Raw genomic sequence first — 72,089 nt, forward strand, 5'->3', positions numbered from 1 at the left:
CCCATTTAAACCAACTGGAAAAGCAGCATAGCCTTTTTTGGGACAAGGATCACTCTTGATCACACCTAGCATGGCAACAGATGAGTAGTTCACTGTTGCTAAGAGCAGCCTGCCACCTTGGTACTGAACTTGAGGATGCCTATGTCCCCAGAGATGTCCATGCTTCCAGAGAAACTCATAGCCTCAGAAGTGCTGATGTCTCCAGAGCAGCCTCAGAGATGCCTCTGGCCCCATAGATGTCCCTGGATTCAGAGACGCCGATGTTTCCAGAGAATACCCCATCCCCATAAATGTTTATGACCCTAAGGCTACCTGTGATCCCACAACAGTCATGGTGAAGGTTTGCACACTGGCTTTTCACTAGATCCATTTGAGCTTAGAGGCCTCATTCCCTGGACAAGGTACCATTATTTATCAAGGTGTTCAGGTCTCCATTGACACCCATAAAGTCAAGAGGATTGGTCAAAGGACTTCCCAGATGCTGAGATAATAAATTCCCTAATTAAGGGCATGTACAGCTGCCTTCTGATGGCTCATCATGGGCTCACGTTTCTGCCATAGGAACAAGGAATGGTTAGAAAGAATTAGGAACAGAAGAAAAGCTATGTACATTTCACAATGACCTGCAAGGATCCTGCTGTTGTCACTAATACAGTAGAGTATAAACGTCTGCCCCTTCCCTACAAACATCTTTCTTCATCACCTGATATAGTGCTTTAAAAGCCCTACTACTATCAAAATCCTTGAGGAGAACACAGGCAGCAACCTCTTCGACCTCAGTCACAGCAACTTCTTCCTAGAAACATTGCCAAAGGCAAGGGAAGCATGGGCAAAAATGAACTATCAAGATCAAAAGCTTTTGCACAGCAAAAGAAACAGTTAACAAAACCAAGACAACTGACAGAATGGGAGAAGATATTTGCAAATGACATATCAGATAAAGGACTAGTATCCAAAATCTATAAAGAACTTATCAAACTCAACACCAAAAGAACAAATAATCCAAACAAGAAAAGGGCAGAACATATCAACAAACATTTCTGCAAAGAAGACATCCAGATGGCCAACAGACACATGAAAAAGTGCTCCACATCACTCGGCATCAGGGAAATACAAATCAAAACCACAATGAGATACCACCTCACACCAGTCAAAATGGCTAAAATTAACAAGTCAGGAAATGACAGATGCTGGTGAGGAGGCGGAGAAAGGGGAACCCTCCTACACTGTTGGTGGGAATGCAAGCTGGTGCAACCATTCTGGAAAACAGCATGGAGGTTCCTCAGAAAGTTGAAAATAGAGCTACCCTACAACCCAGCAATCACACTACTTGTTATTTTCCCTAAAGACACAAATGTAGTGATCTAAAGGGGCACGTGCACCCAAATATTTATAGCAGCAATGTCCACAGTAGCCAAACTTTGGAAAAAACCTAGATGTCCATCAAGAGATGAAAGGATAAAGAAGATGTGGTATATATGTACAATGGAATACTATGCAGCCATCAAAATAAATGAAATCTTGTCATTTGCAATGACGTGGATGGAAATAGAAGGTACTATGCTGAGCGAAATAAGTCAATCGGAGAAAGACAACTATCATATGATCTCTCTGATATGAGGAATTTGAGAGGCAGGGTGGGGGATTGTGGGGGGTAGGGAAGGACAAAAATGAAACAAGATGGGATCGGGAGGGAGACAAACCATAAGAGACTCTTAATCTCACAAAACAAAGTGAGGGGTGCTGTGATGTGGGGGGTAGGGATAGAATTGTTGGGTTATGGACATTGGGGAGGGTATGTGATATGGTGAGTGTTGTGAAATGTGTAAGCCTAATGATTCACAGACCTGTAACCTTGGGGCAAATAATACATTATATGCTAACAAAAATAATTTTTTAAAAATGAAAGCTCTACTACTAAAGATCCTCAAAGGTCTTATATCTGTAAAAGTCCTCTTTTCTGATAAATACAATTTTATTACTGGAAGCAGGGTGGGCAATGGAGAGGATCACTAAACTTTATGAAATACCTCTATGTGCCGGAGAATTTACATATAATATTTCCTTTTACACTTATAAAAATCCTATTGGTTAGGCATTAGCTGTATTTTACAGATGAGAAAACTGAGTCTCAGAGAATTTAAGACAAAAATTCACACATTTAGGATATGACCTAACACCTCATGGTAACTCCAGTGGATATTTTCACTTTCAAGAATAACATAATGACTCCATGATACTTTACAATTGCTATTCTTAATTTTGTTGGGGTCATAGACCACTTTGAAAGTCTGATGAAAATAATGAACTTCCTTCTCAGACAGTTGCATACATGCATATAAGTGTACATGAAACAGCCCACATACACAGTTTTAGGTATAATATCAGAGGTTTCACAGTTTCCCCCAAAGGGTATCTGTGTACACCTATAGGTTCATGGACTCTGGTTAAGACATCCTGTTGTAGGGTATAAGCATCTCATTGTCTTTTTTTTTTTTTTTTTGGAAATCAGAAAATCATACACATATACAAAACAGTGATAATCTTTGAAAAGAGGAAATGAATGGGTGGGTGGCGAGGAGAGTGTGTTAAGCTTTCCATTTTGTATGCTTTTATATCCTGCATATTCTAAACTTATAATTGCACTACCTTTAAAAAATCTCAGCAGGGAAAAACTGGGAAGATGGCAAAGTAGGAATATCCTAAGCTCACCTTGTGCCATGAACACACCTAGATAACAGCCACATCAGTGCAACTAACCCGGAGAATGACCTAAAGACTGACAGAAGAGATTTTACACTGTTAATCATAGAGGAAACACAACACTGGAAAGACTAGGAGGGGCAGAGATTTTGCCAGAACCAAAATCGTGAAGACACTAACTATAAACAGGAGGGATGTTACAAGCACGGAGAGAGAGACACCACACCAGGCATCCCAGACATAGGATCCAGTACCAGGAAGTGAGGTACCTCATAATATTTGACTTTGAAAATCAGTGGGGTTTAACTTCTCAACTATTTACAGTCAGCAGGGCTTAACTCCAGGTACTTTAAAATCAGCAGGCTTAGCTCTCGGAGAGCTGAAGGCCTCTATGAAACAAAGTTCCTGCCCTTAAAGAACCTGTAAAACAAACATAGCATAGAAGAAGCAGTTTGAAAAGCACCTGGAGTATACATGGAGGTTTATTTACTAATTTCACAACATGTGCCAGAGGGGTAGGGATCAGTAAGAGACTTACTTCTCCAAGAATAAAAGAGCTGGCAGGCACCATTTCTCTCTTCCCCACCTCCCCACACCCAGCACAGATAACAGGACACTTGTAGGAACCGGCTGGAAACCTCTTCACCTAACTCTCTAACACCATGTGCTCTGCCTTCACATCCACCCACCTTACTCTTAAGGCATCCTCTAAAGTTCCTCCTTCCAAAACAAATCCTGCTTGCAGCCTTGTTTAAGACTGGTGCCACTATAAAGTGATTCTAGCCTAGGGGAGAGGGGATGATAACCACATAGAACAGTTCAAATGCAGGCCCAGAAGACAGAGTAGGGGTAGGCATTGGATCAGGCTGCTGGTCTGCTGACTCAACAAAAACCTCTCAGGGGACAAGAAAGGGAAAGAACTTTGTGGGTTGATGATACTGCAGTCCCAATAGACAGACTGTGGGCAAACATCTGGTTGGACTTCAGGCTCTGACCGACAATGGAAGCCTCTCAGGAAAGCCCTCTGAGGATCAGTGCAACTGCAGTCCCAGCAGAGGGACTGAGGATAGGCATCTAGTCTGAATGCTGACACTAACAAACTATAAACCCATGGTGGTACCAGACTGGCCTCTTAACAGCACAGGTACCAAACCCTGCCCACAACTGGCAAAGTGGACCACTATAGACAACTAGACTAAAGAAAAATGAAGATCAGCCACAACAGTAGGATGTATAAAACCCACATAAGAGAAAATTCTGAAGAACTGGTTCTGGTGAATTACATTACATTATGTAGCACCACAGGACCTCTTCTTCATAAGGATACTACTTTTAAAATCAGGAGATGCAGCTGACATTCCTAATACATAGAAACAAACACAGAGAGTTATACAAAATGAGAAGACAGAGGAATATGTCCCAAATGAAAGAACAGGAGGAAACCAGAGCAAAACAGCTAATTGAAATGAAGATAAATAATACACCTGATAATGAATTCAAAGTAATGGTCATAAGGATACAGGATTTCAAAAAAGAGTAAAATATCTCAGTAAGAACTTCAAAGAGATCGAAAAAAAAATACTAGTCAAAGATGAAGAACTCAATAAGTGAAATAAATACACTAGAAGGAATCAACAGAAGATTAGAGGAGGCAGAAGAATGGATCAGTGAGCTGGAAGACAGAGAAATGGAAAGCAACCAAGCTGAAAAGTAAAGAGGAAAAATTAATAACAAAAAATGAGAAATGGTTAAGGGAACTCAGTGACATCATCAAGTATAAAAACATTTGCATTTTAGGGATCCCAGAAGAGAAAAGAGGGCAGCAAATTTATTTGATGTAATAATAGCTGACAATTTTCCTAATCTGGAGAAGGAAACAGATATCCAGATCCAGGAGGAACAGAGAGCTCCAAACAAAAACAAGCCAGTGGGGTCCACACCAAGACACAAAATTAAAATGGCAAAAAGTAGTAATAGAAGGATGCCTGGGTTAGGCAGTTAGGCATCTGCATTTGGCTCATGTAATGATCTAAGAGCCTGGGATCAAGTCCCACATCAGGCTCCCTGCTCAGCGGGGAGCCTGCTTCTCCCTCTGCCCCTCCCTGCATTTATGCTCTTTCTCTGTGCCTCTCATAAATAAATAAATATCTTTTTAAAAAGTAGTAGAATTTCAAAACTAGCAAGAAAGAGAAAACAATTATACACAAGGAAAACATCAAAAAGCTGTCAGCTTATTCAGCAGAAATCCTGCCGCCCAGCCACATTACTGAATTGCTATATGAGTTCTAGTAGTTTGGGGGTGGAGCCTTTTGGGTTTTCCAGATAAAGTATCATGTCATCTGTGAAGGGAGAGCAATTGACTTCTTTGCCAATTTGAATACCTTTTTTTTTTGTTTTTTTTTTTTCTGATTGCTGTTCCTAGGACTTCTAGTATTATGTTGAACAGCAGTGGCGAGAATGGGCATCCTTGTTTTGTTCCTGATCTCAAAGGGAAGGTTGTCAGTGTTTCCCCACTGAGAAAGATATTTGCTGTGGGTTTTTCATAGATAGATTTTATAAAGTTGAAGAATGTTCTCTCTATCCCTATACTTCAAAGAGTTTTAAACAGGAACAGATGCTGGATTTCATGAAATGCTTTTTCTTTATCCATTGAGACAACAATATGGTTCTTCTCTCTTCTGTTATTGATGTGTTGTATCATATTGATTGATTTGTGAATGTTGAAGCACCTTGGCATCCCAAGGATAAATCCCACCTGGTCATAGTGGATAATCTCTTTAATGTACTCTTGGATCCTATTAGCTAGGATCTTGTTGAGAATCTCGGCATCCATATTCATCAGGGGTATTGTATGAAATTCTCCTTTTGGATGGGGTCTTTGCCTGGCTTGGGGATCAGGGTAATATTGGCCTCAGAGAACAAGTTTGATTCCTTCTTTTTCAATTTTTTAGACAGCATAAGTAGAATAGGTAATATTTCTTCCTTGAATGTTTGGTAGAATTCCCCAGGGAATCTGTCAGGTCCTGGGCTCTTGTTTTTTGGGAAGTTTTTGATCACTGCTTCAATCTCGTTACTAGACATTGGTCTATTCAGGTTGTCAGATTCTTCCTGCTTCAGTCTTAGAAGTTTAGAGGTTTCCAGGAATGCATCCTTTTCTTCTAGGTTGCTTAACTTGTTGGTATATAACTTGATAATAACTGCTAATGACTGTTTCTATTTCCGTGGTATAATGGACAGAAAACAGTTGCTTTCTTATACACTAACAATGAAAATATAGAAAGGGAAATTAGAAAATAGATTCCATTTACTATAGCATCAAGAATCTTAAGATACCTGGGAATAAACTTAAAGAGGTAAAGGATCTGTAATTGAGAAACTACAAAAAACTCATGAAAGAAATTGAAGAAGGCACAAAAAGATGGAAAAGCATTCCAGGCTCATGGATTGGAAGAATAAACATTGTTAAAATATCTATACTGCCTAGAGCAATCTACACCTTCAACGCCATCCTGATGAAAATTCCACTGGCATTTTTCAAACTGCTGGAACAAACAATCCTAAAATTTGTGTGGAACCAGAAGAGACCCTGAATTTCTAAGGAAATCTTGAAAAAGAAAAACAAAATTGGCAGCATTACATTGCCTGATTTCAAGCTTTCCTACAAAGCTGTGATCACCAAGAGAGCATGGTTCTAGCACAAAAACAGACACATAGACTAGGTGAACAGAGTAGAGAGCCTAGATATGGACCAGCAACTCTATGGTCAAGTAATCTTCTACGAAGCAGGAAAAAATATACAGTGGAAAAAAGACAGTCTCTTCAATAAATGGTGCTGGAGATATTGGACAGCTATGTATAGAAGAATGAAACTCGACCATTCTCTTACACCATACACAAAGATAAACTCAAAATGGATAAAGACCTCAATGTGAGACAGGAATCTATCAAAATCTAGAGGAGACCATAGGCAGTAACCTCTTCAACATCGGCCATAGCAACTTCTTTCAAGACATGTGTCCAAAGGCAAAGGAAACAAAAGAAGTGAAAATGAACTTTTGGGACTTCATCAAGATCAAAAGCTTCTGCATAGCAAAGGAAACAGTCAACAAAACAAATTTAGCAACCCACGGAATGGGAGAAGATACAGACAAAGGGCTGATATCCAAGATCTATAAAGAACTCCTCAAACTCAACACACACAAAACAGATAATCATATCAAAAAATGGGCAGAAGACATGAACAGACACTTCTCCAAAGAAGACATACAAATGGCTAACAGACATGAAAAATTGTTCATCATCATAAGCCATCAGGGAAATTCAAATCAAAACCACATTGAGATACCACCTGACACCAGTTAGAATGGCCAAAATTAACAAGACAGGAAACAATATGTGTTGGAGAGGATGTGGAGAAAGGGGAACCCTCTTACACGGTTGGTGGGAATACAAGTTGGTGCAGCCACTTTTGAAAACAGTATGGAGATTCCTTAAGAAACTGAAAATAGAGCTTCCCCATGACTCTGCTATTGCACTACTTGCTATTTACCCCAAAGATACAGATGTAGTAAAAAGATGGGCCATCTGTACCCCAATGTTCATAGCAGCAATGGCCACAGTCGCCAAACTGTGGAAAGAGCCAAGATGTCCTTCAACAGACCAATGGATAAAGAAGATATGGTCCATATATACAATGGAATATTATGCCTCCCTCAGAAAGGATGAAAACACAACTTTTGTATCAACATGGACAGGACTGGAGGAGATTATGCTGAGTGAAATAAGTCAAGCAGAGAGAGTCAATTATCATATGGTTTCACTTACTTGTGGAGTATAAGGAAGAACCTGGAGGAGATAAGGAGAAGGAAAGGGATAGTGAATTGGGGGAAATCAGAGGGGGAGACAAACCATGACAGACTGTGAACTCTGAGAAAGAAACTGAGTGTTTTGGAGGGGCAGGGGCTGGGGGGATGGGTGAGTCTGGTGGTGGTTATTAAGGAGGGCATGTATTGCATGGAGCACTGGGTGTGGTGCATAAACAATGAATCTCGTAGCACTGAAAAAATAAAATAATATAAAAATAAAAAAATATATGCAGACAATTGAAAATGCAAAAGTAATGGTTTAATCCATTGGGATACAGGCTTTGCTAAGCCTGTTTACTAGGGAAGATTATGGCAATATAGGCTTATCCCCAAAGCAAGAAAAATCTTGAATAAAGAAGCTGACCTTACCTCTAAAAGACCTAAGAAAGAAGATCAAACAAAGCTCAAAGCCAGTAGAAGAAGGGAAATTATAAAGATTGTAATAGACACAAAGGAAATAGAAACAAAAAATAGAACATAAAAATGAAACCAGAAGCTGGTTCTTTGAAAAGATCAACAAAATTGATACTCATTAAAATCAGTATCTCCTTCAGAGATACTCATTAAGAAAGTACCCAAGAAAATAAAAACAGAAATGAAGGAGGAAATATAACCATCACCACAAAAATATAAAGGAGTTATATTCCTTTATATTCTTCCTCTTCCAAAACTGTAGCAGGAAGAATTAGAAAATTTGAACAGAATACTAGCAACAAAATTGAATCAGTAATCAACAAACTGCAAACAAGCAAACATCCAAAAGCAAATATATTCACAGGTGAATTCTACCAAACAATTAGAATTAATACACATTATTCTCAAACTATTGCCAAACATAGAAGAGAAAGGAAAGTTTCTCAATTCATTCTATAATGCTGGATTTACCCTGATACTTAAACCAGACAAAGACACTATGAAAAAAGAAAACTATAGCCAATAATTCTGATGAACATAGATGTAAAAATCCTAAATAAAATATTAACAAACAAAATTCAACAATATATTAAAAAAAACTATTCACTACAATCAAAAGGGGTTTATTCTGGGGATGGAAGTGGGGCCAATATTCACAAATCAATCAGCATGATAACTCACATTAACAAAAGAAATTATAGACACCATATGATGATCTCAAAAGATGCAGAAAAAGACATTTGACAAAGTACCACATATAGTTATGATTTAAAAAAAAACTCTTGACAAAGTAGGTTTAGAGGGAACATATCTCAATATAATAAAGGTTGTATGCAAAAAACTCACAGCTAATTGCATCATTATGAAAAACTGAGATCTTTCTCCTAAGATCAGAAACAAGACCAGGATGTCCACTCTCACCACTTTTATTCAACATAGTACTGGAAGTCCTAGCCATAACAATCAGACAACAAAAAGAAATAAAATGGATCCAAATTGATAAGGAAGGTGTGAAACTGTCACTATTTGCAGATAACATAATACCTTATAAAAAACTTTAAAGACTCTGCCAAAAATCTAGGAGAACTGGTTCATGAATTCAGTGGTCACAGCACACAAAATTAATATACAGATATCTGTTGCATTTCTGTACACTAATAATGAAGTAGAAGATAGAGAAATTAAGAATACGATCCCATTTACAATTGCACCAAATATAATAAAATACCTAAGAATAAACTTAACTAAAAAGGTAAAAGACCTATACTTGAAAACTATAAAACACTTGATGAAAAAATTTGAAGAGGACACAAATACATGGAAAGATATTCCATGCTCATGGATTGGAAGAATTAATATTAAAATATCCACACTACTCAAACCAATCTAGAGATTTGATGCAATCCCTATCAAAATACTAAAAACATTTTTTTCACAGAGCTAGAACAATTATCCTAAAATTTGTATGGGATCATAAAAGACCTCATATTGTCAAGGCAACCTTGAAAAGAAACAAAACTGGAGGTATCATAGTCCCAGATTTTGGCATGTACTACAAATCTGAAGTATTCAAAACAGTATGGTATTGGCACAAAAACAGCCACAGAACAATGGAAAAGAAGAGAAAGCAAAAATGAAGCCATGCTTAAAAATAAACCTATGACAGGGGCGCCTGGGTGGCTCAGTGGGTTAAAGCCGCTGCCTACGGCTCAGGTCATGATCCCAGCATCCTGGGATCAAGCCCCACATCGGGCTCTCTGCTCAGCAGGGAGACTGCTTCCTCCCTTCTCTCTCTGCCCACCTCTCTGCCTACTTGTGATCTGTCTGTCAAATGGATAGATAAAGTCTTTTAAAAAAATAAATAAACCTATGACAAAAGAGGCAGGAATATACATACGATAGGGGAAAACAGTCTCTTCAATAAATGGTGCTGGGGAAACTGGACAGCTACATGTAAAATAATGAAACTGGACCACTTTTTTACATAATACACAAAAATAAACTCAAAATGGACTAAAGGCCTAAATGCAAGACCTGAAGCCATAAAGCTGTTATAAGAAAACACAGGCAGCAATTTCTTTGACATCAGCCATAGAAATTTTTTTTTAGATATGCCTCCTCTAGCAATGGAAACAAAAGCAAAATTAAGCTATCGGGACTACACCAAAATAGAAAAGATTTTGCACAGAGAAGGAAACTAAGCAAAACAAAAAGACAACCCATAGAATGGAAGAAGATATTTGCAAATGGCATATGCAGTAAATATGATAAATATATACTTATTTTATATATGGTATATATATTTTGTATATATTAATATATAAAAATATAGATAATATACAAATAACATACACAAATCAACACCAAAAACCAAACAATCTGATTTAAAAATGGGCAGAGGACCTAAATAGACATTTTTCTAAGGAAAGCATACACGTGGTCAAGAGACATATGAGAAGATTCCCAACATGACTAATAACCATCAGGGAAATGCAAATGAAGATCACAATAAGTTGTCACTTTACACCTGTAAGAATGGCTAAAATAAAAAGTAAAGGAATAACAAGTGTTGGTACAACAACAAATGATGTGGAGAAAAAAGAATCTTTGTGTGCTGTTGGTGGGGATGCAAATAGTTGTAACCACTATGAAAGACAGTGTGGACATTCCTCAAAAAATTAAGAAAAAAATTACCATATGATCCAGTAATTCTACTACCGGGTATTTACCTAAAGAAAATGAAAACACTAATTGAAAAAGATAAACATGCCCCTATGTTTACTTCAGCATTATTTATTTATTTTAGGGGGTATCAATTTTATTTTCTTATTTTTTTATTTTTTATTGTATTATGTTAGTCACCATACAATACATCATTAGTTTTTGATGTAGTGTTCCAAGATCCACAGTTTATGTATAACACCCAGTGCTCTGTGCAATACATGCCCTACTTTATACCCATCACTGGGCTAACCCATCCCCCACCCCCACCCCTATCCCCTCCCCTCCAAAACCCTTAGTTTCTTTCTTGGAGTTCCCAGTCTCTCATGGTTCATCACCTCCAATTTACCCCCCATCACTTTTCCTTTCCTTCTCCTACTGTCCTCCATGTTATTCCTTATGGTCTACAAGTAAGTGAAGCCATATGATAATGGGCTTTCTCTGCTTCACTTATTTCACTCACTATAATCTCCTCCAGTACCATCTATGCTGATGCAAAAGTTGGGTATTCCTCCTTTCTGATGGCTGAGTAATTTTCCATTGTATATATGGGCCAAATCTTCTTTACCCATTCATCTATTGAATGGCTCTGTCCACAGTTTGGCCATTGTGGCCATTTCTGCTATGAACACTGGGGTACAGATGGCCCTTCTTTTCACTACATATGTATCTTTGACGTATATACCTGGTAGTGCAATTGCTGGGTCATAGGGTAGCTCTATTTTTAATTTTCTGAGGAACCTCCACACTGTTTTCCAAAGTGTCTATACTAACTTGCATTCCCACCAACACTGTAAGAGGGTTCCCCTTTCTCCATATCCTCTCCTGCATTTGTTGTTTTCTGCCTTAATTTTTGCCATCCTAACTGGTGTAAGGTGGTATCTCAATGCCGCTTCTTTTAATTTGAAATTCCCTGATGGCTAATGATGATGAACATTTTTTCATGTGTCCTACAACATTATTTATAATAACCATGATGTGGAAGTTACCCAAGTCTCTGTCCATACCTCGATGGATGAAATATGTATGTATGTATGTATGTGCATACACACACACACACACACACACACACACACACACACACAGGGTTATTACTCAGACTAAGAAAGAATGAAATTTCATCATTTGCAACAACATGGATGGACGTAGAAGTTATAATGCTGAGTGACAAGAGGGAACATTCCTCAAATTCATAAAAACCATCTATAAAAAGTCCAGAGCAAATATCATTCTCAATGGGGAAAATATCAGGAACACAAGGATGCACACTCTTGTCACTACAGTTCAACGTAGTACTAAAGTCCTAGCAACAGCAATCAGAAAACAAAAAGAAAAAATAAAGGCACTCAAACTGGCAAAGAAGTGAAACTCTCTCTTCTTGCAGAAGACATGATACCTTATGTGGAAAACCCAAAAGACTCCACCCCCAAATTACTACAACTCATATAGCAATTCAATAATGTGGCAGGATACAAAATTAATGCACAGGAATCAGTTGCTTTCTTATATATTAACAATGTAACTGTACAAGGAGAAATTAGGGAGTTGATGCCATTTACAATAGCAACAAAAACTATAAGCCACCTTGGAATAACCCCAAAAAAGGAGGTAAAGGATCTATACTCTAGAAACTACAAAACACTTATGAAAGAAATTGAAGAAGACTCAAAAAGATGGAAAAACATTCCATGCACATGAATTGGAAGAATAAACACTTTTCAAATGTCTGTTCTGTCCAGAGAAATCTATACTTTCAATGCCATCCCAATCAAAATACCAATGACATTTTTCAAAGAGCTGGACCAAACAATCTTAAAATACGTATGGGACCAGAAAAGATCCCAAATCATGAAGGAAATGTTAAAAAAGAAAAACAAAGCTGGGGGCATCATGTTGCTTGATTTCAAGCTATATTACAAAACTGTGATCACCAAGACATCATAGTACTGGTACAAAAACAGAAACATAGATCAGTGGAACAGAATAGAGAGTCCAGATATAGATCCTCAACTCTATGATCAACTAATCATCGAACAAGCAGGAAAGAATATCCAGTGGAAAAAAGAAAGTCTCTTCAATAAATGGTGCTGGGAAAATTGTACAGCTATATACAGAAGAATGAAACTTGGCCATTCTCTTACACCATACACAAGGATAAACTCTAAATGGATAAAAGAACTCAGTGTGATACAGGAATCCATCAAAATCCTAGAGGAGAACAGAGGCAGTAACCTCTTCAACATCAGCCACAGCAGCTTCCTTCACATCTCCAAAGGAAGGGAAACAAAGGCGAAAATGAACTTTGGGACTTCATCAAAATAAAAAGTTTCTGCACAGCAAAGGAAATAGTCAACAAAACAAAAAGGAAGCCCACAGAATGTGAGAAGATATTTGAAAATGACACTACATATAAAGGGCTGGTATCCAAGATCTATAAAGAACTTCTCAAACTCAACACCCAAAAAACAAATAATTAGGTCAAAAAATGGGCAGAAGACATGAACATACACTTCTCCAAAGGAGACATACAAACGACTAACAGACACGAGAAAAAATGTTCATCATTAGCCATCAGGGAAATTCAAATCGAAACCACATTGAGATACCACCTTATGCCAGTTAGAATGGGAAAAATTAAAAAGGCAGGAAATGACAAATGTTGGGGAGGATGTGGAGAAAGGGAAACCCTCTTACACTGTTGGGGGGAATGCAAGTTAGTACAGACACTTTGGAAAACAGTATGGAGGTTCCTCAGAAAATTAAAAATAGAGCTAACCTATGATCCATCAATGTACTACTGGGTACATACCTCAAAGATACAGATGTAGTGAAAAAAAGGGGCATATATATCCCAATGTTCATAGAAGCAATGTTCACAATACTTGAACTGTGGAAGGAGACAAGATGCCCTTCAACAGACAAATGGATAAAGATGTGGTCTTTATATACAATGGAATATTACTCAGGCATCAGAAAGGATGACTATCCAACATTTGCATTGACATGGATGGAACTGGAGAGGATTATGCTAAGTGAAATAAGTTAAGCAGAGAAAGACAATTATCATATGGTTTCACTTATATGTGGAACATAAGGAGTAACATGGAGGACATTAGAAAAAAGAAGGGAAAAATGAAGTGGAGCAAGTCAGAAGAAGAGGTGAACCATGAGAGATTATGGACTTTGGGAAACAAATTGAGGGTTTCAGAGGGAAGAGGTGTGGGGGGATGGGTTAGCTTGGTGGTGGGTATTAAGTACGGCAGGTATTGCAAGGAGCACTGGGTGTTGTGTGCAAACGATGTATCATGGAGCACTACATTGGGAACTAATGAAGTACTGTATGGTGACTAACATAGCATAACAAAAAAGTCAATAAAAAATAATGCTAAGTGAAATAAGTAGAGATAGGGAAATACCAAATGATTTCACTCATATGTGTAACTTACGAAACAAGACAAAGAAGAAGGAGACAAAACTACAGCCTCTGATATACAGAGAAGAAACCAGTGGTTGCTAAGGGGAGGTCAGTAGGGGTGGGTAAAATAAGAGGGATTTACAGTATACATATCTTGAACACTTAGTGATGAATAGAATTGTTGAATTCTGATATTATACCCCCAAAATTCATATAACCATAACCCAGTGTACTAATTATACTTGAATAAATATTTTTTTTCAAAAGCAAGATAGAAAAAAATAAAAAGAGCAAAGCTGAGCAGAAGAAAAAAAATGAACCATTGGCAACAGTATGTGGTTGGCATCTCCTTTGGAATGTATTCTTACAAGTAAAGGTAAAGGTTGAGGTGAAAATAGCAAGTGAAACAAGTAAGTGAAAGACAAATACCACATGATTTAATTGTTATGTGGAATTTAAGAAACAAAACAAACAAAGAAAAAAAGGTAGCCACATTTGTAAAAGGCAGACACAGGTAGTTTTTCTGCAGAAGTCTACAATAAGTAAAACAATAAGTTTTTCTGCGGAAGTCTGCAATAAGTAAAACAATAAGTTTTTCTGCAGAAGTCTGCAATAAGTAAAAATAGAAAACAAAAATGAAAAAATAGAAATGTCAAACAGGGTTACCTGGATGATAGTATTATGGTAAACTTTTGTTTTTCTTTTCTGTTTAAAAAAAAGAATGTTAATAAATATTATCTAAAAGTTTTCAAAGGAAGCCTTGCTTACTCTTTACTTTAAAATCGGAGTGAGATCTGATTCTGCATAGATTAAATCTGGTATTCTCTCGGGAATCAGGCAGGGATAAGTAAGACAACTGGTTATAGAGTAGGGTACCCATTCTGGGGGCCTTGTAGAGAAGGCTTTTAATTACTTAAAGATGAGGCAGGAAAAAGTTCCTTAGGAAAAAAATTTCATAATTCACAGTTCTGCCTTGGGCTTGGCTTTGTGGGGCTGCCTGTTTTTTTTTGTTTTTGTTTTTGTTTTTTTCCTGTGATTTTAAAAGTCATGTTTCAGTTTTCCCTCTTTCTCTTCTTTTTTAAAAAATAAAACTAATTTATTGACTGTTGCTACCCAATAAGTCATTCAAATATTTGGGATCTGATGTAACCACAAATACATTTACTTTCACAATAAAAAGATATTCATTTACCTATAGGGAGCAGGAAATTTATGCCTGACTGGGACTAAAGTAGGTTCATGCCAAGTTGTTAATAGCATACCCTTACTATTCTCCTTCAAACACACCTTTAGGGAACCCTAGATTCCAGAAGATGCTTAGTATTTTCCACATTTTGTTTTTTTATTAAGATTTTATTTATTTATTTGACAGAGATCACAAGTAGGCAGAGAGGCAGGCAGAGAGAGGAAGGGAAGCAGGCTCCCCGCTGGCAGAGAGCCCAATTTGGGGCTCAATTCCAAGACCCTGGGATCATGACCTGAGCCAAAGGCAGAGGCTTTAACCCACTGAGCCACCCAGGCACCCCTACTTTCCACATTTTGAAAGGAAATCTTTGTTTCCTGGTTTAACCTGTCTAAAAACAAGTGTCTGACTCTGGTTTTGCTGGTATTATAAAACAAAATCAATACATATAGCACAGCTACTCAATGAACAATTTATAGTCTATGGGAAAGAAATGAGAATTTTTCATAAGGTTTTCCTAATTGGAAGTATAACAATTTCATTGTTCTTATTGATACACTCAAGATGTCACACTTACTCTATGGATGCTAACAAATGCCTGTATGACTTCCCTGTCATTTCCTCGTGCTACTCGCAATAAATTTCATCCACATCCAAAAGGGAAGCCATCCCCTTGTTTAACTAGCTGAGTGTGATATTTATCACTTTCTATGGGAAGTAAGAGAAAGAGATGTGCCTCTTGTGGACACAGGATACCTAGATGTGGACACAGGATACCTAGAAACCAGAATGTATAATAGGCCAGCCAAGAAGCTTCTCAAAAGTACTAATTTAACTCCAAGCAGGTTGGACCTACCCAGAAGGGGTAAGAGGATGTCTTTTTGAGATGTAACTCCTCACCTTTCCTAGTTTGTGCACATCTGCCTCCAGCATTCTCTGCTTCTTAGTTTCCAGGAGGCTGTCTAGCATACTCTGCTTGGGCTGCAACCCATTATCAAAATGGTTAAAAACAACAACAACAAAAACAAACAAACAAAAAAAAACAGTCTCCAACAAATGGTATTGGGAAAACTGGATAACAACATGCAAAAGAATGAAACTGGATCACTTTCTTATACTACACACAGAAATAAATTCAAAGTGGATGAAATACCTGAATGTGAGACCTGAAACCCTAAAAATCCTAGAAGAGAATGAAGGCAGTAGCTTCTTTGACATCAGCCATAACAACTTTTTTTCTATGTATGTCTCCTGAGGCAAGGAAAACAAAAGCAAAAATAAACTATTGGGACATCATCAAAGTTTTGCACAGTGAAGGAAACAATAAAAAAAACTAACTCATTAACTCATAAATGGTTAATATCCAAAATATATAAAGAACTGCTACAACTCAATACCCCAAAAATGAATAATCCAGTTAAAAAATGGGCAGGGGCACCTAGGTGTCTCAGTTGGATAAGCATCTGTCTCCAGCGCAGGTCATGATCAAGCCCCACTTTGGGCTCCTGCTCAGCAGGGAGTTTGATTGCCCCTCTCCCATTGCCCCCTCCCTCCACTCATGCTCCCTCTCTCTCTTAAACAATAAAATATTTTTTAAAAATTTTTAAAATATTTTATTTATTTATTTGACAGATACAGATCACAGTAGGCAGAGAGGCAGGTAGAGAGAGAGAGAGAGAGAGAGGAGGAAGCAGGCTCCCCGCTGAGCAGAAGAGCCTGATGTGGGTCTCAATCCCAGGATTCTGGGATCATGGTCTGAGCCAAAGGCAGAGGCTTTAACCCTCTGAGCCACCCAGGCATCCTTTTTAAAAAATTTTTAAAAAATGGTCAGAAGACATGAACAGCCATTTTACCATAGAAGACATACAGATAGACAAGAGACACATAATAAGATGTTCAAAATTACTCATTATGAGGGAAATGTAAATGTAAATGTAAACTAATAAGAGATATCACCTCATACTTGTCAGAATGGCTAAAATCAACAACATAAGAAACAACAGGTGTTGACAAGGATGTGGAGAAAGGCAAACCCTCTTGTACTTTTGGTGGGAATGCAAACTGGTGCAAACACTCTGGAAAACAGTATGGGGGTGCCTCAAAAAGTTAAAAACAGAAGTAACCTATGATCCAGAAATTGCACTACTAGATATTTAACCCAAATGATACAAAAAATATCAATTAGGAGTGATACATGCACCCGTATATTTAAAGCATTATCTACAAGGCCAAATTATGGAACTAGCCCAGGTGTTGACCCACTGATAAATGTATAAAAAGTGGTAGTATATACATACAATGGAATATTACCCAGCCATGAAAAAGAATTTTTGCCATTTGCAACAACATGGATGAAGTTAGAGAGTATTGCATTAAGCAAAATAAATCCATCAGAGGAAGACAAAAACCATAAGATTTCACTCATATATGGAATTTAAGAAGCAAAACAAAGGAGAAAAGGAAAAAAAAGAGTGAGGCAAGCCAAAACACAGGTTCTTAATATAGAGAATAAACTGATGGTTATCAGAAGGGAGGTGGGTGGAAATGGGTTCAATATGTAGTGGGGATTAAAGAGTGCCCTTGTGATGAGCATTGGGTATTGTATAGGACTGTCAAATCACTATATGGTATACCTGAAACTAATATTACACTGTAAGCTGTTTCAAAAAATTGAAGCAGAAGGAAAACTTCCAGACTCTTTTTATGAAGCCAGCATTACCCTGATCCCCAAACCAGGCAAAGACCCTACCAAAAAGGAGAATTTCAGACCGATATCACTGATGAATATGGATGCTAAGATTCTCAACAAGATCCTAGCAAACAGGATCCAACAGCACATTAAAAAGATTATCCACCATGACCAGGTGGGATTCATCCCTGGGTTACAAGGATGGTTCAACATTCGCAAATCAATCAATGTGATAGAACAAATCAATAAGAGAAGAGAGAAGAACCACATGATCCTCTCAATTGATGCAGAAAAAGCTTTTGACAAAATCCAGCATCTGTTCCTGATTAAAACGCTTCAAAGTATAGGGATAGAGGGAACATTCCTGAACTTCATCAAATCTATCTATGAAAAACCCACAGCAAATATCATCCTCAATGGGAAAAAACTAACTGTAATTTAAATAAATACTTTTTTAAAAAGACTGGGCATGCTCATAATTGAAAAGTAAATTTACTACAAGGAGGGTCTATAAAGAACTCCTCAAACTTAACACAAACAAAACACATAATCATGTCAAAAATGGGCAGAAGACACGAACAGACACTTCTCCAATGAAGACATACAAATGGCTAACAGACACATAAAAAAATATTCATTATCACTAACCATCAGGGAGATTCAAATCAAAACCACATTGAGATACCACCTTACACCAGTTAGAATGGCCAAAATTAACAAGACAGTAAACAACATGTGTTGGAGAGGATGTGGAGAAAGGGGAACCCTCTTACACTGTTGGTGGGAATGCAATTTGGTGCAGCCACTTTGGAGAACAGTGTGGAGATTCCTTAGGAAATTAAAAGGAGAGCTTCCCTATGACCCTTCAATTGCACTACTGGGTATTTACGCCAAAGATACAGATGTAGTGAAAAGAAGGGCCATCTGTACCCCAATGTTTATAGCAGCAATGGCCACAGTCATCAAACTGTGGAAAGAACCAAGATGTCCTTCAACGGACAAATGGATAAGGAAGATGTGGTCCATATATACTATGGAGTATTATGCCTCCATCAGAAAGGATGAATCCCCAACTTTTGTAGCAACATGGACGGGACTGGAAGAGATTATGCTGAGTGAAATAAGTCAAGCAGAGAGAGTCAGTTATCATATGGTTTTGCTTATTTGTGGAGCATAACAAATAACATGGAGGACATGGGGAGATGGAAAAGAGAAGGGAATTGGAGGAAATTGGAGAGGGAGATGAACCATGAGAGACTGTGGACTCTGAAAAAGAGTCTCAGGGTATTGGAGGAGTGGGGGGTTGGGATGTTCAGTGAGCCAGGTGGTGGGTATTATGGAGGGCACATATGGCATGGAGCACTGGGTGTGGTGCATAAACAATGAATTCTGGAACACTGAAAAGAAATTTAAAAAATAATAAAAATTTAAAAAAATAATAAAATAAAACTAAAAAAAAATAGAAAGCAAACATAAAAAAAAGAAAGGTCTGTGCTGAAAGAAACACTTTGGACTCTACCAAATTTGAGCTTCTCTTTAAAAATAAAGGTTTTTTGTTTGTTTGTTTTGTTTTGAGAAAATTATTGATTCATATGCAGTTTTAACAATGGGGAGTGACATCAGCAAGATGGCAAATAGGAAGCCTAAGGCCTTATTCCATGGAGACTCTAAGTAAATAGATGGACCAAAGTAGCTTTGTGAGAACCCTAGAAACCAGGTAAGAAGCTGCCAGAACCAAATAAATGCCTAACCAAGAAAAAGCTAAAATGGTAGAAAAATTCATAGTCCTTTCGCTCTTCCTTAATTAAGAAGGCACCCAATTCTCAGTGCCTCCCTCAAGAATATAAGGATAAAGGAAGTTTCTTGCAGTGATCTGTCTTGTTCATAGTCAGCCCGAGGGATTTGTTTCTATCTCACCAGACTTGGGGTACTAGAATGGTGTCATAATTTGTCTATCCAATTGGAGGCTATTCAAACCATTGGCGGGTGAGAGATGGAGGGGTTTTGTAGAAACACAGGTGCCTGCAGGCAAGATATTATGGGAAGAGGAATACAAAGTTACTTTCAAAGCTTCTGAGAAGCCCAGGCAAGATTCCTAGGGAAATTAATACATTTAAAAATAGCTGACTGTATGGGGATTGGGAATAAAAGTACATGCACAGGCCCAGAGAAGATGCATCTCCAGAAAAGGTTGGACTAGACCCTGGGCTATTAAATTGAGATTAATGGAGGTCTCCCCCTGTGTATAGCCAGTCCTCAAAGACTGGGAGAGGTAGGTGGTTTTTAGAAACCCAAATTTCAACAAAAGGTTATGAGGCTTAAAAAGAAACAGGAAAGATAGGGGGGGGAAAATATCTAGAAACAGACACTAAGAAAACACAGGCCTCTTCTTTCCTTGACAAAATCAATCAATCAATCAAACAAACAAACAAATAAATAAATAAATAAAACTGCTTTAAGTATGTCCAGTGAACTCAAAGAGAACATGGATAGACAAAGAAACAAAATAAGGAACTTGATTTAGGAACAAAATGAGAATATCATCCAAGAGTGAAAAAAACCAAACACACAGGAATTCTAGAGTATTAAAAAAAAGAAAAAAATGGAATTGAAACAATGTGGTGCATAAACAATGAATTCTGGAACACTGAAAAGAAATTTTAAAAATAAATAAAAATTAAAAAAATAAAAGACAAAGTAATGGAAGGCAATAAAGCTAAAAAAACATAAAAAGAATTATGCAACATAAGTACAGACATAGGGAACTCAGTGACTCGATCAAACTTCATAATATTTGTATTATGGGAGTTCTAGAAGAAGTCAGGGGAAAAGGGTAGAAAATTTATTTGCTGAAATAATAGTTGTAAGCTTCTAAAATTTGGGGAAAGAAATAGACATCCAGATCCAGGAGGCAGAGAGAACTCCCATCAAAACCAACACAAGCAGGCCAACACCAAGACATATTATTGATAAATTTGCAAAACATAGTGATAAAGAAAAAAATCTTAAAAGCAGCAAGAAAATAGAAGTCCATAACTGACAAGGTAAAACCCATAGGGCTATGTGTAGCTTTCTGAACAGAAAACTGGCAAGTCAGAAGGTAATGGTATGATATGGTATGGTGTGCTAAATAGGAAAAATCTGCAGCCAATGATATTCTACTCAGCAAGGCTATTGCTCAGAAGAGAGGAGATCAAGAATTTTCCAGACAAACAAAACTAAAAGAGTTTGTGACCACTGTACCAACCCTGCGGGAAATAACAATAAGTACTCTTTGAGTACAAAGGAGTGACCAAAAATGATAAACCCAAGAAAGGATCAGGGAAAATCTTCAACGCCAATAAAACAAGTAATTAAATGGCACTAAATAATTATCTATCAATAATTAATCTGAATGTAAATGGATTAAATGCTCCAACCAAAAGATACAGGGTGTCAGAACAGATAAGAAAATAAGACCCATCTATGTGCTGCCTACAATAGATTCATTTTAGATCTAGAGTCACCTACATACTGAAAGTGAGGGGATGGAGAAATATTTATTATACAAATGGATGTGAAAAGAAAGCTAGAATAGTAATACTTACATTGGACAAACTAGACTTTAAAACAAAGACTGTAACAAGATATAAAGAAGGACACTACATTATAATAAACGGTAAAATCCAACAAGAAGATCTAACAATTGTAAATTATTATGCATGCAACACGGGAACGCTAACATATGTAAAACAATTAACAACAAACATAAATGAACTAGTAGATAATAATTATTATAACAGTAGTGGAATTTAACATCCCACTAAACTCAATGGAGAGATAATCTAAGCAGAAAATCAACAAAGAAACAATGGCTTTGAAGGACACATTGGAACAGATGGGGAACATTCCATCCTCAAGCAGAATATATATTCTTTTCAAGTGCACATACGGCATTCTCCAGAACAGATCAGATGGAATTCAGGCAAATAAAAAAAATTGGAAAGACCACAAATGCATGGAAGTTAAACAACGTGTTACTAAACAATGAGTGTGTCAGCCAGGAAAACAAAGGAGACATTTAAAAATACAAGGAAATGAATGAAAATAAAAAGAAAATGGCCTAAAGCCTTTATGATACAGCAAAAGGGGTCATAAGAGGGATCAACATAGCAATACAGGCCACCTTAAGGAGCAAGAAAAATCTCAAATTAACAACTTAACCTTACACCTAAAGAAGCTCAAAAAAAAAAAAAGAACAAAGAAAGGACAAAGACAGTGGAAGAAGGGAAATAATAAAGATTAGGGCAGAAATAAATGATACAGAAACTAATAACAAAACAAAAGAAAAACCCAAACAATACAACAGATCAACAAAACCAGGAGCTGGTCCTTTGGAAAAATTAATAAAATTGATAAACCCCTAGTTAGTCTTATCAAAAATAAAGAGAAATGATCAAATAAAATCACAAAAGAGAGGGTAGAAATAAGAACCAAACACCACAGAAATATAATTATAATCTTATAGAAAAATATATGTCATTTGTATACCCTGAAAGAAATGGATAAGTTCCTAGAAACATATAAGCTATCAAAACTAAAACAGGAAGAAATGGAAAACTGGAACAGACCAATAACCTGAAAGACAATTGAATCAGTAATTGAAAAATTCTGAACACACAACTGATGAACCATTGAGCACTACATCAAAAACTAATGATGTACTGTCTGGTGACTAACATAACATAACAAAAAATTATAATAAAAACTAATGACGTACTATATGTTAGGTAATTGAACACAATAAAATAAGAAATTAGGGAGGGAGGAAACAGGAGTCTATTTCAGTGGGACCCTTGAATTTAGCAGGATAGCTATCAAACCATTGTGAACACCCATGAAATCAGCCTGAGATATAAGAAGACATATCTGGATTTCTACAAGTGGAAAAGTGACTGCTTTTTGCAATTTGTGCTGTACAGAGTCGTGAATCTGCAGGGAAATATGGACGATAAACAGATGGGGGAGGAAATCTCCATAAGCTGGCTCCTGGAAAGTAATGTAACACTGGAGTACAAAATCAGAACCCTTAGAAATCTGCTCTAGGGAGAGACATCCCTCAGTGAAGGGGGCTCTGGAAATGAAAAGGCAGAATTCTAGGTAGAGCATTATAGTTTCAGTTTAAAAGAGACCACAGAGCTAAAGAGGATTCCTGAAACAGTAGAGGGCCTGAGCACTGGATCCAGGAAGCAGGTTATGGTCAGCAAGCCCAGGAAGGGATTTTCAGCTCGTATCTCCATAAAACACAAGTCTGGCCGGTCTGTAAACACTCTTTCCTTGAACTTGAAAAAATCTGGAACCTGCACCCACAACCAGGCCAAAACTCAGAGTAGTAGTGGCTGGGAAAGGGCTTTAGGGCAGAACCAAATCCTGGTTCCAGAGCTTTGGGTGCATGCACAATACAACAACCACTTGTGGTTTTTAGAATCACAAACAGCAGAGGCACTCCTGGGCCCCTGAGACTATGTCTGAGAAAGTTGCTGTGGGTACACACCACGCGAGGCTGCAGTTTTCAGCAGTGCATGCAAAAGTAGAGTTTGTCCTGGAAGCTCTATCAGAGAGCTGGCGGAGATTTTTCTGCTCTGGGCCTGAGGTTTGGCTGCAACCATTTTTGCTCTGATCCTTTGAAGATGTTCAGAAAGCACCCAGGGAACAAAAGCCAGACAGAAATTTTTTTCCACTGAGCCCATTCCCCTGATAGGTGGTAGGTTAATGCTGAACAGCCAGGGCTACCTGAGAAGCAGCACATTAAACCCATCCCCAAAAAGACCATCTGGAAGAATAGGTGGATCACAATTCTATAGATCCTATAAAACTATAAAATCCCAACCCCAGGGAGAAAATTGTATATTGACCTCATATGTGTCCTCATGAGTTATTTTTCAGATAAAATTCTTTTCTTTTTTTTTTCTTATGCTTTTTCTGTTTTTTTTTTACCTTTATCTCATCTGAATTATATGCTTATTATATCAACTTATATTTCATAGATGCTTTTTAACCTGTATTTTTACACCTATATTTTATAGATATATGCTTTATTGGAGTCTTTTTTCACTCTATTCAATTTTACATATATATATATATACACACACACACACACACACACATACATACACATACACATACACATACATACAACTTTTACATTCCTTGTAATTTTGGGACATAGTGTCCTCTAAAACACAGATCAAAATACAACCAGGAACAACTGAAACACCCCGCTTTGTCCACACTGAGAGACTACAGACCCCCTTTCCTACCCCCCAATTTAAATTTTTTAAATTTTTTTTTAATTTTTAAATTTTATTCTTGCGTTTCCTCTTGGCTGTGTGTGTGTGTGTGTGTGGTGGTGGTGGCTTCTGATCACTCCAGATTTTGCTACAGATCATCTTATTTGGGTCGTGGTTGAATCAGCTCATTCACTCAACCATCTCTAGACCGAATGATTAGGAGGAGGAACTCTGAACTAAGAAAAGAAAGAGAAAATGTCCTCTGCCACAGAACTGATGGGTATAGATATAAGCAAGATGTCAGAGACAGTATTCAAAGCATTAGTGACAATATAGAATCTCTCAAAGCAGAAATGAGATCGAATTAGTCTGAAATAAATAATGCTATGAATGAGATGCACTCTAAGATGGATGCTCTAGCAGTTATGGTAAAAGAGGCAGAAGATAGAATCAGTGATCTAGAAGATAAGCCGATGGAAAGGAAGGAAGTTGATGAAAATAGAGACAGAGAGCTAGAAGCACATGAAAAAAAAGGATTGGAGAAATGAATTATGTCATGAGATGTTCCAATATCTGAATTATTAGGATTTCCAAGGGGGTGGAGAGAGAGAGGACTAGAAGGTATATCGGAGCAAATCATAATTGAGAATGTCCCTAATCTGGGGAAGGAAACAAGCATTTGAGTCCAAGAGGCTGAGCGGACCCCTCCTAAAATCAGTAAAAATAGATCAACACCCTGAGAGCACCTAGAGGGAAGATATTTCTTACATACAGAGGGAGGGACATCAGAATAACATCAAACTGTCCACAGAAACCTTATTCAGGGTACTAAATGAAAAGAACATGCAGAAGATGGCAGAGAAGTAGCAGGCTGAGATGACATCGGGTAGCAGGAGATCAGCTAGATAGCTTATCTAACCACTGTGAACACCTACAAATCCAATGGAAAATCGAAGAGAAGAAGAGCAACAATTCTAGAAACAGAAAATTGATCACTTTCTGAAAGGTAGGACCTGCGGAGAAGTGAATCCAAAGCGACGGGAAGATAGACTCCAGGGGGAGAGGCCGGCTCCCGGCAAGCGGCGGAGCAACGGAGCAAAAATCGGGACTTTTAAAAGTCGGCTCCACTGGGAGACATCTCTCCAGAGGCTAAACCGGGGGGAAACCCAGGTGGGGTCAGCATAACCCCAGGTCCCGCGGGGTCACAGAAGGACTGGGGTGTCTGAGTGCCGCAGAGCTTGCAGGTATTAGAGCGGGGAAGCCGGCTACAGCGACAAAGCCGAGGAGTGAGCTCTAAGCCCGGGGTTACGTTGGGCAGGTCGCAGCCTGGGTGGGCTCGGAGCGCGGCCGGAGGCCATGGAGATGGAAGCGATCCGGCGCTTTTCTCCAGCTCCAGCAATTGACTGCTTTCCTCAGGGCGCGACCGCAGGCCAGGGAGGCGGGGCTGTTGGGCGCTTTGCTCTGAGAGCGCACTGAGGAGCGGAATCCCAAGCTCTCAGCTCCTCCAGGCCGAGAGATTGGGAGGCCACCAGCTTCATCCCCGTCCTCCGGAACTCTACGGAAAGCGCTCAGGGAACAAAAGCTCCCGAAAGCAAACCCAAGCGGATTACTTAGCCCGGCCCCTTGCAAGGGCGGTGCAATTTGACCTGGGGCAAAGACACTTGAGAATCACTACAACAGGCCCCTCCCCCAGAAGATCAACAAGAAACCCAGCCAAGACCAACTTCACTCACCAAGAACAGCGGAATTCCACAGCAGGAGAAAGCAAATCTTATCTGGACAAAATGACAAGGCGGAAAAACTCACCACAAAAAAAAGAACAAGAGGCTGTACCGAAGGCTGGAGACCTAATCAATACGGACATTGGTAACATGACAGATCTAGAGTTCAGAATGACAATTCTCAAGGTTCTAACCGGGCTCGAAAAAGGCATAGAAGATAATAGAGAAACCCTCTCCGGAGAGATAAAAGCCCTTTCTGGAAAAATAAAAGAACTAAAATCTAACCAAGTTGAAATCAAAAAAGCTATTAATGAGGTGCAATCAAAAATGGAAGCTCTCACGCTAAGATAAATGAGGCAGAAGAAAGAATTAGTGACATAGAAGACCAAATGACAGAGAATAAAGAAGCTGAGCAAAAGAGAGACAAACAAATACTGGACCACGAGGAGAGAATTCGAGAGATAAGCAACACCATAAGACGACACAACATTAGAATAATTGGGATTCCAGAAGAAGAAGAAAGAGAGAGGGGAGCAGAAGGTATATTGGAGAGAATTATTGGAGAGAATTTCCCTAATATGGCAAAGGGAACAAATATCAAAATCCAGGAGATGCTAAGAACGCCCCTCAAAATCAATAAAAATAGGTCCACACCTTGTCACCTGATAGTAAAATTTATAAGTCTTAGCGACAAAGAGAAAATCCTGAAAGCAGCCCGGGAAAAGAAGTCTGTAACATACAAGGGTAAAAACATTAGATTGGCAGCGGACCTATCCACAGAGACCTGGCAGGCCAGAAAGAACTGGCACGATATCTTCAGAGCACTAAATGAGAAAAACATGCAGCTAAGAATACTATATCCAGCTAGGCTATCACTGAAAATAGAAGGAGAGATAAAGAGCTTCCAGGACAAACAAAAGCTGAAAGAATTTGCAAACACCAAACCAGCTCTACAGGAAATATTGAAAGGGGTCCTCTAAGCAAAGAGAGACCCTAAAAGTAGTAGATCAGAAAGAAACAGAGACAATATGCAGCACCAGTCACCTTACAGGCAATACAATGGCACTAAATTCATATTTCTCAATAGTTACCCTGAATGTTAATGGGCTAAATGCCCCAATCAAAAGACACAGAGTATCAGAATGGATAAAAAAACAAAACCCATCAATATGCTGCCTACAAGAAACTCATTTTAGACCCAAAGACACCTCCAGATTTAAAGTGAAGAGGTGGAAAACAATGTACCATGCTAATGCACATCAGAAGAAAGCTGGGGTGGCAATCCTTATATCAGATCAATTAGATTTTAGGCCAAAGACTATAAGAGATGAGGAAGGACACTATATCATACTCAAAGGGTCTGTCCAACAAGAAGACCTAACAATCTTAAATATCTATGCCCCTAACATGGGAGCAGCCAACTATATAAACCAATTAATAACAAAATCAAAGAAATACATTGACAGTAATACAATAATAGCAGGGGACTTTAACACTCCCCTCACTGAAATGGACAGATCATCTAAGCAAAAGATCAACAAGGAAATAAAGGCCTTAAATAACACACTGGACCAGATGGCCATCACAAATATATTCAGAACATTCCATCCCAAAGCAACAGAATATACATTCTTCTCCAGTGCACATGGAACATTCTCCAGGATAGACTACATCCTGGGTCATAAATCAGGTCTCAACCGGTATCAAAAGATTGAGATCATTCCCTGCATATTTACAGACCACAATGCTCTGAAGCTAGAACTCAATCACAAGAGGAAATTTGGAAAGAATGCAAATACATGGAGACTAAACAGCATCCTTCCAAAAAATGAATGGGTCAACCAGGAAATTAAAGAAGAATTGAAAAAATTCATGGAAACAAATGATAATGAAAACACAACGGTTCAAAATCTGTGGGACACAACAAAGGCAGTCCTGAGAGGAAAATACATAGCTGTACAAGCCTTTCTCATGAAATAAGAAAGGTCTTAAATACACAATCTAACCCTACACCTAAAGGAGCTGGAGAAAGAACATCAAAGAAAGCCTAAACCCAGCAGGAGAAGAGAAATCATAAAGATCAGAGCAGAAATCAATGAAATAGAAACTAAAAAAACAATAGAACAAATCAACAAAACTAGGAGCTGGTTCTTTGAAAGAATTAATAAGATTGATAAGCCCCTGGCCAGACTTATCAAAAAGAAAAGAGAAAGGACACAAATAAATAAAATCATAAATGAAAGAGGAGAGATCACAACCAACACCAAAGAAATACAAACAATTATAAGAACATACTACGAGTAACTCTACGCCAACAAATTTGACAATCTGGAAGAAATGGATACATTTCTAGAGACATATAAACTACCACAAGTGAACCAGGAAGAAATAGATAACCTGAACAGACCCATAACCACTAAGGAGATTGAAACAGTCATCAAAAATCTCCAAACAAACAAAAGTCCAGGACCAGACAGCTTCCCAGGGGAATTCTACCAAACATTTAAAGAAGAATTAATTCCTATTCTCCTGAAACTGTTCCAAAAAATAGAAATGGAAGGAAAACTTCCAAACTCATTCTATGAGGCCAGCATCACCTTGATCCCAAAACCAGACAAGGATCCCACCAAAAAAGAGAATTACAGACCCATATCCTTGATGAACACAGATGCGAAAATTCTCACCAAAATACTGGCCAATAGGATCCAACAGTACATTAAAAGGATTATTCACCACCACCAAGTGGGATTTATTCCAGGGCTGCAAGGTTGGTTCAACATCCGCAAATCCATCAATGTGATACAATACATTAATAAAAGAAAGAGTAAGAACCATATGATACTCTCAATAGATGCTGAAAAAGCATTTGACAAAGTGCAGCATCCCTTCCTGATTAAAAGTCTTCAAAGTGTAGGGATACAAGGCACATACCTCAATATTATCAAAGCCATCTATGAAAAACCCACCGCAAATACCATTCTCAATGGAGAAAAACTGAAAGCTTTTCCACTAAGGTCAGGAACACAGCAGGGATGTCCGTTATCACCACTGCTGTTCAACATAGTACTAGAAGTCCTAGCCTCAGCCATCAGACAACAAAAAGAAATTAAAGGCATCCAAATTGGCAAAGAAGAAGTCAAACTATCACTCTTTGCAGATGATATGATACTATATGTGGAAAACCCAAAAGGCTCCACTCCAAAACTGCTAGAACTTATACAGGAATTCAGTAAAGTGTCAGGATATAAAGTCAATGCACAGAAATCAGTCGCATTTCTTTACACTAACAACAAGACAGAAGAAAGAGAAATTGAGGAGTCAGTTCCATTTACAATCGCACCCAAAACCATGAGATACCTAGGAATAAATCTAACCAAAGAGGCAAAGAATCTATACTCAGAAAACTATAAAGTACTCATGAAAGAAATTGAGGATGACACAAAGAAATGGAAAAATATTCCATGCTCATGGATTGGAAGAACAAATATTGTGAAAATGTCTATTCTACCTAAAGCAATCTACACATTTAATGCAATCCCTATCAAAATCCCATCCATTTTTTTAAAGAAATAGAACAAATAATCCTAAAATTTATGTGGAACCAGAAAAGACCTCGAATAGCCAAAGGAATATTGAAAAAGAAAGCCAAAGTCGGTGGCATCACAATTCCAGACTTCAAGCTCTCTTACAAAGCTGTCATCATCAAGACAGTATGGTACTGGCACAAAAACAGACATATAGACCAATGGAACAGAATAGAGATCCCAGAAATAGACCCTCAACTCTATGGTCAACTAATCTTCGACAAAGCAGGAAAGAATATCCAATGGAAAAAAGACAGCCTCTTCAACAAATGGTGCTGGGAAAATTGGACAGCCACATGCAGAAAAATGAAATTGGACTATTTCCTTACACCACACACGAAAATAGACTCAAAATGGATGAAGGACCTCAATGTGAGAAAGGAATCTATCAAAATCCTTGAGGAGAATGCAGGCAGCAACCTCTTTGACCTCAACCGCAGCAACTTCTTCCTAGGAACATCGCCAAAGGCAACGGAAGCAAGGGCAAAAATGAACTGTTGGGATTTCATCAAGATCAAAACTTTTGCACAGCAAAGGAAACAGTTAACAAAACCAAAAGACAACTGACAGAGTGGGAGAAGATATTTGCAAACGACATATCAGATAAAGGGCTAGTATCCAAAATCTATAAAGAGCTTATCAAACTCAACACAGAAAGAACAAATAATCCAATCAAGAAATGGGCAGAGGACATGAACAGACATTTCTGCAAAGAAGACATCCAGATGGCCCACAGACACATGAAGAAATGCTCCACATCACTCGGCATCAGGGAAATACAAATCAAAACCACAATGAGATACCACCTCACACCAGTCAGAATGGCTAAAATTAACAAGTCAAGAAATGACAGAGGCTGGCGAGGATGCGGAGAGAGGGGAACCCTCCTACACTACTGGTGGGAATGCAAGCTGGTGCAACCACTCTGGAAAACAGTGTGGAGGTTCCTCAAAAAACTGAAAATAGAGCTACCCCATGACCCAGCAATTGCACTACTGGGTATATATCCTAAAGATACAAACGTGGTGCTCCGAAGGGGCACGTGCACCCGAATGTTTATAGCAGCAATGCCCACAATAGCCAAACTGTGGAAAGAGCCCAGATGTCCATCAACAGATGAATGGATAAAGAAGTGGTATATATACACAATGGAATACTATGCAGCCATCAAAAGACATGAAATCTTGTCATTTGCGACGACGTGGATGGAACTATCATGTTTAGTGAAATAAGTCAATTGGAGAAAGACAACTATCATATGATCTCTTTGATATGAGGAATTGGAGATGCAATGCGGGGGTGTTGGGGGGAGGTAGGAAAAGAAAAAACGAAAAGATAGGATTGGGAGGGAGACAAACCATAAAAGACTCAATCTCAAGAAACAGACTGAGGGTTGCTGGGGGGAGAGGGGACGGGAGAGAGTGGTGGGGAAATGGACATTGAGGAGGTATGTGCTATGATGAGTGCTGTGAAATGCGTAAACCTGGCGATTCACAGACCTGTACCGCTGGGGATAAAAATACATTATATGTTTATTAAAAAAAATGATTTAGCACCATCATGTGGGATTTATTCTTGGATTGCTAGGATGGTTCAATATATGCAAATCATTCCATGTGATAAAGCCCATTTTTAAAAAGATGGATAAGTACCTTAATATCACTTCAATAGATACATGAAAAAGATGTGACCAAGTACAACATCAATTCATGATAAAAACACTCAATAAAGTAATCTTTGAGGGTATGTACCTCAACATAATAAAGGGTCCATATGAAAAATGCACAGCTAATATCCTTAATGGGGAAAAACTAAGAACTTTTCCTCTATGTTCAGGAAAAAGACAGGCATATATAGTCTCACTACTTGCATTTAACATAGTACTGGAAATCCTAGCCACAGCAGTGAGGCGGCAAAAATAAAATTAAATCAGCAAGGAATAAGTAAAGCTTCCACTATTTGCAGATGACATGATACTCTATATAGAAAACCCAGAAGATTCCACCAAAATACTGCTAGAACCTACATATGAATTTAGCAGTCATAGGAAACAAATCAAATCAAAAACTACAAATAAAAACTACAATGAGAATCACCTCACAGGAGATATAATGGCTAAAATTAACACAGGAAACAAAAGATATTGGTGAGGATGCAGAGTAAGAGGACCCTCCTATACTGTTTATGGGAATGCAAATTGTTACAGCCACTGTGCAAATCAGTACAGAGGTTCCTTAAAACATTAAAAAATAGAACTACTCTAAGATCCAGCAATTACACTACTAGCTATTTATCCAAAGGATACAAAAATACTGATTCCAAGGGATACGTGAACCTTAATATTTATATCAGCATTATCAACAAGAGTCAAATTATAGAGAGAGGCCACAGGTTCATTGACTGATGAATAGATAACAACGACAGGTATTTATATACAATGGAATGCTACTCAGCTATAAAAAAGATGAAATATTGCCATTTTCAAAAACATGATGGAGCTAGAGAGTATTATGGTAAGCTTAATATGTCAGAGAAAGACAAATATCATATGATTTCATTCATATGTGGAAGTTATGGAAGGAAACAAATGAATGTTGGGGGAGGGAAGATAAAGGGAAGACAAGAAACACCCTCTTAAGTGTAGAGAACAAATGCATGGTTACCAAAGGGGAGGTGGGGTGGGTTAATAGGTGATGGTGATTAAGGGATGTACTTGTGGTGAGTACAGGGTGTTGTACATAAGTGATGAATAGACACTCTGTTATACACCTGAAACTAATATTACACTGGAATTACTGGAATTTAAATAAAAACTAAAAACTGAAAAGTAAAATCTAAAACCAAACAAACAATTTATTCATTATCAGGAATGTTACTTATATCTGTTTCACTTAGATCTCTGGTAGTATCCTTATCTTGTTCTTTCATTTGGGATAAATTCCTCCATTTTTACATTTTGTTTATGTCTCTGCCTTCCTGTGTGTGTTGGAATAGCCAGTTATGTCTCCTTCTCCTCAAAGTGATGGCTTTAGGAAGAAGAGGTCATGCACTGCCCGGGATCAGGCACTTTGGGGTATATCTCTGATCTGTCCTGCATGCGCTCTGCCATTGTGTTTTGGCTGTTCCATCCTTCAGGCAAGTGGTCTGCAGAAGCTCTCCTTGTCTGGTATGAGCAGTGTTTGGTCCCTGGCCTGAATATGGCAACTTTTAACTAGGTGTCCTCTGGTGTCTTTTTGAAATGAGACTTGACACCACCTCCACCAGAACTGAGGCCCTGTAGAACTCTCTGGTCAGGAGACATGGTGTTGGCAGGGGTTTGTGTTGGTCTTCTGGGGCACCAGCCTGTTGCAGTGCAACTAAGGCAAGCTTGAATAAGAAGGGCATTCACATCAAAGCACAAGGGGATGGGACCTTGTGTATGCAAGTTAGGTAGCCAGGGTGGGCACTGCACCCTGTCAGCCCCTCTCATATTCCATGCCAGTCGCTTCAGGGAAATATTTTCCTTTGGCATTCCCCTGTGTGCTCCTCTTTCTCCCCCGCATTCACAACTCCCTCCCCTTTGCAGCACCTGCAATTTTAAACGTGTCAGTACTTGCTACCTTCTTTGCTGTGGCTTCTTCCATGCCTTTAGTTGTGCAATCTGTTTTTTCTGTCTTCAGGTCAATTTCTGGGATATTTAAGATGATTCGATAGTTATCTAGTTGTGTTTGTGGGACAATGCAAGCCTAGAGTCCTTCTACTCCTCCATCATCTTGCTTTCTCATTTTCATTTAAGTTTTCAAATTCATGTTGTTTAGAGTTGTTTGTAGTATTCCCTTATTATCATTTTGATGCCTGCAGTTTGTGATATCCTCTGCTTCATTTCAGACATAGGTCATTTGTGTCTTCTTTTTGTCTTTCTAGTTTTAATTATTTTTCTCTGTGATTTTTTTTCTTTTTATATGTTCTTGATGTGCTAGCTTAGAATATTTGAGACTTTCTATTCATGTGTAAGTATTTAGTGCTATAAATTTCCTTCTCAACATTTAGCTGAACTCCACATAGTTTGATTACATTTGGTAGCACTTTCATTTTTATCTCAGTATATATTTTATTCCCAGTGATACTTTCCTTAACGCATGAATTTAGAAGCATGTTTATTTTCCATTAATAGAAAAGCTATAGTATATTTTCCTGTTATATTCCTACTACTAATTTCTAATTGTATTCTATGTGGTCAGAGAAAAATTGTGTATGATTTCAATTTTTAAAAATGTTGAATTTTTTTTTCAATGTCCTAGGACATGGTCTCTCTTGGTATGTTTTGAGTGCACCTGAAAACAATGTGTGTACTTCCACTGTTATGTAGAGTATTATATAAATTATATTAGATGACGCTGACTTGTTAAATCTATGTCCTTGTTGAATTTGTCTAATTGTTCCATTGATTGTTGAGCAAGAGGTATTGGTGTCCCTAACTCTAACTGCAAATTTGTTCATTTCTTTCAGTTCTATCAATTTTTGTGTCATGTATTATATGTGTCCTTTGGGGCATATACATTTAAGGCTGATACTCATTCTTGTTGGATTTATGCTTTTATCATTATGTAGCATCCCTCTTTGTCTCTGGTAATTTTCTTTCTTTTAAGTCTATTTTAGCTGATACTAATATGACCACTTCTGCTTTCATTTATGTTTTCTTGATGTATCTCATTCCATTCTTTTACTTCCAACCTACATATATTATTATATTTGAGGTGAGTTTCTTGCAGACAATGTGTTGTGGGACACTTTATTTTTAATCTACTGTTAATCTTTGTGTTTTAATCAGTGTGTTCAGACATTTTAACATAATTATGATGTTTAGAATTTAATTATCCCACATTATTTTTTTGTCTTCTTGTTTCTGTCTTTTTGTTCTCCATCCCTTTTCTTACATGAATACTTTGGAATTTTATTTTGATTAGTCTATAGAGTTTTTGAGTTTTCATCTCCAGATAAGATTTTTTTTGTGCTTTCTCTAAGCAGTATATTTCTATGTATGTGTGTCTCTGTGTGTGTGTCTCTATATATATCATATCACAGTCTACTGGTGTGAGCATTTTACTTTGTATTAAGCATTACACGTTGTGTTAAGTATACAAACCCTACTCCCCTTTTACATTACTTTGCCCTCACCCATTTATAGAAAAGTTGGGTTAAATATTTTCTCTACATACATTTAGAAAAATATTTTCTCTACATACATTTAAATATTTTCTCTACATACATTTAGTTATATTTTTTCTTCCATTCTTAAACAATTTAGACAACTAAAGATGAGAAGGAAAGTCTACAGTGTTTATTCCTATTTTTAATATTTCCACTATGTTTTCTTATTTTCTGCATTTCCAAGGTTCTTTCTTTCATTTCCTTTCTTCTTAGAGACCTTCTTTACTTTAGGCTTTCTTTTAGGGTAGGTCTGACAGTGAAACATTTTCCCAATTTTCCACTATCTGAGAATGTCTTCTTTCTCCTTCACTCCTAGGTAATATTCTCACCAAATACAGAATTTTGAAACAATAGTATTTTTCCTTCAGGACTTAAGTATGTTGTTCTACTTCCTTCTGGATTTCATAATTCTGAAAAATAAATCAGTGTCATTTGAATTTTTTTTCTCCTATAAACGGAGGTGCCAATTTTCTTCCCTCTTTTCAAGATTTCTTCCCCTTTAGTTTCTTAAGCTTGGTGTGGATTTCGTTAGGGTATCCTGTTTGATGTTCATTCAGTTTCTTAAATCTATGGGTTTATGTCCTTTGATTTATTTGGTATGTTTTCAGCCATTATTTCTTTGAGTGTTCTTAAAAAAAAAAAAAGAAACCAGAAAAGATTACCAAAACTAGAATTTAATTCTTTTTTAAAAATTTTTAAAGATTTTCTTTATTTATTTGACAGAGAGAGAGAGACATGGACAGAAGAAAACACAAGCAGGGGGAGTGGGAGAGGGAGAAATAGGATTCCCGCTGAGCAGGTAGCCCAATGCAGGGCTGGATCCCAGGACCCTGGGATCATGACCTGAGCCAAAGGCAGGTGCTTAATGACTGAGCCACCCAGGTACCCCTAGAAATTAATTCTTTAAAAAGTAATAGCATCGACCTTCAAGAAGACTGATCAGTTAAAAAATGGGGGGGAGAGGCAAACAAACAAAATATGAATGAAAAAGGGGAAACAAAGTAAGAATATTTTTAATTTTAATTCTAACAGTTAACATACAGTGTTATATTAGTTTCCAGTGTACAGTCTAGAGACTGAACCATTGCCTACATCACCCAGTGCTCATCACAAGTGCAATCCTTTAAAAAAAAAAGTTTTTATTTTAATTCTAGTTAATTAATATATGGTGTGATATTAGTTTCATTTGTAGAATATAGTGATTCAACACTTCCATACAATACCCAGGTCTCATCACAACAAGTGCACTCCTTAATCCTCATCACCTGTATGACCCACCCCCTCACCCAGCTCTCCTTCAGTAACCAATATAAGACAAAAATTTTAAAACAAGGTTGTTATGAACAATATGATAAATTGAAAAAATCACACGTACTGACAAAATTTCAAGAAAAACATTAAAAAGCACTATTAGTCAAAAATTCCCCTTATACTGTGCAGAAGCTTTTGATCTTGATGAAGTCCCAAAAGTTCATTTTCGCTTTTGTTTCCTTCGCCTTTGGAGACATATCTTGAAAGAAGTTGCTGTGGCTGATATCAAAGAGCTTAATGCCTATGTTCTCCTCGAGGATTCTGATGGATTCCTGTCTCACGTGGAGGTCTTTTATCCATTTCGAGTTTATCTTTGTGTACGGTGTAAGAGAATGGTTGAGTTTCATTCTTCTCCATCTAGCTGTCCAGTTTTCCCAGCACCATTTATTGAAGAGACTATCTTTTTTCCACTGGATATTTTTTCCTGTTTTGTCAAAGATTATTTGACCATAGAGTTGAGGGTCCATATCTGGGCTCTCTACTCTGTTCCACTGGTCCATGTGTCTGTTTTTATGCCAGTACCATGCTGTCTTGGTGATCACAGCTTTGTAGTAAAGCTTGAAATCAGGTAACGTGATGCCGCCAGTTTTATTTTTGTTTTTTAACATTTCCTTAGCAATTCTGGGTCTCTTCTGATTCCATACAAATTTTAGGATTATTTGCTCCAGCTCTTTGAAAAATATTGGTGGAATTTTGATCGGAATGACATTAAAAGTATAGATTGCTCTGGGCAGTATAGACATTTTAACGATGTTTATTCTTCCGATCCAAGAGCATGGAATGGTCTTCCATCTTTTTGTGTCTTCTTCAATTCTTTTTGGTGGAAATGCAAGCTGGTGCAGCCACTTTGGAGAACAGTGTGGAGATTCCTCAAGAAGTTAAAAATAGAGCTTCCCTATGACCCTGCAATTGCACTACTGGGTATTTACCCCAAAGATACAGATGTAGTGAAAAGAAGGGCCATCTGTACCCCAATGTTTATAGCAGCAATGGCCATGGTCGCCAAACTGTGGAAAGAACCAAGATGCCCTTCAACAGATGAATGGATAAGGAAGATGTGGTCCATATATACTATGGAGTATTATGCCTCCATCAGAAAGGACGAATACCCAACTTTTGTAGCAACATGGACAGGACTGGAAGAGATTATGCTGAGTGAAATAAGTGAAGCAAAGAGAGTCAATTATCATATGGTTTCACTTATTTGTGGAGCATAACAAATAATATAGAGGACAAGGGTAGATGGAGAGGAGAAGGGAGTTGAGGGAAATTGGAAGGGGAGGTGAACCATGAGAGACTACGGACTCTGAAAAACAACCTGAGGGTTTTGAAGGGGCGGGGGGTGGGAGGTTGGGGGAACCAGGTGGTGGATATTAGGGAGGGCACGGATTGCATGGAGCACTGGGTGTGGTGAAAAAACAATGAATACTGTTACACTGAAAATAAATAAAAAATTAAAAAAAATTTCCCTTATAAAACAACCTGAGGGTTTTGAAGGGGCGGGGGGCGGGAGGTTGTGGGAACCAGGTGGTAGGTATTAGGGAGGGCACAGATTGCATGGAGCACTGGGTGTGGTGAAAAAACAATGAATACTGTTACGCTGAAAATAAATAAAAAATTTAATTAAAAAAAACAAAACAAACAAAAAAAACAACCCAGGTCCATGATTTTATAGGTGAATTCTAACAAACTTTTAGGAAACCGTTAAGGACTACCTTATCCAATTGATTGTAGTGATTACAAAAGAAAGATAATCTATCCTAAAACCAAATAAACAAGTATAAGAAAATAAAAATTAGACCAATTTCACTTATGAAATATAGATGCAAAAAAATCCCAAATAAAAATACAGTTAAGGAATCAGTACTATAAAAATACCTTTGATCAAATGTAATGTAACTCAATAAAGGAAAATAGTTTGATATCAGAAAATTTCAATATCTTATATCACATAATGAGATTTAAAAACTCAAATGTTTTATTTCAACTGGTACAGAAAAAGAAACATCTAATAGAATTCAATTCTATTATCGTGATAACTTGGTAAATTAAGAACAGAGTGAATATCCTTAAATTGATAAAGATTATATATAACAAAGACCTTCAAAGAATGTTATGCATAATGGAGAAACTAAATGCATTAATTTAAAATTATTAACAAGACACCAACTGACACTATTACTGTTTTAGAAATCTGAGCCAATACATGTGGAAAAAGAGGGGAGACATTTTTTTTTTTACGATTTTTTATTTATTTGCCAGAGAGAGAGAAAGTACAGACAAGCAGGCAGAGAGGCAGGCAGAGGCAGTGAGAGAAGCAGGCTCTCTGCCGAGCAAGGAACCTGATACAGGACTTGATCCCAGGACCCTGGGATCATGACCTGAGCCAAAGGCAGCGGCTTAACCAACTGAGCCACCCAGGCGTCCCAAGAGGGGAGACTTTTTTTTAAAAGATTTTATTTATTTACTTGACAGACAGAGATCATGAGTACACAGAGAGGCAGTCAGAGAGAGAGAGGGGGAAGAAGGCTCCCTGCCAAGCAAAGAGCCTGATGTGGGGCTCAATCCCAGGACCCTGGGATCATGACCTGAGTTGAAGGCAGAGGCTTTAACCCACTGAGCCACCCAGGCGCCCCAAGAGGGGAGACATTTAAGAATGCAATAACTGCAAGGAAAATGCTGTATCTGGCATAATTTACAGTGAAGATAATTACCTACCAAGAAAAAAAAATCAAGCAAAAGAACTAACAAATTATTAGAAGTAATATGAGAAGAATTCAACAAAGTTGTCAGATAAAATATCAACCTACAAAATTTAATACTATTTTTCTATATAAGCAATGGCAATTAAGAAAATGTTGTTAATAATGGCAACAAAGACCACATACAATCTAGGAATTAGCTTACCCAAACAAACACAAGATGAAAAGCCACATCAATGGGAAACACAAAAGACTCCATCCCCAAATTACTAGAACTCATAGAGTAATTCAGTAATGTGGCAGGATACAAAAATCAATGCACAGAAATGAGTTGCTTTCCTATACACTAACAGCATAACTGTAAAAAGGAAATTAGGGAATCGATTCCATTTATAATAGCACCAAAAACCATAAGACACCTTGGAATAAACCTAACCAAAGTAAAGGATCTAGAAACTACAGAACACATAAAAAGTTGAAAAAACATTCCATGTTCATGGATCAGAAGAATAAACATTGTTATAATATCTATGCCGCCCAAAGAAATCTATACTTTCAACACCATCTTAATCAAAATACCATTGGCATTTTTCAAAGTTCTGGAACAAACAATCCTAAAATTTGTATGGAACCACAAAAGACCCCAAATTGCTAAGGAAATGTTGAAAAAGAAAAACAAAGCTGGGACATCAGGTTGCCTGATTTCAAGCTATAATACAAAGCTGTGGGATGCCTGGGTGGCTCAGTTGGTTAAGCGTTCGCCTTAAGCTCAGGTCGTGGTACCAGGGTCCTGGGATTGAACCCTGAGCAGGAAGCCACTTTCTCTTTCCCTCTGTGATCTCTCTCACTCTTCCCCTCTCTCAAATAAATAAATAAATAAATAAAAATCTTTTTAAAAATGCTGTGAACACCAAGACAGCATGGTACTGGCACAAAAACAGACACATAGTTCAATGAAACACAATAGATAGCCCAGACATGGACCCTCAACTCTATGGTCAACTAATCTGTAACAAGACAGAAAAAATATCCAAAGGAAAAAAGACCATCTCTTCAATAAATGGTGTTAGAAAATTTGGACAGCTATATATAGAAGAATGAAACTTAACCATTAGCTTACACCACATACAAAGATAAACTCTAAATGGGTGAAAGACCTCAATGTGAGGCAAGAATCCATCAAAATCCTAGAGAAGAACATAGGCAGTAACCTTTTTGACATTGGCCACAGCAACTTCTTTCAAGACATGTCTCCAAAGGCAAGGGAAACAAAAGCAAAAATGAACTTTTGGGACTTCCTCAAGATCAAAAGCTTCTGCACAGCAAAGGAAACAGTCAACAAAACAAAGAGGCAACCCATGGAGTGGGAGAAGATATTTGCAAACAACACCACAGATAAAAGGTTGGTATCTAATATTTATAAAGAACTTCTTGAACTCAACACTCAAAAAACAAATAGTCAATTCAAAAAATGGGCAGAAGCCATGAACAGACTCTTCTGCAAAGAAGACATATAAATGGCTAACAGAAAAATGAAAAAATATTCAACCTCATTAGCCATTAGGGAAATTCAAATCCAAACCATATTGAGATAACACCTTACACCAGTTAGAACAGCAAAAATTGACAAAGCAGGAAAGAACAAATGTTGGAGAGGATGTGGAGAAAGGCAAACCCTAATATACTGTTGGTAGGAATGCAAGTTGGTGCAGCCACTTTTGAAAACAGTATGGAGGTTCCTCAAAAAGGTGAAAACAGACCTACCCTATGACCCAGAAATTGTACTACTGGCTATCGACCTCAAAAATGCAGATGTAGTGAAAAGAAGGGGCACCTGAACCCCAATGTTCATAGCAGCAATATCCACAATAGCCAAACTGTGGAAGGAGCTGAGATGCCCTTCAAAAGATAAATGGATAAAGAAGATTTGGTCCATATATACAGTGGAATATAACTCAGCCATCAGAGAGGATGAATACCCACCATTTGCACTGACATGGATGGAACTGGAGGGGATTGTGCTAAGTGAAATAACTCAAGGAGAGAAAGGCAATTATCATATGGTTTCACATACTTGTGGAAAATAAGGGATGTCATGGAGGACATTAGGAGAAGGAAGGGAAAAATGAAGCGGGGAATCAGAGGAGGAGACAAACCATGAGACACTATGGACTATGGGTAAACAAACTGAGTGTTTCAGAGGGGAGGGGGGTGAGGGAATGGGTTAGCCTGGTGATGGGTATTAAGGGGGGCACATATTGCATGAAGCACTGGGTGTGGTGCATAAACAATGAATTCTGGAACACTGAAAAGAAATTTTTAAAAATAAAAATAAAAAATTTTTAAAAAGCATATACAATAGCAATAACAAACAAAAAAATTAATGATATACTGTATGGAGAGTAACATAACTTAATAAAATAAAAAAAAATTAAAAAAAGAAAAAAGAAAGACCACATAAAAAAAAAAAAGCCGAAACATAGATATGGTCCAAAACCATCAATGAACAAAAAGGGACACAAGTACAGAAAACGGAGAAGAGTAGACACCATACCAAGCAACCAGAAACGAGGGACCTGTACTGGGAAAAGGAGTCCCCATAACATTCGGCTTTGAAAATCAATGGGACTTAACTTCCCAAGTTTTTGCAATCAAGAAGGCTTAGCTCCAGATATTTTAAATATCAACAGGCTTAGCTCTGGAAGAGTTAGAGAGCAATAGGACAGAGTCTCCACCTTTAACACGCAAGCATAAAAAACAACCTCACCAGGATAAAACATAGAAGCAGCAACTTGAAAAGCACTTACAGAGCATTGGTAAGAAGATGTCAGTGGAGCATAAGGGCCCTACACTTGCTTCATCCCAAGAATACAAGTAGATAACTACCAAATCATACCAAGTACCCCAGAAATTGATCTAAAAACTGACAGAACATACTCCGCAACTAAAGATAGAGGAGGCCATCCGAGAAAGATAGGAAGTGTGGATACATGCTTTGGGAAAGAAATAGATCATGACTGCTGCCATGGGGAGGAAGCTGCAGTCACAGAGAACAGCGAGAGACACACAAGCACACAGAGGAGCCTATGGGGAAGATGATCCCCCACGGCAATATCTTGGAAAGCAAAAGGGGCTGAATTTCATGAGTCTCTGCAATAAGCAGGACTTAAAGTCAAGAGTTCTTAAGGTCAGTGGACTTGGCTCAGGGAGAGCCCAGAGGATATTGTGCTGCTCATGGAAAGAAGGCAGGGCAAACAGCCTGCAGATATACACTGTGCAAACAGTGACCATAAGAGCACTTATGACATGCCATGGAGAGGTTATTTGCTCTTGTAGTGAGTCCAAGAGGGGCAGCATTCACAGAGAGACCCCTCCAGGAACAAAGGAACTGCCTAGGGCCATTTCCCTCACCTGCTGCTCAGTATAACCCTAACTTGCTTATACCAAGACCCAGCTCCTCCCCTTCTGGTGGATCTGCCTTTCCCCGTCATTCTTACCTCAGTCCCAGCTCTATAGGCCCCCTCCTGCAGAAGACTGGCCAAAATCCCTGCCCAAACCATGACTCCTGATCCGGGAGTTTTGCAAGGCCTCAGTTCTAGTGGCAGTGGTGACAGATACCATCTCATACACAGACAAGAGCAAACTTAGTTAAAACTTGCCATGTTCAACCTAGGGACCAAACACTGTGCACAACACACAAAGAAAGCCTCTATAGATGATCTGCCTAAAAGATAAAGAAGCCAGGACAAAAATAAAAATAAAAACAAAAATAAAAAAAATAGCACACACAGTGCATACTGGAGGCACTCAATGAAGTGGCAAGGCATGAGAGATAGGAAGACGATACAATACACTATAAGACCTCTTTTTCGGGGTGCCTGGGTGGCTCAGTGGGTTAAAGCCTCTGCCTTTGGCTCGGGTCATGATCCCAGGGTTCTGGGATCGAGCCCTGCATCGGGCTCTCTGCTCTGTGGGGAGCCTGCTTTCTCCTCTCTCTCTGCCTGCCTCTCTGCCTACCTGTGATCTCTGTCTGTCAAATAAATAAATAAAATCTTTAAAAAAAAAAAGACCTCTTTTTCATAATGCTACTATCTTCGAGAGCAGGGAAGTACCTAACTTTTCCTAACACATGAAAGCAGGCATAGAGATTTAGATAAAATGAGAAGACAGAAGAATCTGTCCCAAATGAAAGAGCAGGACAAGTCCACAGCCAGAGATCTAAGTGAAACATATAAATATCATGCCAAACAGCATGGTACTAGCAACAAACACACACACATAGATCAATGGGACAGAATAGAGACCCCAGAAATAGACCTTCAACTCTATGGTTAACCAATCTTCAACAAAGGAGGACAGAATATACAATAGAAAAAGGACAGTCTCTTCAATAAATAGTACTGGAAAAACTGGACAACCACATACAGAAGAATTAAACTGGACCATTCTCCTATACCACACACAAAGATAAACTCAAAATGGATGAAAGATCTGAATGTGAGACAGGAATCCATTAAAATCCTAGAGGAGAACACAGGTAGTAACCTCTTCAACCTTGGACAAAACAACTTCTTACAATATACATCTCTAAAGGCAACAGAAACAAAAGCAAAAATGAACTATTGAGACATCATCAAGATAAAAAGCTTATGCACAATGAGGGAAACAATCAGCAAAATAAAGGGCAACCTAAAAAATGGGAGAAGATATTTGCAAATGACATAACAGAAAAATGGCTTGTATCCAAGACCTTTAAAGAATTTCTCAAACTCAACACCCAAAAACACAAATAATCCAATTAAAAAATGGGCAGAATGCCTGAATATGCACTTCCAAAGAAGACATCCAAACTGTTAACAGACACATGAAAAGATGCACATTACTTATCATCAGGGAAATACAAATCAAAACCACAGAGATACCACCTCATACCAGTCAGAATGGCTAAAATTAATAAGACAGGTAGCAATAACTGTTGGCAAGGATGTGGAGAAAGGGGAACCCTCTTACATTGTTGGTGTGAATGCAAGCTGGTACAGCCATGCAGAAAAGAAGTATGGAAGTTCCTCAGGATGTTAAACATAGAGCTATCTTATGACCCAGCAATTGCATTACTAGGTACTGACCACAAAGACACATATGTAGTGAAAAGAAGGAGCACATGCACCCCAATGTTCATAGCAGCAATGTCCACAATCTTTAAACTGTGGAAGGAGATGAGATGTCCCTCAATGGATGAATGGATAAAGAAGATATGGTTCGTATATACAATGGCATATTAGCCATCAGAAAGGACAAACAGCTACCATTTACATCACCATGGATGGAACTGGAGAAGATTATGCTATGTGAAATAAGTCAATCAGAGAAACACAATATCATATGGTTTTGCTCATATGTGGAACATAAGGAACAGTGCAGAGGACAATAGGGGAGGGGGGGAACTGAATGGGAAGAAATCAGAGGGGAAGACCACCATATAAGACCCTTGACTCCAGGAAACAAACTGAGGGTTGCACAAAGGGAGGTGGGTGGGGAGACGGGGTACCTGGCTGATGGGCATTAAAGAGATCATGTGATATAATGACCACTGGGTGATATATTCAGCTAATGGACATATCAAAAACTAATGATGTATTATACCTTGGCTAAAGGAATTTTATTTTTATTTTTTTAAAGATTTTATTTATTTATTTGACAGAGAGAAACCAAGCAGGCAGAGAGGCAGGCAGAGAGAGAGAGAGGAAGAATCAGGCTCCCCGGCAAACAGAGTCTGATGTGGGACTCGATTCCAGGACCCTGAGATCATGACCTGAGCCGAAGGCAGAGGCTTAACCCACTAAGCCACCTAGGTGCCCCTGCTAAAGGAATTTTAAATAAATAAATAAACAAACAAACAAACAAATGTGCCAAATAGGGAATTTAAAGAAATGATCATAAGTATATTCAATGGATTTGAGAAGAGTAGAAGGCATCAGTGAGACCATTAACACAGAGATAGGGAATAACAAAGGAGAGATAAAGGGCTCAACAAGCAAATCAGAAACATGTTTGATGTAATGAATAGCAGACTGAAAGAAGAGAAATAAACTAATGACAGAGTAATAGAAAGTAATCAAACTGAACAGAGACAAAAAAGAATTATGTAAAAAAAAAAAGAATTATGTAATACATGAATAGACTTAGAGAACTCAATGATGTCATAAAGCATAATAACATTTGTATTACAGGAGTCCCAGAAAAAGAAGAGAAAGACAAGGTGTCCAAAAGTTTACTTATAGAAATAATTTTCTTAAAGAAATAATAGTTTTCACGTGGGAGTTAAGGTTGCACAGTAATAGGAGGACCCTATGGTTGCTTCATCCCTCAAATATAACTGGATAAATATCAAATCCTATGACCACTCAAGAAATTGATCTGAGGACTGAAAGAACTGCACTACTAGAGGGAGAGAAGAGGCCATATCATAGAAGTTAGGAGGTGCAGAGACATGATTTGGGGAAGAAGAAGATCATGGGTACTACAGAGGGGAGGGATCCCTGACCACGAAGGGATGGGGGTGGCAACATGCTAGGGATTACACAAGAGAAACACTTCCCCAAAGCCACTGACTGGGAAAACAAGAGGGGTTGATTACTGTACATTCTTATGTACGGTAAAAGTACATAAAAGTCTGAAGTTTTAGAGGTCAGTACCACTGCCACAGTGGAGGCTGTCAGTTTAGTGGTGCTTCTGTGGAAGATGGCACAGATCTGGGACTGCAGACCATGGTCTGAAGATCCTCTTCTTGGAGTGCATTTGGAATAGGCAGCAATGCCTCTTAGGGCACAAAAGAGCTGGTGGGCACCATTGAGCTGCCCCATTCACATTAGCATAAGCATGGAGGAAACTGCTGAAAGCAGCAAAACCCAGACATTGGCTTTTTTGCTATGCTTTGTCATAAACTCCAAGCCCCTGTGTGTTCATGTGCCTGCCCTTCTTGAATAAAACAGCACCAGCCACAGTGCAGTGAGATGCTCCCCCAGAGGATCAGCACAGGTCTGTGGTATGCCAGGTCCCCAAAATTTGGAGTTTTAAAACCCAGCCAGTCCACCTGGAGTAAAACACAGGAGTACTGTGCTGCCAGATGGGCAGATAATTTGGAGACAGACAAGGTGAACTTAGGGATTTGAGGGATTCCTGGAATACACGAGGGGAGATTCATCACTCTTCTATGAGGGTTTCCTGAACAGCAGCAGGTGCAAACTCCCCTCTCAAGGAACAAAAGAAAGGAATGATGCCATTTTTATATCCCACCAATCAGCACAGATGGACTTCAGGGAGCAGCACATCACCCACAGTGGAGCCTTAGCCATTTACAACAAGCCCCACCACCCTGAACTCTGCAGGTGCTTTGTTATTAGGGCAAGTGTGTCTGAGATCCAGAAAAGCAGAGTTCTTTCTCCAGAAGATGAGCACAAACCCCCTCCATGCACCAAGTTTACTAACAACAGAACACTGAAAAATGTCAGCTCTAGTGAATATTATTAGATCTAGGCTTTTTTTTTTTTAAACAAAGACATGAAAACACAACTAGTTAAAACTCAACACACACAGGACAAGGTCCAAATACTTCTAACTGCAGGCAAGGTGAAACTCTGCAGAGGACTGACCTGATGGAAAGAGCAGCCAAAACATAATAGCAGAGTGCACACAGTCTACACAGAAACACTTCCTGAAGCATGAGACCCTGGCCAGTATATTACACCTTCTTAATATAGCCTTTACTCTCAGAAGCATGAAACATACATAACACACTTTCCTAACACAGAGAAGACAGACCTAAATAAAATGCCAAGATGGAAAAATTTATCCCAAAAGAAAAAAAAAAAACAAAACAAAAGGTCATGGACAGAGATCTAATCAAAACAGATATAAGTAATATGCCTGAATCAGATTTTAAAACAATAATCATAAGGATATTAGTGCAGTTTGAGAAAAGCATAGAAGATACCAGGGAGACCCTTATCACAGAGATAAAAGACCTAAAAACTAGCCAGGCAGCAATGAACCAAGATGCAAATCTAATTGGATGTAATGAACACAAGGAGGGAAGAAGTAGAGAAATGAATAGGTGATATAGAAGATAAATTTATGGAAAAAAATGAAACTGAAAAGAAGAGGGAAAGAAAAATATTAGATCACTAATGTAGACTCAGGGAACTCAGTGACTCCATAAAGCATAACATTCAAATCATAGGAGTCCCAGATGAAGAAGACAGGAAAAAAGAGACAGAAGGTTTATTTGACGAAATTGAAGCTGAAAATTAGGGAAGAAAAAATCCAAATCCAGGATGCACAGAGAACTCTCATCAAAATCAACAAAAGCTGGCCAACACCAACACCAAGACATACCATAGTATATTTACAAAATATAGAGATAAAGAAAAAAATCCTAAAAGCAGAAGGGGTAAAAAAAAAAAAAAAGTAATTTACAAGGGAAGACAAATAAGATTAGCAGCAGATCTCTCCAGGCCAGAAGACACTGGGAGCATATATTCAGTGTGCTGAATGGGAAAAATATGCATCCAAGAATACACTATCCACTGAAGTTGTCATTCAGAAAGAGAAACATAGAGTTACCCAAACAAAAACTAAAGGAATTTCTGACCACTCAACCAGACCTGCAAGACATATTGAAGAAAACTTCTTGAGAGGGAAAGAAAGACCAAAAGTAACAAAACTAGAAGGGAACAGAGAAAATCTCCAGAATCAGCGAATTTACAAACAATACAATGGAACAAAATTAATTTCTATCAATGATTAATGTAAATGGAATAAATGCTCCAATCAAAAGACATATGGTATCAGAATGGCTAAAGAAAATAATATCTACATGCTGCCTACAAGAGACTCATTTTAGACCAAAAGACAGCTCCAAACTGAAAGTAAGAGTAGGGGAAGAAACAACGATCATGCTGATGGACGTCAAGACAAAGCCAGAGAAATTAAAAAAAAAAAAACTTAGAGAAACTAGATTTTAAAATAAAGACTGTAACAAGAGATGAAGACAGGCACTATATCATAATAAAGAGGTCTGTGTATCCAACTGGAAGGTTAACAATTGTAAATATTTATGCTCCCAACTTGGGAGTACCCAAATACATAAAACAATTCATAACAACCATAAAGGAACTCATTGATAATAATACAATAATAGTAGGGAACTTTAACAGCCCACTTACTGCAATGGACAGATCATCTAAGCAAAAAACCAACAAGCAAACAGTGGCTTTGAATGAAACACTGGACCAGGTGGACTTAAGAGATATATTCAGAATATTTCATCCTAAAGCAGCAGAATGCACATTCTTTTCAATTGCACATGGAACATTCACCAGAGTAGATCACAAACTGGGTCATGATCAACCCTCAAGAAATACAAAAAGATAGAGATGATACTATACATGTTTTCAGACCACAATGCTATGAAACTTGAATTCAACCACAAGATGAAATTTAGAAAGACTACAAATACATGGAGGTTAAAGAACATCTGAATAAGAATGAATAGGTTAACCAGGAAATTAAAGAAGAAATTTTTAAAATGCATGGAAACAAATAAAAATGTAACAGGATGGTCTAAAACATTTGGAATGCAGTGATAATGGTCATAAGAGGGAAATATAAGGCAATATAGGACTACCTCAAGAATCAAGAAAAATCTCTAATATAGAACCTAATCTTGTACATAAAGGTGCTAGGAAAAGAATGACAAATGAACCACAAAGCCAGAAGGAAATAATAAAGATAGAAGAAAAAAATAAATGATATAGAAACAAAAAAAAAAGAAATAAAGAAAGAAATGGTAGAACAAATCAATGAAACTAATGTTAGGAGTTAGTTGGACCATTAAGCAGTCAGGGCCAGGATCCCCAACAAGGAAACAGGGAGCAGGGACAGATAAAAGCTACACTAGCTTCCTGTCTTACAGCTTAGACAAGACCACAATAGCACCCTGTCTAGCAGCTTCGGCAGAAATGACTTTTAGAAAAGGTCCTGAGATAAAACAATTCACCGTGAAACATTTGTCACTATAACTAATTAAGCTATAAGTCTCCATATGTCAACCCAAGAAGACCATCAGTGCATAAACAGTAACCTAATAGGTACAATAAACTTTACCTGGCTGCCCACCACTCTTCATCTGATCTACCTCTTCATTCTTTCAAGTGGAATGATCAAGAACCACAGGCACTAAGGGAATAGAAGTCCTGTAACACTAGGAGCTGATTCTTTGTAATAATTAAGAAAATAAACAAACCCCTAGCCATATTTATCAAAAAGAAAAATGACCCAAAAAAGTAAATTCACAAAGGAGAGAGAAGTAACAACCAACACCAAAGAAATACAAACAATACTAAAAGAATATTAAGAAACAGTATATGTCAATGAATTGGGCAATTTGGAAGAAATGGATAAATTCCTAGACACATAAAAACTACCAAAACTGAAGCAGGAAGAAATAGAAAATTTGACCAGGTCCATAACCACCTATGAAATTGAAGCAATAATCAAAAATCTCCCAACAAACAAAAGTCCAGGACCAGATGGCTTCCCAAGGGAATTCTATCAGACATTTAAAGAAGAGTTAAAGAGTAAACAAGTGTTGGAGAGGATGTGGAGAAAGGGGAAGCCTCACACTGTTGGTGGGAATGCAAGTTGGTGCAGCCACTTTGGAAAACAGTGTGGAGATTCCTTAAGAAATTAAAAGTAGAGCTACCTTATGACCCTGCAATTGCACTACTGGGTATTTATCCCCAAGATACAGATGTAGTGAAAAGAAGGGCCATCTGTACCCCATGTGCATAGCAGCAATAGCCACCATCACCAAACTATGGAAAGAGCAAAGATTCCCTTCAGTAGACAAATGGATAGAGAAGATATGGTCCATATATACAATGGAATATTATGCCTCCATCAGAAAGGATGAATACCCAACTTTTGTATCAACATGGACAAGACTGGAGGAGATTATGCAGAGTGAAATAAGTCAAGCAGAGAGAGTCAATTATCATATGGTTTCACTTACTTATGGTACATAAGAAATAACACAGAGGACATTGGGAGAAGGAGAGGAGAAGGGAGTTGGAGGAAATCGGAGGGGGAGACAAACCATGAGAGACTGTGGACTCTGAAAAACAAACTGAGGGTTTTGGAGGGGACGGGGATGGGAGGTTGGGTGAGCCTGGCAGTGGGTATTAAGGAGGGCACATATTGCATGGAGCACTGGGTGTGATGTATAAACAATGAATCTAGGAAGACTGAGAAAATAAAACAAAGTTTAAAAAATAAATAAAGAAGAGTTAATACCTATTATCAAATTGTTCCAAAAAATGGAAATGGAAGGAAGTCTTTCAAACTCATTCTTCAAGGCCAGCTCTATCTTGATTCAAAAACCAAAAACCCTGCTAAAAAGGAGAAATACAGGTCAATATCCCTGAATAGCATGGGTGCAAACATTCTCAACAATATACTACCAACTCAAATTCAACAGCACATTTAAAGAATCATTCACCACGATTAAGTGGGATTTATGCCTGAATTGCAAGGGTGGTTCAGTATTCAGAAATCAATCAACCTGATATGCCACACAAATAAAAGAAACTATAAGAACCATAAGATTCTCAATAGAATCTTATGCTTGCAGAACAAGCATTTGACAAACAACATCATCCCCATTCTTGATAAAAACCCTCAAGAAAGTAGGGATAGTGGGACCATACCTCAACATCATAAAGGCCATACATTTAAGACCCACAGCTACTATCAACCTCAATGGGGAAAAACTGAGAGCTTTCCCTCCATGGTCAAGAAAAAGAGGGATGCCCACTCTCACCACTGTTATTTAACATAGACTTGGAAGTCCTAGCCTAGGCAATCAGATATCAAATAGAAATAAAAGGTATCCAAATCAGCAAGGAAGAAATCAAACTTTAACTATTTGCAGATGACACTATACTCTACGTAGGAAACCCAAAAGACTCCACCCAAAAATGCTAGAACAAATATACAAATTCAGTAAAGTTTCAGGATACAAATTCAACATAGAGAAATCTGTTGCAGTTCTGTACACCAATAATGAAGCAGCAGAAAGAGAAATCAAGGAATAGATCTCATTTACAATTGCACCAAAAACTATAAGACACCTAAGAACAAACCTACCCAAAGAGGTAAAATATCTGTACTCGGAAAACTATAGAACACTTATGAAAAAAACTGAAAAGGACAAAGGAATTAGAAAACATTCCATGCTCATGGATTGGAAGAACAGATATTGTTAAAATATCTATACTACCCAAAGCAATCTACACATTCAATGCAATCCCTATCAAAATAACACCAGACTTTTTCACAGAGCTAGAAGAAACAATTCTAAAATTTCTATGGTACTACAAAAGACCCCAAATAGCCAAAACAATCTCAAAAAAGAAAATCAAAGCTGGAGGCATCACAATTCCAGACTTTAAGCTGTATTACAATGTTATCAAGACAATATGGCACTGTCACAAAAACAGACACATAGATTCATGAAATAGAATAGAAAAAGCAGATATGAACGCACAACTACATGGTCAATTAATCTTCAACAATGCAGGAAAAAATATCCAATTGAAAAAAGACAGTCTCTTCAACAAATGGTGCTGGAAAAACTGGATAGCAACATGTAAAAGAATGAAACCGGACCAGTTTCTCATATCAAACACAAAAATAAATTCAAAATGGATCAAAGACCCAAATGTGAGACAGGAAACCATTGAAATCCTAGAGGAAAACACAGGCTGTATCCTCTTTGACTTCAGCCATAACAACTCCTTACTAGATTTGTCTCCTGTGACAAGGGAAACAAAAGCAAAAATGAGTTATTGGAACTTCCTTAAGGCAGGGCATGGGTTGCATGGAGCACTGGGTGTGGTGAAAGAACAATTAATACTGTTATGCTGAAAAGAAATTTAAAAAAAGGAAAGACAATGTCAAAGGCACATGTTTGCTGTGCACAGCAAACAATCGACAAAACTAAAAGGCAACCTTCAAAATCCAAGAAGACATTGGCAAATAACATATCTGATAAAGGGTTAGTATTCACAATATATGAAGAACTTATCAAAATTTTCACCCAGAAAATGAATAATCCAGTTACAAAATGGACAAAAGACATAAATACTTTTTTTTTTCCACGAAGACATACAAATGGGTATCAGACACATGAAAAGTAGCTCGGTGTCATTCATTATCAAAACTACAATGTGATATCACCTCACAACGTTAAGAATGGCTAAAAGGGAAACCCTCTTATACTCTGGTGGGAATGCAAACTGGTGCAGCTGCTCTGGAGAACAGTATGGAGGTTCCTCATAAAGTGTAAAATAGAACTACAATCCATCAGTTGCACTACTAGGCATTTACCCAAAGGATACAAAAATATCAATTTGAAAGGATACATGCACCCCATGTTTATATCAGCATTAATAGCCAAATTACGGAAAGAGCCCAAATACTCATCAACTGATAAGTGGATAAAGAAGATATTGCATATGTGTGTGTTTGTGTGTGTGTGTGTGTGTATCTACACACCATGGAATATTACCCAGCCATCAAAAAGAATAAAATCTTGCCATTTGCAATGACGTGGAAGGAGCTAGAGATCATTATGCTAAACGAAATGAGTCAGAGAAGGACAAATACCACATGATTTCACTCATATGTGGAATTAAGTAACAAAACAGATGAACATGGTGGAGTAAAAGAGAGGCAAACCAGGGAAGATTTGTATATCTTTTGTTCTCAATTACAGAGAACAAGCTGCAGGTTGTTGGAGGGAAGGTGGGTGGAGGAATAGGTTAAATATGTGATGAGTATTAATAGTGGAGCACTTGTGATGACCACTGGCTATTGTATGGAAGTGATAAATAACTAAATTCTACACATGAAATATTATACTGTATGTTAACTAACTGGGATTTAAATAAAAAGTTGAAAAAGAAAAAAAATGGTGTGGCAACAGCTGGATATTCACATGCAAAAGAAGAAATTTGGGCCTGTACCTTGTATCATACACAAAAGTTAACTCAAAATTGATTAAAATCCGGGACGCCTGGGTGGCTCAGTTGGTTAAGCGGCTGCCTTCGGCTCAGGTCATGATCCCAGCGTCCTGGGATCGAGTCCCACATCGGGCTCCTTGCTCAGCAGGGAGCCTGCTTCTCCCTCTGCCTCTGCCTGCCACTCTGTCTGCCTGTGCTCGCTCGCTCTCTCTCCCTCTCTCTCTCTCTGACAAATAAATAAAATATTAAAAAAAAACTTAAAAAAATTGATTAAAATCCTAAACTTAAGAGCAAAAAATATAAAAAATAAAATATAGGGAAACACCTTTAGGACATTGGATTTGGCAATTATTTCTTGGATATGACACCAAAACCACAGGCAGTGAAAGTAAAAATAAATAAATATGACTACATCAAACTTAAAAACTTCTGTGCATCAAAAGAAACATCTCACAGGATAAACAGCAACCTACAGAATAGAAAATATTTGCAAATCGTATATTTGAAAAAGGGTTAACATGCAGAACATATAAAGAACTCAATAACAAAAAAAGCCCCGATTTTAAAAATCACCAAAGGACTTGAATAGACAATTTTCCAAAGAAGATATGCAAATGACCAATGAGGTTTTTTCAGTGTTCAAGATTTAAAAAATAAAATAAAAATAATAAAATAAAAATAAATGAAACAAAACAAAACAAGTATATGAAAAGATGCTCAACATCACTAACCACAAGGGAAAATAAAATCAAAACCATGAGATAGCACCTCACACCTATTGGGATGGGTACTATAAAAAAAACAGAAAATAACAAATGTTTATGAAGATACAAAGAAGTTGGAACATTTCTAAAATACTGGTGGGAAAGTTAAATAGTGCAGACATTATGAAAAACAGTATAGAAGTTGCTCAAAAAATGAAAAATATTAGTATAATTTAATCCAGCAATCTCACTTCCAGATTTATATCCAAAATAATTCAGAGCAGGATCTTGAAACAATAATTGCACATCCATGTTCACTGCAGCATTATTCACAATAGCCAAAAGGTATAAGCAACTGGAATGTTCATAGATAGATGAATAAGAACCTGTGATATTACACAAAATGAAATGTTATGCAGCCTCAGAAAAGGATATCCTGTGGCACCTGGGTGGCTCAGTCAGTTAAGTATCTGACTCTTGATTTCAGCTCAGGTCACGACCTCAGGGTCATGGGATAGAGCCCTGCATGAGGCTCCACACTGGACAAAAAGCGTGCTTGGGATTGTCTCTCTTTCTCTCCCTCTCCCCTCTCCTCATACTCTATCTCTCTCTCTTGAAAAAAGGACACCACACCACAACATGGATGACATTACACTAAATGAAATAACCCAGTCATAAAAGGACAAATACTGCATCATTCAACTTACATGAAACACCTATGGTAATCAAATTATAGAAACAGAAAGTAAAAAGGTGGATGACATGTGTTGGGAGGGGGTGGGAGCAGGAATTACTGTTTAGTAAACATAGTTTTCAGATGAAAAAGTTCTAGAGAAATGTTGCACAATAATGTGAATATATTTAGCAATACCAAACTGTGTGCTTCAAAACTGTTAAAATGGTAATTAAAAGTTATTTCTAACACACACACGCACAGACACACACACACACAGACACACACACACACATACAAACACACACAGCTTTTTTCCAATCCTCAAAAAAACTAATCTTACTTTCTTGTATAGGGTAGGAAGGCATTTATCTCCATCAGTTACCCTTGCTAGAGGTAAAGATATAGAATATGGCTAAGGGGTGGCTGGAGAAAAAGGAGGAAGGGAAAGACAGCAAGAAGTGTCTAATTATATGGGTGCCTGGGTTGAGTGTCTGACCCTTGCTTTCAGCTCAGGTAATGATCTCATGGGTTTTGGGATCAAACCCCATGTCAGGATCCATGCTCAGTGGGGAGTCTGCTTGAAAAATTCTCTCCCTCTGCCCCTCCCCCTTCTCTCTCTCTCAAAATAAATAAATAAATAATTCTCATAAAAAAATAAGTGTCCAATTAAAAAAGGGAGGGAGACTACAAAAGGGAGGGAGGTGGGACAAGGCTAGAGAAGGAATAAATAGTTAAGTGAAAAGCCAGATTCTGAAGGTCCAGTGTAAAATAAATGAAAAAGAACTGTTAAAACCCAGGAGAAATTTTAAGGCCAAAAACCCAAGTGGAGATGCTACACTCTGAATGTTCGTATTCTCCCCAAATTTCATATGTTGAAATCCTAATGCCCAATGTGATGGTATTTCTGGTGGGAACTTTGGGGTTGATTTAGGTCTTAAGGTCAGAGTCTTCATAAATAGAATTAGTGCCCTTATGACAGAAGCTCCAGAGAGATTCCTTGCCCGCATCACCCATGTGAAGGCACAGTGTGAAGTTGGCAGTCTGCACTCCAGAAGAGGGACTACATCAGAACCCAACCATACTAGCCACCTAATCTTAGACTACCAGCCTCTAGCACTGTAAGAAATAAATTTCTCTTGTTTATAAGCCACCCAGTCTCTGGTATTTTGTTATAGCAGCCCAAATAGACTAAAAAGAGGGGGAAAAAAGAATCCACAGTAATCTTCAGGCATAGAACAAGAAGGGTAGGAATGAAGGGGTAGAAAATGTTTTGGGGGAAGACAGCAAAGGAATGCTGTAAGAGACAAATAAGTACATAGCATTTCCTTTAATCTGTATACAAGAGGCTATGCATCTTGGTGAGAACAGTTTGGTAAAAGCATGTGATAGCTTCAGCCAATTGAAAGTTAAAAATAAAGTAGGCTTGTTGTCTCCAGAGGGACATACTGTGATTAGGTTAATAGAAGAAATCAGTGCCAATTGTAATAGGGGCTCATTTTCTCACACTGAGGAAAAGAAGTCACACTTCAGTAAAAGAACGGACAAGAAGTGAGGAGTAGAAATTGAAACTATAAAGCATCTTTGGTTTGTACAGCAGGAGATTCTCAATAAGAGAAAAAATTAGCCACTTGAGAAGTTCCTGCTAAGTCACAAGTCACTGCCTAACAAAAGGCTACAATGCCCATGTATGAACAGTGCTATATGATTCTTGGTGGGTGTCCCCTAAGGAAGCCTTGGAGGAAATGGAAACTGTTGATATGGAAACTGTTGATATGGATTTCCTGTAGGTCTCCACATTGCAGGGAACCTGTATCTATAGAACCTTCTAGAAGATCTGCAATTATCCAGATCCTCCCCCTTCTCTACTCATGGGCACCAGAGTCCTCTCAGTTCTGAGACAGCATGGTAAGAAGGTTCCTCTGCTTAGCATGCTTTTATTCAACAGAAACCTGAGTCCCATAGCATGTGTGTGTGTGAGGGGGGAAAGAAAAAGAGATAGGGAGAGAGAAAGCAAATGTGGAAAAGGGAGAGTGAAGAAGAAAAGGGGAGAAAAAGGAAGGAGGAGAAAGGAAAAAAAGGAAAAAGAGGGAGGGAGAGGAAAGAGGAGAGAGATGAGGAGGAGATACAGAGAGAAAGGGGGAGAAAAGACACTAACCACCACTAAGTACTATACAGACTCTATTTTCCAGGCAGACCACCCAAATGTTTTGTTAGTTTTGCACTCTTGGACTATAGACAGAGCACTCTGACATTTATAAGATCTTTGCTCTTGGAGGAGCTGTGGACCATAAACCATGTTGTTTTTTTACACTTCACTTCTAGGAAGGGAAGAAATCAGTTGCACTTTAGAGGCCTCTAAATTGATTTACTCTCCTGGTTTGCCACAACTATTAGTAATGACTTGGATACACTGCAAAAATAAATAAAAGATGAGACATCTGGTTTCAGGAGGACCAACAATGTGCTATCCATCAATTGTACGTGTCTCACATAAGCCCTGCCCCATGTGGCATCACCTCTGACAGCAGAGAGCATTTGTCTTTAAAACAACTGCTGTGCTCTGCATGTATTAAAAAGGCTTTCTCCTATTTTCATAACAAGCATCTCTGATTTAGTTCTCTTCTTTAAAGTAATAAGTGAAAATATGTAACACAGCAGGAGGGGGGAAAGGAAAAGGTGAAGGGCAAATGAAGTCTTTTTTTAATTTATTTCTTTTCAGCATAACAGAATTCATTGTTTTTGCACCACAGCCAGTGCTCCATGCAATACGTGCCCTCCTTAATACCCACCACCTGGCTCCCCCAACCTCCCACCCCCCGCCCCTTCAAAACCCTCAGGTTGTTTTTCAGAGTCCATAGTCTCTCATGGTTCACCTCCCCTTCCAATTTCCCTCAACTCCCTTCTCCTCTCCATCTCCCTATGTCCTCCATGTTATTTGTTATGCTCCGCAAATGAAGTCTTTTTTGTCAACATGTACAAAGTTATTTGAAGCAAGCGTTTAAAAAGCAACCCCGACTAGCCTTGAATTATGCCCTATTTTTCACACCCTATTTTTCAGCACCCCTCCAATTAAAGCAAATTCAAGACTCAGAAAGGAATGTTGCATTTCACAGTCCACACATCTATCTTTATTAAGTGTTGGAAACACTTCAGAGTTAGAATGAACTTTCCCAGCTGACACCAGCATTTCTCAAAGTATGTTCTATGAACCCTAGTCCACCAGACATTAATAGGTATCCATACACACGTGGTCAGGTTAGGGAAACATTGGGTTAAACAAATATAAGCAAGTCTCTTTATTGCAGGGTTTCTCAGATACTTAAATAGATGAAAATTCACTATGAATCTCCACAATATTTGTAGTATCAACATATACTACCTTAGAATCATTTTTTATTTATTTTTAGAATCATTTTTATTTTTTAAACAACTTATTTTTTTTCTTATTTCTCTTTTTTAAAACAACTTATCTTATGGACAGGTCAGCAGGAGCAAGGTTTAGAAAATGCTGGTATAATCTAATCTTCTCGTTCTATTAAAGCAGTACAGTTCAGGGGTTAAGAGCATATGCTTTTAAGACACAGTCCATCTCCTTCATTTTCTGGCTCTGAGAAAGTTAATTAAGCTTCCTGGGTCTTCATTTCTTTATCTTTAAAATAAGGACAATAGTACTGGTGTGTGTTAAATAATCATACACATATGCAATATTTCTGTAAAACAATGAGAATAGTGTCTGGCACATAGTAATAGTTCAATAAATGTTAGATATTATTATTTTACCCACTAGGAAAATGAAGCCTAAGTCCATACAGCCTGTATCAGAGCTGGGACCAGAATCTAGGTCTCTTGATTCCCTGTCCATCATGGGTTTCTCAAATAATAAAAATTTCATGGAGCTTATCAAAAAATTTTTCTATAACATATAAGAATTACACCACAAAACCACAAAATGGTATCTTAAAAAGATACAACCCTCCAACAAAATCACAGTGGGTTTCTAGAAGTAACAGCTTAATTGAGGTTTTCCAAGTATAAAGTGAGGTAAAAGAAGGTTTTGTGGTAAGGAAAATGATTCCAATGCCTACAAAATAGTAGCCAGAATCCCAGACCACTGCCATTCTTGTAGCCTCTCTTGTTGCACTCTAGTTGCACTCTAGTACCAGGAACCTATATGGATGCTCAGGAGCATATACCTCTTTGAGACAGGCTGATTTTTGAGACCTCCCAGGACTAATATATACTAAAGCCTCCACCACTGTTTGGCTCTGATGGAAAGAGAAGGGAATACATAGTTATGAAGTACTTAATATGTACCAGGTCCCTATCATATTTTGTTTTAATATTTATCATAGTCCCAAGAAGTATTTCCCCATTTTGCAAATGAGGAAGCTGAGACTCAGTACTTTTGAGTAGTCTGCCCAAGAACACAGAGCTAAGAAATAATACTTCTAGAATTCAAACCCACCTCTGTGTGTTCATATCAAAGTAAAGGCAACTAGATTTGGACTTTTGAGAAATGGAAGGGGAGTACAATCCTCACCTTTAGAAATTGCATTTGCTGGGAGGAATTAAGATGGCAGTGGAGTAGGGGGACCCTAACCTCGCTTCATCCCTCAAACACAGCTAGATAATTATCAAATCATTCTGAACACCCAAGAAAACAATCCAACTTCTGAGAGAACAAAACTAAAAGTCTACAAGTAGAAAACCAACCACCTTCTGGAAGGTAGGAGGTGTGGAAAGTTGATCTTAGGGAGATATAACTGTGGGTACTGTGGAGGGGAGGGAGTCCTGCTTTTGGATACTACCAGAAAGTATTATAAGCATCAGTGCTCAAAATCTGAAATTTTAGAAGTCCACCATCACGAGAGTCATGCCTGGCTTAAAGGAGCACAGGTGGGGAAGCAGAGCATAGACCTAGGAGTGGACATGATCCTCTTAGGACCCCTTGCTTCAGAAGAAGAACAGGTGACACCAATGTCTACAGGCATAGGAGCAGGTTTCCAACAGAGGACAGCAAGCCTGGGTGCCAGCTCTCTGCTCCACTTTGACATAAACTCCAAACCACTGAATGGCTGTGTGATCACTATCCTGGCAGAAGATGGCAAACAGAAAGTGTGATGAGACCCTCCCCCAACAGATCAGTGCAGGTCCTGCCACTGTGGGAGTGCCTAAAATTTGGAGTTTTGAAACCAGTCACACACTTGAAACAGAACAGCTTGGACACAGGCAAGGTAAAGGCAGGGATCTGGTGGAAGGTGGAGACACATGTGGAGTGGTTGATTACTCTTCTGTGAGGGCTTCCTAAAGAATGGGGGGGGTGGAGACCTTCAGCCCCAGGGCTGGAGAGGTGGGCACTGCCATTTTCACTTCACTGATCAGTCCTGAAAGACATCAGGGAGCAAAATAGCATCACCCAGTGGAGGCAGATATGCTTGGACTAAGTCCCGCCCCCTGTGCCCTGCAGGTGCATCTCCAGTAGGGCAAGTCCACCTGATAATCGGTGCAACAAGCCCCACCCCCAGAAGACCAGCACAAAAACTCATACAAACCAAGTAGATCTAGCTTCCTTTTTACTTTTATTTTTATTTTATAGTTAATACTTTATTTAAAAGTATTTTTAATTCTTTTTCTTTTTTAATGTTATTTTTAATTTTTATTTTTACATATCTTTTTATATATTTTTTTCATTTCATTTTGTTTTATTTTTGGATCTACCTTCTTTTAATAAGCAATCCAAAACACACACAGGATCTATTTTTCTTTTTGCTTTTTGTTTGGTTGTTTTTCTTTTTCCTTTCTGGACAAAATGACAAGACAAAGAAATTCACCCTAAAACAAAGAACAAGAAGTAGAACTCATGGCCAAGGATTTAATCAATAGAGATGAGAGGTGTCTGAACTAAAATTAAAAAAAATTATAAGGATACTAGCTGGGCTTGAAAAAAAGCAAGACACTAAATAACTAAAATCTAGTCAGGCTGAAATTAAAAATACTATAACGGAGATGCAAAAAAAATGAAGGCCATAAAAATGAGGATGAATGAAACAGAGGATGAAATCAGTGATATAGAAGATAAAATTATGTAAAAGAATGAAGTTGAAAAAAAGAGGAAAAGAAAGGTAATGGATCATTAAGATAGACTTAGGAAATCAGTGACTTATTAAAACATAACATTTGTATCATAGTAGTACAGATGATGCAGAGAGAGCAAAAATGGCAGAAGATATATTTGAGCAAATTATAGCTGAAAACTTCCCTAATCTGGGGAAGGATACAGACATCAAAATCCAAGAAGCACAGACAACTCCCTTAAATTAAAAAAAAAAAAGTTGACCATTGCCAAGGCATATCATAGTCAAATTCACAAAATAAACAAGGAAAGAATCTTGAAAGGAGCAAGGTAAAAAGTCCTTAACCTACTAGGGAAGATAGATCAGATTTGTGGTAGAACGACATGCTCTAGAGGGGGGGCAAGATGGCGGAGAAGCAGGAGATGCTGTTTCAATCAGTCCTCTAAAGTGAGCTGATTATCTACCAAAACACTCTGAACACCCATGAAATCAGCCCAAGATGTAGGATTATACACTTCTTGATCTCTACTGGAACAGCAGACATCAGTGGAGAGGTAAAGCGGAGTGGGAATGCTCGGACTGATATCAGAGGATAAACAGAAGGAGGAGGGAGCCACCAGAAGCAACCCATTGGAAAGTAATACCCCAATACAAGAGTGCCCTGTGACTGGGGACCAGCATTAACTTGGAGTCTGGTTCAAAGAACTCTTAAACAGCAAAAGATCTTAAGGGGAAATTGGTGGAATCGGGCGATTATGGGCACAGGCTTAAGCCCATAGACCCAGGACAGCCACTGCCAGCACCGTGCCAGAGAAAGTGCAGCAAAGCATCCAGGCCTTGGTACCTGAGATGCAGGTGCACGTGAGAGTGTCTGGGTGGCGCTCTCTAAAACCACTGCCTTTTGCACTCTGAATGCACAATGCGCAACCGGGGTCTGAGTTCGGCTCCACACCCTTCCATGAGAGAGGTCTGTCTGGGCGTTAGCCAGTGCTCTCTAGGACCAGCGAGAGTCTGAACACTTCCAGCCCAGCCAACGTGAAAATCTCAGCGTGCTATCTCTGGTTGAGATCTTTCCAGTAGTCTGGACCTGCCCAGACAGCGGCACAAAGGCAGCCACTGGAGAGTGGGCTCTCTGGATTAAGATTCCCCGCGGTTTTAGTAGCACTGGTAGAGACAAATGGTAGCTCCTGCGACCCCTGAGACTGTGGCTGGGGACGTGCTCTGCCAGTGGAAGGTGACAGAGGGGGAGTCTGTGTGCTCTGAACCACCCAGAGGGGAACAGACTGAGGCTTCTCTCTGAGACGGAGGTCTGGGGGCAGTTTGCTGTCCTCTAAGCCTCTGAAGAACCACTGGAAGCCACCGATGGTGGGGGGTGGGGAACCTCCAGAGAACAAAAGCCTGAAAAACCGGTTTCCTCAGTGCCCAGCCCCTTGATAGGGGGCAGGAGGACTCAATCATAGCAGAACTGCCTCAAAAACCAAGGAGCAGGCCCCTCTCCGAGAAACCCATCCAGCAACAACAACAACAACAACAACAAAACCAAGAGGACAAACACTACAGGGTCCCCAAAAAACTGTAAAACCCTAATATCAGGGAAAAAGAAAATATTAAGCTCCTGGTATTGCACTAAAACCTGTATATGTCATAGATACAATTTTTATTTTTTTATTTTTATTTTTATTATTTATTTATTTGACAGAGAGAGATATCACAAGTAGGCGGAGAGGCATGCAGAGACAGAGAGGAGGAAGCAGGCTCCCTGATGAGCAGAGAGCCCGATGTGGGGCTTGATCCCAGGACCCTGGGATCATGACCCGAGCCGAAGGCAGAGGCTTTAACCCACTGAGTCACCCAGGCACCCCACAATTTTTATTTTTAATTCATTCCCACTATTCTCATTCTTTTAATTTTTTGAAATTTTTTATCACCTACTTACATCACAATGAGAGGTTCAATACAAAAAATTCCATACTAACCTTATAACTTGAACTTTTTTGATACATATATCTGTGTTTTTCTTACGATTTTCTATTTTTTAATATTCATATTGTGATAAGCTGCAAGGTAATCCTCTTTCCCCAATCAATACTACCTCTATATATAAACCAGTTTTAAGCCCCCTTTATCTTGGGAAAGTTGAGTCCTTTAACAAAGATATCAAGATACACCCAGGAAGAATCAAAATAACCTTCCTCACAAACACTGAGGATTTAGAACAACCCTCCCATTTTTTTCTTCTGTGTTTCTGTGTATTTGTTTTTCTTCTGATAGTATATAAATCTTATACTTGGGGTTCATTTTGGCTATGTTCTTCTTTTTCTTGTCGTTTCTTTTTGTTGGTCTTTTTGTTTGTCCATTTTTTTATATACTTTATAAATTTTACCTTTAGGGAATATTCTGGCTAGGTATTCTCTTTTATTTTCTCCTTTTTTTTCTGTCTCTCTCTCTCTCCTATTTTTTTTCCTTTTTCCTTCTTTTTGGTGGGGACTTCTTATTGCTCAGATGCATTCCAGGGTGCACCTTGCCTGGATCATGGTTAATACATTCAGCTACACATACCCTCAGCCATCTCTCACCAAAATGACTAGGAGGAGGGATGCCCAACAGAGGAAAAATTCAGAGACTGTGCCCTCTCCATCAGAGCTATTGGATAGGGACATAAACATTATATTGGAAAGGGAATTCTGGCTAACAATTATCCAGGCTAGGTTGGAGAAAACCATTAATGACACCATGGAGTAGATTAGGGCAGAAGTGAAAGCCACCAGGGAAGAAGTTAAAATGCTATCAGTGAGATCCAATCTAATCTAAATTCTCTTACAGATAGGGTAACTGAGGCAGAAGACAGAATTAGTGATCTAGAGGACAAAGTGATAGAGAAAAAAGATCAGGAAAAGACCTGGAAAAAAGAGCTTAAAAGCCATGAAAACAAAATTAGGGAAATAAAAAACGCCATGAAACATTCCAATGTCAGAATGACTGGAAACCCTGAGAGGGAGGAGAAAGAAAGAAGACTAGAAGATATAGTTGAATAAATTCTCCATGAAAAATTCCCAATCTGGGATATGGAACCAGCGATTGTATCCTAGAGGCAGAAAGGTTTGCCCCAAGATCACACAATCTAGAAAGATCTCATGACATCTGATTGTGAAACTGATGAATCATAATTGTGGACAGGAAGGCCCATCAGAATAACATCAGACCTGTTCACAGAAACCTGGCAAGCCAGAAAGAGCTGTCAATATGTATTCGTGGCACTGAATGAAAAGAACGTGCATCCAAGAAAACTTTATCCAGCAAGGTTGACATTCAGAATGAATAGAAAGATAAAGAGCTTCCAAGACCAGCAAGGTTTAAAAGAGTATGTGACCACAAACCCGGCACCACAAGAAATATTAATGGGGGTTCTATAAAAGAAGAAAGAACCCAAGAGTGTCATAGAACAGGAATTTATGGAGACAGTCTACAGAAACAAGGACTGCACAGGCAACACAATTTCAATAAAAATGTATCTCTCAAGAATCACTCTCAATGTGAATGGCCTAAATGCTCCCATAAAATGGCACAGGGATGCAGACTAGATAAAATGACAGGACCCGTCCATATGCTGTCTACAAGAGACCCATTTTGAACCTAAGGATACATTCAGACTGAAAGTGAAGGGATGGAGAAGCATCTTTCATGCCAATAGGCCTCAAAAGAAAGCTGGGGTAGTGATTCTCACATCAGATAAATTAGATTTTAAACTAGAGACTGTCGTCAGAGATAAAGAAGGACACTGCATTATTCTAAAAGGGTCTATCCACTGAGAAGATCTAACATTTGTAAATATTTATGCCACCAATACCAATATTTATGCCACCAATATGCCACCTGAACCTAAGTACATAAGACAGCTGTTAAGCAAGATAAAGAGTCATATTGATATGAATACATTAATAGTAGGGGACCTTAACACACCACCCTCAGTAATAGATCATCGAAACAGAAAATCAAGAAAGAAACAAGAGCATTGAATGAAACATCAGACCAGATGGACCTCATAGATATATACAGAACATTCCACCCTAAACCAATAGAATACTCATTCTTCTCGAGCACACATGGAACTGTCTCCAGAATAGACCACATACTGGATGACAGATCAGGACTCGCCCAATACCAAAATATTGAGATATTCCCTGCATATTGTCAGACCACAATGCTTTGAAACTGGAACTAAACAACAAGAAAAAGTTTGGAAGGAATTCAAACACCTGAAAGCTAAGGTCCACCTTGCTTAAGAATGTTTGGATCAACCAGGACATCAAAGAAGAACATAAACAATTCATGAAAACAATGACAATGAGGACAAGTCAGTCCAAAACCTATGGGATAGAAAAAAGGTGGTCTTAAGGGGGAAACACATAGCCATCCAACTTTGGAAAAATGCACACTACACCAGCTATCCTTACAACTTAAGGAATGGGAGAATCAACAACAAATTAAGCCAACCCCACAGACAAGAAGGGAAATAATCATGGTTAGAGCAGAGATCAATGAGATAGAAACTAGAGATACAGTAGAACACATCAATGAAACTAGAAGCTGGTTTTTTGAAAGAATCAATAAGATTGATAAACCATTGGGCAAACTAATCCAAAAGAAAAAAGAGAGAAAACTCAAATTAATAAAATTATGAATGAAAAAGGAAAGATCATGTCTAACACCAAGGAAATAGAAACAACCATCAGAAATTATTACAAACAATTATATGTCAATTATTTAAGCAACCTAGACGAAATGAATGCATTCTGGAAACCTATAAACTTCCAAATGAATCACGAATCACGAAGAAACTGACAACCTGAATAGACTGATATCTAGTAACGAAATTGAAGCAGTGATCAAAAACCTCCCAAAAAACAAGAGCCCCGGACCTGATGGATTCTCTATGGAATTCTACCAAACATTCAAGGAAGAAATAACACCTATTCTCCTGAAGCTGTTTCAAAAAATTGAAGCAGAAAGAAAACTTCCAGACTCTTTTTATGAAGCCAGCATTACACTGATCCCCAAACCAGGCACAGATCCCACCAAAAAGGAGAATTTCAGACCAATATCACTGATGAATATGGATGCTGAAATTCTCAACAAGATCCTACCTAATAGGATCCAACAGTACGGTAAAAAGATTATCCACCATGACTAGGTGGGATTTATCCATGGGATGCAAGAGTGGTTCAACATTCGCAAATCAGTCAATGTGATAGAACAAATCAATAAGAGAAGAGAGAAGAACCACATGGTCCCCTCAATGGATGCAGAAAAAGCATTTGACAAGATACAGCATCTGTTCCTGATTAAAATGCTTCACAGCATAGGGATGGAGGGAACATTCCTAAACTTCATAAAATCTATCTATGAAAAACCCACAGCAAATACCATTCTCAATGGAGAAATGCTGGCAGCTTCCCCTTTGAGATCAGGAACAGGACAAGGATGCCCATTCTCACCACTCTTGTTCAACATAGTATTAGAAGTCCTAGCAACAGCAATCAGAAAAAAAGTGAAATAAAAAGTATTCAAACTGACAATGAATAAGTCAAACTCTCTGTCTTTGCAGATGATATGATACTTTATACAGAAAACCCAAAAGACTCCACCCCCAAACTACTTATACTCATACAGCAATTCAGTAATGTGGAAGGATACAAAATCGATGTACAGAAATCAGTTGCTTTCTTATATACTAACAATGAAAATACAGAAAGTGAAATTAGAGAATCGATTCCATTTACTATAGCACCAAGAACCATAAGACGCCTGGGAATAATCCTAACCAAAGAGGCAAAGGATCTGTACTTAAGGAACTACAGAACACTCAAGAAAGAAATTGAAGAAGATACAAAAAGATGGAAAAGCATTCCATGCTCATGGATCAGAAGAATGAACATTGTTAAAATGTCTATATTGACTAGAGCAATCTATACTTTTAATGCCATTCTGATCAAAATTTCACTGGCATTTTTCAAAGAGCTGAAACAATCCTAAAATTTGTATGGAACCAAAAGAGGCGCTGAACTCCTAAGGAAATGTTGAAAAAGAAGAACAAAACTGGGGGCATGATGTGGCCTGATTTCAAGCTTTACTACAAAGCTGTAATCACTAAGACAGCATGGTACCGGCACCAAAACAGACACATAGACCAGTGGAACAGAGTAGAGAGCCCAGATATGGACCCTCAACTTTGTGGTGAAATAATCTTCAACAAAGCAGAAAAAATATACAGTGGTAAAAAGACAATCTCTTCAATAAATGGTGCTGGGAAAATGGGACACATATGTGTAGAAGAATGAAACAAGAGCATTATCTTACACCATACACAAAGATAAACTCAAAATGGATAAAAGACCTCATTGTGAGGCAGGAATCCATCAGAATCCTAGAGGAGAATATAGGCAGTAACCTCTTCGACATTGGCCACAGAAACTTCTTTCAAGACATTTGTCTATGCCCCCAATATGGGAGCAGCCAATTACATAAGAAAACTATTAATCAAGATAAAGAGTCATATTGATATGAATACATTAATAGTAGGAGATCTTAACACGCCTCTCTCAGAAATAGACAGATCATCGAAGCAGAAAATCAATAAAGAAATAAGAGCATTGAATGATACATTGGACCAGATGGACCTCATAGATATACACAGAACATTCCACCCTAAAACAACAGAATACTCATTCTTCTCAAGTGCACATGGAACCTTCTCCAGAATAGACCACATACTGGGTCACAAATCAGGGCTCAACCGATACCAAAAGACTGAGATTATTCCCTGCATATTCTCAGATCACAATGCTTTGAAACTGGAGCTCAATCACAAGGAAAAGTTCAGAAGGAACTCAAATACCTGGAAGCTAAAGACCACCTTGCTTAAGAATGCTTGGATCAACCAGGAGATCAAAGAAGAACTTAAACAATTTATGGAAACCAATGAGAACGAAGACACTTCACTCCAAAAAAAAGGAAACAAAAGAAGTGAAAATGAACTTTCGAGACTTCTTCAAGATCAAAAGCTTCTGCACAGCAAAAGAAACAGTCAACAAAACAACCCACAGAATGGGAGAAGGTTTTCAAAAATGACAGTACAGACAATGGGCTGATATCCAAGGTCTATAAAGAACTCCTCAAACTCAACACACACAAAATAGATAATCACATTAAAAAGTGGGCAGAAGACATGAACAAACACTTCTCCAATGAAGACATACAAATGGCTAACAGACACATGGAAAAGTGTTCATCATCACTAGCCGTCAGGGAGATTCAAATCAAAACCACATTGAGATACCACCTTACACCAGACAGAATGGCCAAAATTAACAAGGAAGTAACCAACATGTGTTGGAAAGGATGTGGAGAAAGGAGAACTCCCTTGTACACAGCTGGTGGGAATGTAAGTTGGTGCAGCCACTTTGGAAAACAGTGTGGAGATTCCTTAAGAAATTAAAAATAGAGCTACCCTATGACCCTGCAATTGCACTACTGGATATTTACCCCAAAGATATAGATGTAGTGAAAAGAAGGGCCATCTGTACCCCAATGTTCATAGCAGCAATGGCCACAGTCCCCAAACTGTGGAAAAAAACAAGATTCCCTCCAACAGACAAATGGGTAAAGAAGGTGTGGTCCATATATACTATGGAGTATTATGCCTCCATCAGAAAGGATGAATACCCATCTTTTGTAGCAACATGGACGGGACTGGAAGAGATTATGCTGAGTGAAATAAGTCTAGCAGAGAGAGTCAATTTTCATATGGTTTCACTTATTTGTGGAGCGTAAGGAATAACATGGAAGACATGGGGAGATGGAAAGGAGAAGGGAGTTGGGGAAATTGGATGGGGAGATGAAGCATGAGAGACTGGACTCTGAGAAACAAACTGAGGGTTTTGGAGGGGAGGAAGGTGGGGGATTGGGTGAGCCTGGTGGTGGGTATTATGGAGGGCATGTATTGCATGTAGCACTGGGTGTGGTGCATAAACAATGAATTCTGGAAGACTGAAAAGAAATTTTAAAAAATAAATAAAAATTTAAAATAAAGGGATTTGTGGTAGACCTGTCCACAGAAACTGGCAAGCCTGAAAAGAATGGCAGGATATATGCAACAGGCTGACTGGGAAAAATATGCAATCAAAAATCCTTTATCCATGAAAGCTATCATTCAGAACAAAAGGAGAGATAAAGAGTTTCCCAGACAAATAATAATAATAATAATAACAAAGTACTTCATGACCACTAAACGAGTCCTGCAAGAAATATTAAGGGAGATTCTTTGAGTGGGGAAAAAAGAACAAAAGCAACAAAGACTAGAAAGGACCAGAGAAGACCACCAGAAACACCGACTCTACAGGGAACACAATGACACTAAATTCATAACTTTCAATAATCACTCTGAACGTAAAGGGACTAAACGCTTCAATCAAAAGAAACAGGATATCAGAATGGATTTAAAAGGAAAGATCATTCTTAGTGCAGCCTACAGGAGACTCATTTTAGAACTAAAGATACCTGCAGATTGAAAGTGAGGGGATGGACAACTATATATCATGTTAATAGATATAAAAACAAAGCCAGTATAGCTATACTTACATCAGAAAAACAAGGACTGAAAACAAAGACTGCAACAAGAGATAAAGAAGGGCATCATACCACAATTAAGTGATCTATCCATCAAGAGGATCTAACAATTGTAAATATGGATGTCCCCAATTAGAAGAAACTAATTGATAATAATACAGGAAGAGTAGGGGACTTTATTTCACTTATAGAGACTGACAGATCACCTAGACTAAAAAAAAAAAAAAAAAAAGGAAATAATGGTTTTCAATGACACACTGGACCAGATGGAATTCGACATATTTAGTGCATTTCCTCCTAAAGCAAAAGAATACACATTCTCTTCAAGTGCACATGGAACACTCTCCAGAACAGATCACATAATGTTTCACAAATCAGGCCACAACTACTACAAAAAGATCAGGATCATTCCATGCATATTTTCAGATCACAATGCTATGAAACTTGAAGTCCATCACAAGAAAAAAAATTTGAAAAACCGCGAATACATGGAGATTAAGAATATACTACTAAAAAATGAATGGGTTAAGCTGGAAATTAAAGAAGAAATTTAAAAATATAGGGAAGGAAATGAAAATTGAAAACAAAACAGTCCAAAACCTTTGCAATTCAGGAAAGGCAATCCTAAGAGGGAAGTATATAGCAGTACAAGCCTACCTCAAGAAGCAAGAAAAGTCTCAAATACACGACCTAACCTTACACCTAAGGGAGCTAGAAAAGGAAGAGCAAATAAAGTCTAAAGCCAACAGAAGGGAAATAATAAAGATTAGAGTAGAAATAAATAACACAGAATTTTTTTAAGGTGGAATATCAATGAAGCTAAGAGCTGGTTCTTCTAAAAAATTCATGAATTGGTCAACCTCTAGCCAGACTTATGAAAAAGAAAAGAGAAAGGACTTGAATAGATAAAATTAAACGAAAGAGGAGAGATCACAATCCACACCACAGAAATACAAAAGAAAAAAAAATTCTAAAAGAATACTATGAAAAGTTATATGGCAACAAACTGGGAAATCTGGAAGAAATGGACAAATTCCTGGAAACTTACAAACTACCAAAACTGAAACAGAAAGAAGTAGAAAATTTGCACAGACCCATAACTAACAAAGAAATCAAATCAGTAATCAAAAACCTTCCAACATACAAAAGTCCAAAGCCATATGGCTTCCCAAGGTAATTCTACCAGACATTTAAAGAAGAGTTAATACATATTTTCTCAAACTCTTCCAAAAAGAAAAAGAAAGAAAGAAAACAGAAATGGAAAGAAAACTTCCAAACTCTTTCTATGAAGCCAGAATTACCTTGATTCCAAAACCAAAAACCCCACTAAAATGTAGAATTACAGGACAATATCCCTGATGAACATGGATCCAGATAATTCTCAAGAAGATACTAGCAAATCAAATCCAAAAGTACATTAAAAGAATTATTAACCACGATCAAGTGGGATTTGTTCCTGGGTTGCAAGATTGGTTTAAAGTTTGCAAATCAATGGATAAGACACACCACATTAATAAAAGAAAATATAAGAACCACATGATCCTCTCAAGAGATGCATAAAAAGCATTTGACAAAATAGAGCATCTATTGTTGATATAAATGCTCAAAAAAGTAGGGATAGATACCTCAACATCCTAATGGCCATATATAACCGACAGCTAATAACATTCTCAATAGGGAAAAACTGAGAGCTTTTCCCCTATGGTCAAGAAGAGGGCAAAGTTGTCCACTCTAACCATTACTATTTAACTTACTACTGGAAGTCTTGGCCTCAGCAATCAGTTAACAGAAAGAAAAAAAAATCCAAATTGGCGAGGAAGAAGTTAAACATTCACTATGTACAACATGATAATTTATGTAGAAAACCTAAAAGAGTCGCCCTAAAATTGATAGAACTAATACTTGAATTCGGCAGTCACAGGATATAAAATCAACACACAAAAATCTTTTGAACTTCTACACACATATAACAAAGCTGCAAAAAAGAAATCAAGGAATCGACCCCTTTTGCAATTGCACCAAAAAAACACAATAAGATATTTAGGAATAAACCTAAGTAAAAAAGTAAAAGATCTGCCGCTGCCGCTAAAAGAAAAAAAAAAAGTAAAAGATCTGTTCTCTGAAAACTATAGAACATTTATGCAAGAAATTAAAGAGGATACAAAGAAATGGAAAAGCATTCCATGCTCATGGATTGTAAGAACAAACACTGTTAACATGTCTATACTACTACATAAGGAAATGTTGAAAAAGAAAAACAAATCTGGGGCATCATGTTGCCTGATTTCAAGCTTTACTACAAAGCTGTGATCACCCAAACAGCATGGTACTGGCACAAAAACAGACACATAAACCAGTGGAACAGAGTAGAGAGTCAAGATATGGACCCACATCTCTATGGTCAAATAATCTTCGACAAAGCCGGAAAAATATCCAGTGGAAAAAAGATAGTCTCTTCAATAAATGGTGCTGGGAAAATTGGACAGCTATGTATAGAAGAATGAAATTTGACCATTCTCTTACACCATACACAAAGATAAATTCAAAATGGATAAAAGACCTCAGCGTGAGGCAGTAATCTATCAAAATCCTAGAGAACATAGGCAGTAACCTCTTCCACATCAGCCACAGCAACTTCTTTCAAGACATGTCTCCAAAGGCAAAGGAAACAAAAGTGAAAATGAACTTTTGGGACTTCCTCAAGCTTCTGCACAGCAAAGGAAACAGTCAACAAAACAAAGAGGCAACCCACGGAATGGGAGAAGATATTCACAAATGACACTACAGACAAAGGGCTGATATCCAAGATCTATAAAGAACTCCTAAAATTCGACACACACAAAATTGATAATCACATCAAAAAATGGGCAGAAGACATGAAGAGACACTTCTCCAAAGAAGACACACAAATGGCTAACAGACACATATGACCCGGCAATTGCACTACTGGATATTTACCCCAAAGATACAGATGCAGTGAAAAGAAGGACCATCTGTACCCCATTGTTTGTAGCAGCAATGGCCACAGTCACCAAACTGTGGAAAGAGCCATGAACCCCTCAATGGAGGAATGGATAAAGAAGATATGGTTCATGTGTACAATAGAATATTACGCCTCCATCAGAAAGGATGAATACCCAACTTTTGTATCAACATGGATGG

This window comes from Martes martes (genome assembly GCF_963455335.1).
Source record: "Martes martes genome assembly, chromosome: X".
NCBI classification, from domain to species: Eukaryota; Metazoa; Chordata; class Mammalia; order Carnivora; family Mustelidae; genus Martes; species Martes martes.